The sequence below is a fragment of the Triticum urartu genome, chromosome 6A, assembly GCF_056163025.1.
Source record: "Triticum urartu cultivar PI428250 chromosome 6A, HENAU_Tu73, whole genome shotgun sequence".
Taxonomy (NCBI): domain Eukaryota; kingdom Viridiplantae; phylum Streptophyta; class Magnoliopsida; order Poales; family Poaceae; genus Triticum; species Triticum urartu.
The window spans coordinates 575,592,917-575,664,547 of NC_141878.1; the positions used below are offsets into that span (position 1 = coordinate 575,592,917).

The 71,631-nt window shown below is 46.7% G+C and overlaps 3 protein-coding genes, 1 long non-coding RNA gene and 1 pseudogene across 4 annotated transcripts; all 5 read right to left on the reverse strand.

Annotated features, from left to right (window-relative positions):
- Positions 1–25,355: 25,355 nt before the first annotated feature.
- On the reverse strand, positions 25,356–43,550 carry LOC147966528 (uncharacterized; annotated as a pseudogene).
- On the reverse strand, positions 27,277–31,219 carry LOC147966529 (uncharacterized). The gene is made up of 9 exons (XM_087527678.1): positions 31,202–31,219; positions 30,913–31,131; positions 30,735–30,827; positions 30,533–30,637; positions 28,109–28,189; positions 27,904–27,984; positions 27,523–27,768; positions 27,380–27,437; positions 27,277–27,293 (listed from the first exon to the last, which is right to left on the reverse strand). Exons 1-9 carry the CDS (start codon positions 31,217–31,219, stop codon positions 27,277–27,279), a joined length of 918 nt encoding a protein of 305 aa, XP_087383804.1.
- On the reverse strand, positions 28,340–30,371 carry LOC147966530 (uncharacterized). Its single transcript, XM_087527679.1, has 5 exons — positions 30,144–30,371; positions 29,954–30,052; positions 29,796–29,876; positions 28,646–28,801; positions 28,340–28,552 (listed from the first exon to the last, which is right to left on the reverse strand). The coding sequence occupies exons 1-5, from the start codon at positions 30,369–30,371 to the stop codon at positions 28,340–28,342; spliced, it is 777 nt and encodes a 258-aa protein (XP_087383805.1).
- Positions 35,256–38,920, reverse strand: LOC147966531 (uncharacterized). The gene is made up of 2 exons (XM_087527290.1): positions 37,190–38,920; positions 35,256–35,530 (listed from the first exon to the last, which is right to left on the reverse strand). Exons 1-2 carry the CDS (start codon positions 38,142–38,144, stop codon positions 35,256–35,258), a joined length of 1,230 nt encoding a protein of 409 aa, XP_087383416.1. The 5' UTR covers positions 38,145–38,920.
- A 429-nt stretch (positions 43,551–43,979) lies between the features above and the next one.
- Positions 43,980–44,697, reverse strand: LOC147966532 (uncharacterized). Its single transcript, XR_015607793.1, has 3 exons — positions 44,410–44,697; positions 44,151–44,234; positions 43,980–44,041 (listed from the first exon to the last, which is right to left on the reverse strand). It is a non-coding gene; the product is annotated as an uncharacterized LOC147966532 (long non-coding RNA).
- Positions 44,698–71,631: the final 26,934 nt, after the last annotated feature.

Below are 71,631 nucleotides of genomic sequence, written 5' to 3' on the forward strand. Positions count from 1 at the left end.
TCATGCATCCGAGCATTTTCCCCGTTGTCCGTTTTGCAATCCGGCGCTCCGTTCTCCTCCGGTGGTCATTTCTACCTTTCTTTCATATGTGGGGATTAAACATTTTCGGATTGGACCGAGACTTGCCAAGCGGCCTTGGTTTACTACCGGTAGACCGCCTGTCAAGTTTCGTACCGTTTGGACTTCGTTTGATGCTCCAACGGTTAACCGAGGGACCGAAAAGGCCTCGTGTGTGTTGCAGCCCAACACCCTTCCAAAGTGGCCCAAAACCCACCAAAACCCCTTCCATCCTCTCGGTCGTTCGATCACGATCGCGTGGCCGAAAACCGCACCTCATTTGGACTCTCCTAGCTCCCTCTACCTATAAATAGGTGCTCCCCTCCCGAAATTCGTGGATGAACCCTAGATCTTACCTCTCTTCGCGCCGCCGGACATGTCCGCCCGACGGCCGGACGCGTCCACCCAGCCGGCCACCTCACCCCGTCCAATGAGGGAGCGCCACCTCAGCGCCGCCGCTCCCACGCCCAATTGTGCCATGCCACTTGGCGCCCCGCCACCCTCGCCTTCCACCGGCCCGCGAGGCCCGCGCCTGGCCCGTGGGGCCCGTTCCCTCGCGCCGCCGCTCGTTCCCTCGCGCCGCCGCCTGTTCGACCGCCGCCCGCCTGCCTCTCCGTGCGCCGCCGCCGCTGGGATGCTCCGCCGCCCACCGGAGTTCGCCGCCTCGCCGGCGCGGCTCCGCGCCGCCGCGCCGTTCGGCCGCCGCCGCCCCGTTTCCCCGTGCGCCGCCGCCCGTGAAGAGCGCTGCCTCGCCGTTCGTGCCTCGCCTCGGCTTCCGCGCCTCGCCGAAGGTTCGCCGGAGCTCATCCCGGCCAGATCTGCCCTGGTGGATGAGATCCACCGGGAGATGAACCAAACGACCATCCCGAACCGGATCCACCCCATCCCGCTTCTCCTCATCCCGGGTTGACTTTTGGTTACCTTTACCTGCTATCCTACTGCTTAGTATAGGATGCTAGTGTTCCATCAGTAGCCCTACACTCTTGTCCGTCTTCCATGCTATACTACTGGGCCGTGATCACTTCGGGAGGTGATCACGGGCATATACTATATACTTTACACTGTTACATTACCTGTGATACTGTTCGGAGATGGGGGCTGAAGGGGCAGGTGGCTCCATCCCGGTAGAGGTGGGACTGGGTTCCCGACGGCCCCCGACTGTTACTTTGAGGTGGAGCGACAGGGCAGGTTGAGACCACCTAGGAGAGAGGTGGGCCTGGCCCTGGTCGGCGTTCGCGGATACTTAACATGCTTAACGAGATCTTGGTATTTGATCTGAGTCTGGCTACTGGCCTATATGCACTAACCATCTACGCGGGGACAGTTATGGGCACTTGCCGTCATGGTATCAGCCGAAACTTTCGTGACGTCAGCGACTGAGCGGCGCGCGTCGGGTTGGACTGGAACGCCTACTCTTTTATAAGGGAGGCTTGGTCTGCTCGTCGGCCGCGTACGCAGCGTGCAGGTGTGCAATGGGCGATGGGCCCAGACCCCTGCGCCATAGGATTTAGACCGGCGTGCTGACCTCTCTGTTGTGCCTAGGTAGGGTTGCGACGTGTTGATCTTCCGAGGCCGGGCATGACCCAAGAAAGTGTGTCCGGCCAAAGGGGATCGAGCGTGTTGGGTTATGTGGTGCACCCCTGCAAGGAAGTTTATCTATTCGAATAGCCGTGATCTTCGGTAACAGGACGACTTGGAGTTGTACCTTGACCTTATGACAACTAGAACCGGATACTTAATAAAACACACCCTTCCAAGTGCCAGATACAACCGGTGGTCGCTCTCTCACTGGGCGACGAGGGGAGGATCATCGGTTAGGATTATGCTATGCGATGCTACTTGGTGAACTTACCATCTACTTTCTTCTCCTGCTGCAAGATGGAGGTTATCAGAAGCGTAGTCTTCGAAAGGACTAGCTATCCCCCCTTATTCCGGCATTCTGCAGTTCAGTCCACCTATGATACCCTTTTTCCATTTGATACCATTGCATACATATGTAGTGTAGCTCCTTGCTTGCGAGTACTTTGGATGAGTACTCACGGTTGCTTTGCTTCCCCCTTTTTCCCTTTCTCTACTCGATTGCTGCGACCAGACGTTGGAGTCCAGGAGCCAGACGCCACTGTCGATGACGACTACTACTACTCAGGAGGTGCCTACTACTATGTGCAGCCCGCTGATGACGACCAGGAGTAGTTTAGGAGGATCCCAGGCAGGAGGCCTGCGCCTCTTTTGATCTGTATCCCAGTTTGTGCTAGCCTTCTGAAGGCAAACTTGTTTAATTATGTCTGTACTCAGATTTTTTTGCTTCAGCTGACTCGTCTATGATCGAGCTCTTGTATTCGAGCCCTCGAGGCCCTTGACTTGTAATATGATGCTTGTATGACTTATTTTATTTTTAGAGTTGTGTTGTGCTATCTTCCCGTGAGTCCCTGATCTTGATCGTACACGTTTGCGTGTATGATTAGTGTACGATTGAATCGAGGGTGTCACAAGTTGGTATCAGAGCCGACTGCCTGTAGGAATCCCCCTTTTCAACTCCTTGGCCGAAGTCGAGTCTAGTCATTGAAAAAGTTTTTACTAACATGGCTGTGCGGCTTAGGGGCCCACTTCGTCATTGGGTGGTATTAGGATCTTTTACTCCTCGATCTATGCTCTGGGAATCTGATCTCTCTACTATTCGGGTTAAATGATTTTGCTAAAAATCTAACTTTAGGATCTCGCGATCACATCCACCCGAAGATCCCCTTCGTTCCAGATGATCGACTGCTTCCCCAGAGGATATTGAAGATACTCTTCGATCATTCCCGAGACCCTTGTGCCCTCTGATTTTTCAATTCCCTAATACCGATATATTCATATGGATAACGACATGCACTTGTTGTTTATACTATTACTCCGAATTGATCTTGTTATTACAAGATACCCTGATATTCTCTCTATTGCTCCGAGAAAACTTTGTGCCTACTGCCTTGCAGTTCTAAGCCACCTGAATACCCCTACGGATAATTCTTGCACTTACTGAGTATCCATTCATCCCCAATTGTTCATGTGTTTCACCAAAGTCTTTGAAATACTATTTGATCTTCCAAAAATTCCTCAGTAGCTTATTGCTCTGCAATACTTGTCTGCTTGCATTATGGATGCTTTCCATATGTCTGGTAATATTCGTTAGTATCCTTAGACACCGTGATTTTGATCCCATTGATTCAACATGAGTGCGAATGCACGCAATCATCAGTTGATCCTGTTAAATTATCTTTCCAGCTCAGGCTGAGCTGGTTCTCAACCAATCCAATTGCCGTCGATTGTACCCCTAAGGCTATTCAACTTATCCATCCCTAATCAGAACATTGTTTCTGATCCCTTGATTTGAAAATCACAATTCCTTTGCATTTGAGCTCTGGATTAGTTAGTTGTTTCTATAATCCAATGCCTCTGCATTGTTACTTCCTCTGGTTGTGTGCCGATGGTCGCATTAGCTCTGTTATGGACCGGCAAATCCTTTAATTGATTTTATCCGACAGTGTCCTTCATATCCAATAACCTTGTGAGCCTTCCCTCGGATACATAATGCCTTTGGTAAATCGTATCCTCTACTTTCTCAACCTTGCTCTACTTTTGAGCTGGTGATATTTACTCTTGAAGCTTGTGGTATATGTTTCTAAGATACCCTGATGGGTTGAATCTATGCCTTTTTCTAAACCGTGTGAACTCGAAAGTTTTCACGAGTCATACTCTCCTGGTGCTTCGCTAGATAAAATTTCAACACTACAACTTCTTCGAAAATGTGAAGTGAATGAAAGGTTATGCATTGGAGAAGTGGGAGTCGACCTTGAACTTTGCGTTCATGCCCATAGACACGATGTAGATCCTATCATGGAAGCTTCTTGTAATAATAACTACTTCCTTGGTATAGTATCATCTGATATCGGTGAAATTATCCTTTGCAATCGTGTTTCTGACCATATGTTCTTCTCTGATCCCATTTCACGGGAAAGTTTAAGCACTTGTCTTCTGTGAATCAATACACCCGTCCAACCTTTACTTTGATCTACCGTCGAGTATTACACCGTGGTATCTTGATAATATCGCAGAACCACATTACTTCTTATGAGTTCTTCTTCAAGTATTATTTCTCACCGATCAAATTTTCCACGGGTTCTGGGTTGTTAGACACTCAAGGACACCGATAAGTGATCAATTCCGCACTCCGATTCAATAACTCTAAGTAATCTTCGTTGCTTATGAGTCTATTAACCCTTCAAGTTATTCCTAGCCTCATCGGCCATATCATTATCATGCAATTTTTAACTGGGCTACCCGGTCCATCTTCCCGGAGCACAATTTTCGACGATGATCTAAGCATACATCGACTTTCCTCGTCATATCGTTTCGCATTGAACAAAAAGCTTGATTCTGAGGTTTTGACGTACCCGTGGTTCCAATAACCTTTCGCTTCATCATTCCTTTGATTTGATGTCATCGTCGATCGATTACACCTTCATGAAATCTCTAGACAATTGTGTGATGATCATCATCAACATTCTGAGCTCTTCTAGGATATTAATCGAATTCATGATGGGAAATACCATCCTTGCCCCCACGATGATTGTATTAACATCGACAACATTCTTGCATTTCCGCAACACAAGACTGGTTCACGGTTTGTGTTGTACCTTGAGTTCCTTGCTATCCAGCCTTTGTTCTTCTTTACATTGCAGTATTTCCATCTTTGATGTCAGGAATGTCATGAGAATTTCACCACCTCTTGCCATCTTCGTTCGTTCCTTGGTCCCTGTGTTGTATCTAACTGGAAAACCCACAATTGAACTATGACGTGCGAATTCAAAACTTCTAGCAACCCTATTGCTTTGAATTTAATGGTCGATAGTTCATTCTTAGACTATTGGTTATTGAATCACCATTCTAGCGTTGATCATGCAACCTAACCCCATAGTTCGGGTGCACTTTTCAACCAATGTTTAATTGTGTATGTTTTCCTCGAGAATACCTCATTATGTCATCTGATCTGACAAATGTTATCTCCTTGTTCACATAGTTGTGGAAATCCATATTTTGGAAATCTCGAGGAATTGTCGTTGAGTCTATCAGCCACCCCCTCATCTCCTTGGTTTAATGATGAATTCTTGTTTCAGAACTCACTTCCATAGTTCATTTCTCGAGAATCTTACAATCTCATCTCGTCAATTTCTGTCGCACCTTCTCTTCTCAGGCATCCTAAATCTGAGGTATCCCGATTCCTAACATCAATCAAATCTGAATCTTGGTCGGATATGATGGTTGGGACATATTCCCAAGAGTTATAAAATTGATCCTTATATATCGGTAAGGTGATGTCATGCCTATCACCCCTGGCCGGAGGACTTGTTGTTATAGATTCCTGTTTAGCAAGTTTAACCATTCTTCCATGAGGAAATTGTAAGACTTATTCTATAAGTTGTTCCTGATAGATACTTTGTGCATCCAAATTCCGACCCTTACTTGATAACCATGTCAATGCTATCTCGAAGCATGTATGTGGTACTCCGATTTTCAATAAGAACATTTGGAGCACAATGCTAAATTTTCTTATCAATTATTCAAACACTGTTGTTTGGATAATGTCATGAAATTCCTCTCCCCTTACCTAAAAGGGTCTTCTACATTATACCCCGTCATGGATATCATGCTCTGCTTGCCCTTGGGAAGGATATACCCCAGAAATATGTGTTTAAACATATTTTCCTTTCCATTATTCTGTTTAATCTGATAATCATATTTTCCTTCCCATTGGTTGGTTTGATGTTTCTTGTGACCTATATGATCTAAGAAGTAATTTTCTCCTGCTTATGTAATCACCTCGGTGTACAATTATGTCATTAAGACCCTGTTACTATTGTTGTTGACATTCCGGTAACCACCGATGGACGAGAACTTTGCCTATTGGTCCGCCTAGTTCAACGAGCAGGAAAATGGTTCTCTTCGTCCCTCGCCCTTGGTACCGACATTCTTGCCGACATAACTGATAGGCTACCCTCTGACATGTCTTGCTATCATGACCGTGCAAGATGTCAACGCTCTTCCTACTTTAACCACATGGTGGGCCCATAACCCACAGTTCCACAGGATCGAAACCCGACTCTCCTATACACCCCCGGTTTCCAAAGTTAATTCCTCGCACTTGGCCTCGTACACAATTCACGAGCCACCTTTCTAGAGATGATCTATTATGGCATCAGACACAATACTTATTCCCATCGCTTTGAACCCTTTCACACACTGTTACAGGCAATGAATGATTGCCTATCTGCTTGAAATTTCTTATTGCACCTTCTTACCTTGCTCTCGATGACTTTCTGGAATTTCAACTCGAAAGATGCCTCTATACCTCGTTCACTGTGATAGCCCCAGGTACCTAACATGTGTTGAGCTCCGTCCTTCCCGAGTTTCCCCCCTTATCTTTTCCATAAGTACGATGGAGATCCTGAAGAAAGGATGTCGGCTTCATCATGATGAACAAAAGCGGAAAAATGAAGACACCAATGAAAGGGATCAACTTCTTCGAGAAGACTCATTAGAATTTCGTAACCAGAACTTTCATCCTTACCACACCTCTTAAATCTCGGGACGAGATTTCTTATAGTGGAGGAGAATTGTGACGCCCGGATAATCAAGCTACAATAAACCTCTACTAAAGATGCCACGTCACCTCGGTTACAGTCGATAATCCCGCGTTCATTCTAAAAACGATTCAAATTCAAATTGAATTAGAGGCAAACAACAAAAGTTTCAAACATGCAAAATTAAAATGTTCAAAGGGTTGAAAATATTCCATAACTAATTATGGTGGTGGACCAACATTTTTTTCAAAGTTGCTTCATGCCCTAAACTATTTAAAACAGTGGCTAACACAATTATTTAATGGCTTTAGTTAATAAACAAATGAAAACTATTTTGTTAGGGTGCCAAAATAATTGTGGCAGTGGTCTAACTATTAATACTAATTTAGGGACTAAGTTTGTGTTTTATAAAACCTAAAATAAAAAAAAGAAACTAGTAGAAAGCAGAAACTGAAAAAAAGTAAAATAAACAAAACATAACGAAAGGCCCCTCCCCTCCCCCTGGACCACATGGCCCAGTTGGCCTGGTGGCCCAGCAGCCCACCTCCACCGATTCATCCTGTTCCTCTCGCTATAGGAGACAACAGGGGATCGTGGCGCCCATCCGCGTCGGCCATGCCATGCGTGGAGGCCATCCACCGCCTCCCCGATGGCTACAAGGGCAACCTCCAAGCCCCCCTCTCTTCCTTGGTCGAACCCTAGCCGCCACTCCTCACCTCCCTCATTCGCTCCTTTCGATTTCTTCGACGCCCGAGCCACCGTCACCATGGCCGTCGACGAATTCATGCACCCACCGTCAACCTCGGGCCCTAGGACCTTGTCCAGAAGAACCGGCATCGTCTGCTACGTCGTCTACTCCCACCAGGTCGAGTTGGGATCCCCAACAACGAGCGCATCGTCGTCGTCCTCTTCCTCTGCCCGTCGGGGATCTTCTTCGATCCCGTCTGCCCTGCTGCTACTAAGCTTTCGCCGGGCCCCCTTGAGCCTTCTAGGTGAGCTCTTCGTTGAAACCCCTCTCTTCCCCACGCATCTCCGTCCCCGCATCTCGCCGCGCCACCGTTGCTGTTGCTTTTGCTTTTGCCCGCGTCGTGCTCACCCCGGCCGTGGCTGCACCCCCGTGAACCCCCGCGCGCTCGTGGCCTCGCTTCTGCCATTTTGCTGCTGCTTGCGCCGCGCCCCACGACGGGTCGCGCCTCGACCGGACGCGTTGCCCCGCTCCCGGCCGCCCTGCTAGCCCCCGGACCCTGAGCCGCTCGCACCGTCCGTCCGCCTCATCCCGCAGCCCCGCCGGCGCCCTGCTCGCCGTTTGCTGTTGCTGGTGTTGCTCCCGCCGATAGCCACTGCTACTGCTGCTACCTACGCTCCGCGAGCCGTCCGCCTGCTGCTCTACTTGCTGTGGCCGCTAAGTGTAGCTCTACTGCCCGTCGCTGCTTGCTGCCGACGCCGCCGTGGGCTGCCGATGCCGCTGCTGCCCTGTTGTCTCTGCCACTGATGCCGCCTCTCCCCGTGCTGCTCGCTTGCTATGCTGCTGTTGTCACTGCTGCACGCGTGCGCGTGCTCGAACAGCAGCAGCGCCTGCCGCCGCTCGCGCCGCCCGACGCCGCTCCCTTGCGTCGGCGGCCCCAAGCCTTCCCTTGCGCCTGCCCGCGTTCGCGCCTTGGCCACCCCTGGCGTCGCGCGCTTGCTACGTACGTGGGCCGCTCGCTCGCGTCGCGGTGTTGGTGCACTGCCTCGCGCACGCCACGCCACTGCAAATGCTCTGCTTAGTACTATAGCTACGCTGGCTAGCTTTTGTGTTTCCACAATGAGTAACCCCCTAGACAGTCCCTAAACTGCGGTTAAACAGTTATTAACATGACTGAAAATAATATGAGTAGAAAGTATACTTGACAAACTCCATTTTATCCCACTGGACCAAATCCTTTCGATGCATAGATTAAATCCTGCAAAAATCACAAAATGCCATCTTCTCTTACACCTAGCATTGTGTGTGTATAGAGCCACCACTGGCCATGGCCGATTGCTTGTTGTGTGTGCGTGCTTTGTGTTTCTGGCCGGATGGGCCACTACTAAATGGCCGGCCATAGATTAGGACTAGCCTAACCCGCGCGGCGTGCGCTTGGTGATTACTTGCGAATATATGTAGTCTATTGATTTCAGAATAAATCAATGCATACTCATTTACTTTTTAATTCAAGCAAGTCAGAAGGATATATAGAGCCATTGAAGACACTGGACATGTGAAGTTATTAAAATCTTCCAAATGCGTGGATACAAAGAGAGTATTTAGAAGTGGCACGCTTCTAAGATAAACTAAATTTTCAAACTATATGCAGTCCACTCTACGTGGTGAATTGTATATAGAGACACAACCATGTTGTATAATGTAACGCCCCGTGACCGATGTGCCAGGTGTCGTCCAGTTATTCCCTACTGTTGCCTTGTCATTGCTTGCGTGTCATGCATTGCATATCATGTAATCATGTGCATTTCATTTGCATACATGTTCATCTCATGCATCCGAGCATTTTCCCCGTTGTCCGTTTTGCAATCCGGCGCTCCGTTCTCCTCCGGTGGTCATTTCTACCTTTCTTTCATATGTGGGGATTAAACATTTTCGGATTGGACCGAGACTTGCCAAGCGGCCTTGGTTTACTACCGGTAGACCGCCTGTCAAGTTTCGTACCGTTTGGACTTCGTTTGATGCTCCAACGGTTAACCGAGGGACCGAAAAGGCCTCGTGTGTGTTGCAGCCCAACACCCTTCCAAAGTGGCCCAAAACCCACCAAAACCCCTTCCATCCTCTCGGTCGTTCGATCACGATCGCGTGGCCGAAAACCGCACCTCATTTGGACTCTCCTAGCTCCCTCTACCTATAAATAGGTGCTCCCCTCCCGAAATTCGTGGATGAACCCTAGATCTTACCTCTCTTCGCGCCGCCGGACATGTCCGCCCGACGGCCGGACGCGTCCACCCAGCCGGCCACCTCACCCCGTCCAATGAGGGAGCGCCACCTCAGCGCCGCCGCTCCCACGCCCAATTGTGCCATGCCACTTGGCGCCCCGCCACCCTCGCCTTCCACCGGCCCGCGAGGCCCGCGCCTGGCCCGTGGGGCCCGTTCCCTCGCGCCGCCGCTCGTTCCCTCGCGCCGCCGCCTGTTCGACCGCCGCCCGCCTGCCTCTCCGCGCGCCGCCGCCGCTGGGATGCTCCGCCGCCCACCGGAGTTCGCCGCCTCGCCGGCGCGGCTCCGCGCCGCCGCGCCGTTCGGCCGCCGCCGCCCCGTTTCCCCGTGCGCCGCCGCCCGTGAAGAGCGCTGCCTCGCCGTTCGTGCCTCGCCTCGGCTTCCGCGCCTCGCCGAAGGTTCGCCGGAGCTCATCCCGGCCAGATCTGCCCTGGTGGATGAGATCCACCGGGAGATGAACCAAACGACCATCCCGAACCGGATCCACCCCATCCCGCTTCTCCTCATCCCGGGTTGACTTTTGCGAGGTTAAAATTTCTACTAAGTCCCCGAAATTCCCAGATTCATATGCTCATGTTCATCGCATCGTAACTCCTCATTCGCAGCTCCGTTTTGGGCATATAGGATATCAAAATGTTCGTCTCAGAGAGCACATCATTTGATTCCATTGCATCATTTTCATTTGAGTTCATCTTGATGCCCGAAATGCTGTTAGAAGAGTGCTATTTGAGTTAATGGTCAGATCTGCTGCTCCAATTGGATATTTGTCATTTTTGCCATGATTATTGTGTGCATGTTATGCCCATGAGCTCTACATATGGTTTGTTAAGGGTTTTGCCATCTTTCCAGAGGTGCAACCCATGTATTTTTTTGATGTGTGTGGTGACTAGCACAGGCTTGCAAAGTGAGGCACTTGGTAATGCTGATTTCAGGGACTTAGCATTTCCACCAAGTCCTTGTCCTGTTTATCTCATATTGCCATATGTTCATGTTGTTTCCTAGTGATCCGTGCCTCTTTTGAGGATGATCAGTAAGGATGTTTTGTTAATCTTGTAGTGCTCTATCCATCCATGTCTTTGTTTGCAATTATGGAGCACCCTAACTTGAGTCAATCGAGCTCTACTTTTGCTATTTCGTGAATCTGGGCAGATTGTCTACTTGTTAGAGATTTTGCCGAGGATGTTGTAGTTGATCTGTGCATGCCATGTTATTGTTCTTGCCATGTTAGCTTGTATTATGTGTATTCTTGATGGTTGTATGCTTAGATTGTCATGACTTGCTCTGTAGTGAGTGCATCGAGCTCGTAAACATGCCTACTTGATATCTGTTTTCAGCATGCTCCAGTTTTCACTAAGTCTGAGAACTGATTATGTTTTTGCCATGTTCATATGCTTGCAATTGTATTTTCTGATCCCTTTTGGCTCAAGGTCACTAAGAGATTTTTGTTAAGCTCTTTGAGTAGCTCCATGCCATGCTTTTCTTTGCCATGTTAAGTTCCTGTAGCATATAGTTTTCTTGCTTCAAAGAGTGCTATCTGATCTGAAATTCCAGACAAATGTTAATTTCACTAAGTCTGAAATCTGTTTACCATATGCATTTTTGCCATGCTTGTTTGAACCTGTTAATGGATGATTTGGCTATAGCTCAGTGCTAGACTTTTGTTAAGCATCTTGAATGGATCCCTTCCATGTATTTTTTTGTCATGTTTGAGTGCCGTAGCATGCTCATCTTGTCGCATTTAGATGGCTACTTGCTGTATATCGCAGACCGGTGTCATATTTGAATTGCTTGCCATTTCCAAACCGTAACTCCGATTCCGGTGATCTTTATATCGTTTTCAAGAGATTTCATCTCACCTTTCCAGTGGCACGCTTGGATTTCCAAGTTGAGGCCAGGTTCATGCATTCCTTGTCGAATCATGCATATGCATCGCATACCGCATCCCGCATATCATCCCATGTTCATGTGTTGGTTGTCTACTATGTTGTGTGCTTCTTTCTGGTGTTTGCTTTTTCGGGTTGGTTCCGGTAACGTCGTGTTTGTGAGGATCCGTTCGACTACGTCCGTTTGTTCTTCTTCATGGACTCGTTCTTCTTCCTTGCGGGATTTCAGGCAAGATGACCATACCCTCGAAATCACTTCTATCTTTGCTCGCTAGTTGCTCGCTCTTTTGCTATGCCTATGCTGCGATACCTACCACTTGCTTATCATGCCTCTCATATTGTTGAACCAAGCCCCTAACCCACCTTGTCCTAGCAAACCGTTGATTGGCTATGTTACCGCTTTGCTCAGCCCCTCTTATAGCGTTGTTAGTTGCAGGTGAAGATTGAAGTATGTTCCTTGTTGGAACATGGAGTTGTTGTTCCTTGTTGGAACAGGTTTACTTGTTGGGATATCACTATATATCTTATTTAATTAATGCATCTATATACTTGGTAAAGGATGGAAGGCTCGGCCTTATGCCTGGTGTTTTGCTCCACTCTTGCCGTCCTAGTTTCCGTCATATCGGTGTTATGTTCCTGGATTTTGCGTTCCTTACGCGATTGGGTAATAATGGGAACCCTTTGACAGTTCGCCTTGAGTAAAACTCTTCCAGCAATGCCCAACATTGGTTTTACCATTCGCCGCCTAGCCTTTTCTTTTCCCTTGGGGGTCGCGTGCTCCTCTGAGTGTTGGTCCACCTGTCAGCTGCCGGTGGCCACCAGGGGCAACTCTGGGCTGGCCTACCCGTACCTAAGACAATCTGAGTGTGCCCTGAGAAAGAGATATGTGCAGCTCCTATCGGGATTTGTCGGCACATTCGGGCGGTGTTGCTGGTTCAGTTTTACCCTGTCGAAATGTCTTGTAACCGGGATTCCGAGTCTGATCGGGTCTTCCCGCTAGAAGGTCTATTCCTTCGTTGACCGTGAGAGCTTGTGATGGGCTAAGTTGGGACACCCCTGCAGGGATTTGAACTTTCGAAAGTCGTGCCCGCGGTTATGGGCAGATGGGAATTTGTTAACGTCCGGTTGTAGAAAACCTGAAGTTGACCTTAATTAAAATATATCAACAGCGTGTGTAATCGTGATGGTCTCTTTCCGGCGGAGTCCGGGAAGTGAACACGGTTGTTGGAGTTATGCTTGACGTAGGTTGCTATAGGATCACTTCTTGATCATACTTTTATCGACCGTGCTTTGCCTTCTCTTCTCGCTCTCATTTGCGTATGTTAGCCACCATATATGCTAGTCGCTTGCTGCAGCACCACCTCATACCTTTACCTTACCCATAAGCTTAAATAGTCTTGATCGCGAGGGTGCGAGATTGCTGAGTCCACGTGGCTCATAGATACTTCCAAAACCAGCTTGCAGGTGCCGATGAGACCGTGCAGATGACGCAACCAAGCTCAGGAGGAGCTCGATGAAGATCTTGTCCTTTGTGTTGTTTCGTTCTAGTTGATCAGTAGTGGAGCCCAGTTGGGGTCGATCTGGGACCTTGTCGCATTTGGGGTTATTCTTTTATTTTGGTTCCGTAGTCGGACCTTGATTGTATCTGGATGATGTAATGCTTTATTCATGTAATTGTGTGAAGTGGCGATTGTAAGCCAACTATGTATCTTTTCCCCCTATTGTATCACATGGGTTGTGTGAAGATTACCTCACTTGCGACATTGCTTTCAATGCGGTTATGCCTCTAAGTCGTGCTTCGACATGTGGGAGATATAGCCGCATCGAGGGCGTTACATATAAGTAAGCTAGAAGCAGTCTGTGATGGATTAGATCATCCTGGTGTATCCACCTGCAGGATTGGTGCCGGTGATGAAGTGGTATAGAGCTTCTGTAAATTCTTACACACGTCCAACACGAGGATACGCGCCTGTGTACGTGATGATAGGATCATCGCTGTCTGGGCGCTGAGGGTACATACAGAGTGACAATATATCAAAAAAGTTGTTGCACATTTCTGCTAGAATCAGTGTTTGTCTTGTAAACTCGTTTTGCTGTGTAGCTACTTGCTGACGGGCCATATTGATAGCCATTGCTTTGCTTGTGCGTTTTCTCTGGCTGTGAATAGTCTTTCCTTTGTAACTTCAAGAGCATAGTAATTATGGTCATTGATGGAAACATTATAATCTGCACAGATAGAGTTTTGCTAGACTTACTGACACAAATTCACGGATGACAACCTACGGGCTGACCTGGCGACATTTCATTGGAAATCAGAGGGGTCCACAGTTGAAAACAGGGGGAAGGGGAGGTAAATTAGTCGGGACACGTAATCCCGTGCATTCCCTCCGTGTCTTTCTATCCGTAAGTGTAGGATTTTCGGCACAGATACATTCTAAGGCATGCCCGGCCCAGCCCATCCCTCCCTTTCCCGCTTCCTCTACCACGAGAGCGGAAGCAACCAGCGTGGAAAAAAAAATAGATGGATTGAGCAACGAGACATTGATTTAGCCTCTCAACCGCCACCGCCATCTCTAACCCTCCCGTCGTAGTCTCCGCTGCCCTGCCCAAACCGTGAGAAGTCGTAGCCAACGGGGAGGGCCATGGGCGTGTTTGGGGCGGCGTAGGGGTTCGCGGTAGAGTCGGCGACCGACGGTCGAGGATAACAGCATCGGCCAGATTGATGCACTTAACCCCACCATATCGGGTACATAATGGTAATCTACATGTACCTCGACTCTTCATTGAACTTTTCAGGTTTGGATAGCCCAAGCCTAGTTGAAGGAATACGCAGAGGGGAGGACATTGCTGGCTGGAAGGAATGCAGGCAAATCAAGAGAAGTATTAGATTCATTGTTAAGCATGGATATGTTACGTTTGATGCCAAAATACAGTATAAAAAATATGGAAAGCATGGCTTCTTTTCTGGTGTCGGTATCTATAAAACGTAACCTTGTCTGATAGAAAAAGTTCAATCAGTTGTTGTCATGAAAATACACTCTTAATAATTGCTACTCGGCTGGTTTTCTTCTCATAGATCATCAGTTGAAATTGAATAGTAGAAATATCCGTGTCCATTTGTTATGCTGAAATTCTGCATTGGCGGTGGCACATTCCTACATGCCATGTTCAAAATCTTGTGATTGCTGACTAACCAAAAAATCATAATTCCGACATATTAGATCTTGGCTAAAACCCGTGACACCTGTTTAATTCCCAGCTTAGAAATACTAAATCATGTCAAACAATAGATAGAAGAAAAACGTACACACATATATCTGAGCATTTACTACATATATCCAACTAATTGAATATATATAGCTAAATTTCGATAAATTGAGACTGGAGCCTTGCTGACCTTTCGATTTGAACTGACCTTGCAAGAGTGAGTGTTGTTACTGAACATACAAGATAGTTAAGCATGGAGCCAGGAAGGATGCTGCAAAGGGATGCCTACCTATGCCTACTCGCCGAATAGGAAGCCCAAAAAGGATGGGTCCAAGTTACTAATTACTCCCTCCGTCCGGAAATACTTATCGAGAAGATGGATGTATCTAGATATATTTTTGTTTTAGATGCATTCATTTTCATCAATTTCTACGACAAGTATTTCCGGACAAAGGGAGTAGTAATTAGCAGCTATTTGAGTTATCAACAGAATCTTGTCTAGCAGAGAATCCATTCGAGGTCGAGAAAGAGCGAATTAAATGACGAAAGGAGCAAGAACAACCGTCTGCACTCCATGCATGCACAAAACAATAACCGCTCAATGCACAGAGGAAACTTACGCAGCATATATACCAGTAATTAGGATAATTACACATGCCATCACACATGCAGGCTGCGGACTCGCACTTCTAAACCCCTGCAGCCACAAAAGAAGCACACAACATGCGCCCATCAGTGCGTTCTCAGTTCCAAGCTCTCACTCGTCATCAATCAGTACCGCACGTTGCCCGACCAGCTCCGTTGGTCGTCGCTGTGCTTGCTGCCGTCATGCTCCTCGCCGGACTGGTTGCGCTGGTAGTTGTTGTTGCTGCCGTCTCTCGTGTCGGTGTACTGGCCGCGCTGGTAGTCGTTGCTGTTGCTCGCCGGACCGCGACTGGTGGTGGTTCTGCGCCGCGTCGGACTTCGGCGGGCGCTGCAGGTTCTTAACGTACGCCCAGGCCTCCAGCTGGAAGACCTTGTTCCACCAGCGGTTGACGTTCTTGCGGCGATGGAACGCAGGTCGGGGGCGAGGCGGTCGGCGTTGGGCAGGGAGGCGTTCACCACCAATCCCGTTGCCGTTGCCGTAGCCACCGCGAGGAGGCTGGCATCTGCCATGTCACGGGCCCCGCACACTTGCGTGCTGGTGATGATGTAGATAGCCACGCCAAAGTAGTCGCCCAGCTAACGCGTGCACCGCGCGCTCGGAGGCGATGGTCATACTCATAGCGAAGCACATCGGGAGCTCCTCCACCATGCAGGCGACGACGGCGAGCCGCGCCATCCACGGCACGTCCTCCGAAAGTACCTTCCCAACCTCCCTCCCTAAAATCGCTGCCGCCGCGCTGGCGCACATCGCCCACTCGCCATCGGATTCGTCCCACAAACCACCGCCGTCTTTCCAGCTGGTTTCATCCGCCGTGGACGTTCGCGCCTGAGGGGGCCTGCACTGCAGCTCCTCAGGGCGGCAACACTGGAGACTGGACGTAGCCTCACATGTATCAATGATGAGCTTGGCCGATTAACCGACCGAGGAGGCGAGGACCAAGGAGGACGCCGTCCACGGCACCATGGTAGGCTGCCTCGCGCGCTAGGGCGCATGTGCTTGCATCTTCCATCGCCGGCTGAAGGTGGAGGTCGTAGCTTCCACGACCACGAAGCCAGCCACCACTGTGGCCCGCGCTCGGAATCCACCCCGCCATCGAAGCCTAGGGCCGCAGCCGACCGGCTCCATGGGCTGAAGCTACGGCCGATCCATACCAAGCGTCCAGGCCCCGACCGGCGCCGCAAAGAAGGTCGATGGGGAGAAGGAGGCCTCGAGCAGCGGCAGCGCGTCGTTGACGGCCAGGACGTGACGGCGACGACAGAGATTATCTCTCCTCCATCTCCTTCCTCCAGTCCTTCCTATCCCCGTCTCCGCTAGTCCCCCTTCCGAGCGAGACAGCAGCGCAAACCCTCCCTCCCTCCCCCACCCGCCGCAGCCTCGATTCGCCGCCTAGGTCCGTCCGGCGAGGGAGGGCGGGAGGAGCGGCGGCTGGCGGCCATGTGGCCCGGCTGCGGCGGCCGCTTCTACTGGGCGCCCGCGCCGCCGTCCGGGGCTAAAGGGAAGAAGGACAGCGTAGGAGCAGCCTCCGATGGCGACCACCATGCTACAGAGGCGGCGTCGCTGGCTGCGGGAGAGCGGCCTGGTGGTGATGGAGTCGATCGGCGGACCGAGAGGAGGACAATTCTGGAAAGCATGGCAGAGATAATCGCGGCGAAGGACGACAAGGACAACGTCCGGGCGTCGTCACGGGTCCTCGAGGAGCTTCTTACGTGTTGCCTCGCCGTCAACACCGCCGAGCACCACGGCGCCATCGTCTCCGCGTTCGAGCGCGCCTGGCTGGACGACACGACCAGTACGTACATGCCGCCACCGAACTCTTGCTGCTTGGCCTGCACCCTGCCCATCCCGCTGTCGCTCTCGGCAAATTGTTGCTGGTGGAACTGGTGGAGAATTGAGAAAGATCGAGATGCAGCTGCATCAATGGAGGCGCGCCGAATGCCCTTGATCGAAGGCAGGGGGCTTTTTACAGGTGTATAAAGGCGGTGGAGGATCTGACGGGAACCTTCTTCCCAGGCCTTCAAGAGGGCTCCATCGAGGGCGGCAAGGCGGCGCTGCATTGGGAATCGAGAGTTGGAAAGTAAAGCGATGGGGAGGAGCGACACACACGAATACCACACAAATTACACTGTCAAAATTAGAAGATGGACACGTACGTAGGAGAACAAGCACATGCCAACAAAAGCCACGCAAATCACAAGAGCTGGGCATGCAGATTTTTTCCAACCAAGAGACGTGGTCAAATCAAACATGTACAAACTGACACAGCAAAGAGAATGTTGTATACTCCTACTGAATCGCTAGATCCACCCCAATGTCTACATGCCCAGATCCCCCACTAATTAATGTGTCATCACCCCATTGGTCAGGTTTTTTACTGATTGAAAAAAGTCAAAAAAAGCAGGTAAATCAAACCTGGCCAGATTTAGTATATTAAGAATTGGCGACCAATCGTAAACCGAGCACAGGAAGCTGAGTTGGGGAAGGTACATTAACTCGATGTAGGTATGTTTCAAAAAGATAGCACTGAATTACATGACAGCATGCAAAAACAGCTTCACAAACATGATAGCAAAGAGTAGTGTAGTGTCCAAGAAAGGATGACATTCTTGTGGATCAAATTCATATAAACCCGAATGCGATCCAACATATCAAGAAAGTACATAAATTCATATAAACTCAAATTTGTGCACGTGCGTAGTGGACTTGTGCCCCTGTTAAACTAAAGAACATATAGCTTAAAAATTGAAACTCGGAGGACATTTTCAAAGAAAACAAGAGGAAGCAAAAATAAAAACATGCATGGAGTTGCAGGCAGGAGGAGAAAACAAATCTAAGGCTTGGATGATGAAGAACTTATTGTTGTTGGCTCCAACGTTTGTTTGGTTCAAGGTCGCATCGTAGATCTCATCTTCCTGCGTGCAACAGAAGTAGCAGCATACGTATGTTCATGGTTCGGTACATGCTTCTGCTCCAAGCTCAAGCAGGATGCATGATGGATGCGTACCAGTTGCAGGACGTGCCAGGACTCCTTCATGTCGTCGGGGATGTGCGGGTCCAGCCACTAGTGCAGAACCGGGCAATAGCACCGGTTCGTAAGGCCTTTTAGTGTCGGTTCCATAACCGGCACTAAAGTGTGGTCACTAAAGGCCTTCCCCCCCTTAGTACCGGTTCAGCACGAACCGGTGCTAAAGGGCAACCACGTGGCACAAGCCAGCTCCGGGGCCGGGAGCCCTTTAGTACCGGTTGGTAACACCAACCGGTACTAAAATGTTTGGGGGGTTTTTGATTTTATGATTTCTTTTTCATTTAATTTTGTGTTTTCCATTTTAATTCTTTTTCGTTTGCTGGTATTTTACGATACTACACATTGTACACGTTATATATATAGAATTTTTAGTAGAACCAATCATATATATATATCATCAATGTCTCACAAACCACCATATTAATTCACACATACACACATGTATAGCTATATACAATTTCTCCTACATATGCATGTTGCCTTCGGAGCCAGTGGCATTAGCCTAATTGGTGCCTTCGGAGCACAATGACAATTGGAAGTGGTTCATGACCTGGTCGATGGGGGCGGTAGCGGGTAATAGTATTCTCCCTTCGAATTTATGACCTGGTCGAGCAAAAATCCCGTTATTTCCTCTTGAAGTGCTTCTACGCGCTCCGTTTCTAGGAGCTTGTCCCGCACCTCTTTGAACTGTTAAGAAGGAGATCAATATGCATGTGTATTAGTTGTGTGACTAGATATCGATAATGGTGTAAAAATTGTGAATAGTGTTCTGACAAGCGTACACATTCCTGTCTTTGAGATCTGCTCCTTTCGGACGCCATCATGCGAAAGTTCTCGCAAACGCAGAATGCACATAGATCAGTCCCCTGCGCATGCTTCAGGGCCTTTATTACGAGAATGGAATTTAATTTGATCAGATAATAATTAATCAAGCATGATAGTTAAAGATATGGCAGCTAGCTAGCTAGCTAGTACTACTTAATTACTTACCTTGGGTCAAAACCATTTCAGCTGTCGTTTCCATTCGCCTTCCGTGACGCTGATGAACCTTGCCCAAGCCCTGCCCGCCGACAAAGAAAATGAATAAAGGGGTTATTAAATAGTTCATATCATGAAATGACGAACTAAATAGGCCGAGATATATAGTTAATAATGATTGAAATTACCTGTTGACTATCCCAAACAAGATGTTATAGTCACTATTTGCTTTGAGTAGTGAGTCCAGTATTTGAACTATTCCAGCGTCAACTTTAATGATACACAAGATCCAGTGAAATCTGCATGCACACACGTTTGCATGTCTTAATTAAGCGGGCATATGTAAGCAAAAACATGTAGCTAGCTAGTAGGAAAAAACAGAGAATTTGTAGCACAAGAAAGTGTGACTCACTGCAGTTGTAAGGAAGTAGTATATTTTCATTGTATTTGAGGCGCTTCAAGAACTCTAGCATGCTGTCCTCTACCTGCTTTTCATAATGCTTGTTTATTTTCCATGTGTATTCATTAACGGTGTTTGGGTCAATGAACCCAATGCCATAGCGTCCACCTTTTCTCATTTCATACATCTTCATCCTGCATAATACCACAGAAAAGAATATAGTGAGGATAATTACAGGTAATGATTAATCAAAAGGATCACTACAACTAGCTTGAGACTTAAATTACAGAAAGAAGTCACTTACAGACAATAGCAACTGACGATAGATTTGTCGAGTGCGTCTTGATTGTATAACTGAAACAGTTCAGAATACTCAACGGTCACAGCATTTTCATGGTAGTAATGATCCTTCTTGACTTGCACCATGAGGGACTCTCGATCGGATCTCTTGATAATGTCCATGTACCATTGATGCAATTCATACATTCTCGTTGGGAGCTTCTTGACCTCTTCTGGCTTGACCAAAGGTTGGCCCCGGGCATATTTCCATTTTATTTCCTCCTCTGTAAGCACGGGCATGTCCTCGATCTCGAGGAGTTGTCCAACGGTGATGTTGAGAGTTTCAGCCTGCATTATATGCTCCTGGGTTATTACCACATCGCCCACCTCGGGAACGTAAACTGTTTGCCCACAATAATATTGGGCGCGCGTACTGTCACATGTTGTTCGCGGCACAACAAGCGGGGGGATCGATTGCGCCGCCTGTTCTCCCAGCTGGGCAACGGTTTTCCCGCATTTTTTTGACAGTTGCTTGTTGTTTGCTCGAGCTCGAGCTCGCCTTCTTCTGTAGATGTTGTCGATGTAACTTCCTGATGTGGCGCTCATAGTCTGTGTCAACAGGCTTAGGAGCTGGTGGTTGGGACATACGAATGAAGTGGTCAACTACTTCCACAGGCACTTTCTCCCTTGGCGGCGGTGGCGGTTTCGGTCCAAAATGGGCGTCGACTTCTGCCCGCACTATGGCATTGGTTTGCTCCTCGGTCCTGTCGTAAGCCCTCTCAGGAAGAGGAGTAGTGAGGTTTGGACCATATTTATATCGCTTGCCTCCGCCTGTACTTCCTGTACTATGACCTCGACTCGTACCGCTACGCACCATAGCTGCGGGGTGTCTCTTCTGCGATTGCTGAGGCGGCGGAGACGGCTGACGGGGCTGAGTTGGATGAGGAGTGGCCTGAAGCTGTGCCGGACTTGCAGTGGCCTGAGGTTGTGCCGGACTTGGAGGAGGAGTGGACGTCTGACGCTGTGTCAGACTTGGAGGAGGAGTGGCCTGACACTTTGCCGTACTTGGAGGAGGAGGAGTGGCCTCACGCGTTGGTGGACTTGGAGGAGCGGGAGTCTGCTGACTCGGTGGCGGACTTCGACGAGGAGTCGGGTGACGCGGTGTCGGTGGCCTTCGAAAGATGATGCAATCCTTTCTCCATAGGATGATACGATGTTTGGCATCTCCGAGTGTGTGCTCCTCGTCACCTCCAGGAATGTCAAGCTCTAGCCTCGAATATTGGTCCACCACCTCATCAACCACGACACGAGCATAGCCTGCTGGAATCGGGTTGCAATGGAAGGTTGCATCAGGGAAATTTGTATAAGCAACGCCGTCCGCCACCTTCAAGGATATGTTCTTAATTTTGAAGTGTAGCTCGCAGTTAGTGTTCTCCGCGATATCATCCACGGGGTATCTATCCAGCATTGCGTCAAACGGGGAGGAACCCACGCTGCTTCTCGGCATGGATGGGGCGGTGGTATCCAATGCTGGATCATCCGCTAGCTGCTGCAGCTGCTGAGACCCCCTTTGCTGGCTAAGTGAGTCGATCTGCTCCTGCTGCCGCTGGAATTTGATTGCCAAGTCCGCGTGCGCTGATTCTAGGCCTTGAAGGCATTCATAGTCGAGCTTCCTCTGCTCCTCCTCCATCTTCCTCTTCTTCTCCTCCGCAATCTTCTTTCTCGCACGGGTTCTGTAGTCGGCGTTCCAGTCCGAAAACCCCTCATACCACGGAATAGCGCCCATGACTCGTGTTCTTCCCGGGTGTTCAGGATTTCCCAGGGCACGCGTAAGCTCGTCGTTATCTCTGTTGGGCTCGAACAACCCGGATCGAGCCTCTTCTATTGCAACAAGTAGCTTATCTTCGGCTCCTTCCAGACATGCCTTCTTGGAAACTTTGCCTGTCTTCGGGTCCAACTCCCCCACATGCGCATAGAACCAAGTCCTGCACCTGGGGGGCCAGCTCAATGTTTCTGGAGTGACACTTGCATCCAGCATCTCTTTCTCAGACTTATCCCACTTAGGCATTCCCACCGCATAGCCACCTGGCCCCAGCTTATGGAACTTATCCTTTTTTGCGGCATTGGCCTTGTTTATTCTTGACCGTTCCTTAGATAATTCTGAATCCTTGAATTTCACGAAATCGTCCCAATGAGCACTTTGATTCTCTAGTGTTCCCTCGAATACTGGAGTCTTCCTTCCTCCCTTGACGTATTTGTCCCATTCACGATTCTCGTGGTTCTTGAATGCAACCGCCATCTTCCTAAGAGCAGCGTCCTTGACTTTCTGCACATCTGCTTCTGTGAAATGATCTGGTAGGGTGAAATGTTCCATGAGAGTATCCCAAAGCAGACTTTTTTGCCTGTCGTCGACAAAAGTAAGATCTGGACGTGGCTTTGCTGGCTCTCTCCATTCTTGAAGGGAGATCGAGAGTTGGTCCTTCACAAGAACTCCGCACTGACGAACGGACTTGTCCGCAATCTTCTTAGGCGCTAATGGTTCGCCATTAGGTTTGATTGCCTCGATATTATACTTCAGCCCTCCTTCAACTTTTTGTTCGGGCCTCGTTTCGTCCTGTTGCCTGAAGATTTGCTCGATCCGGATGGCTGAAAGAAGAAAGATCGATTCGTTAATATATCTTCAACTCATTTAAAACATGTGATGATCACCAGATGCCTGCTTATATAAATATATATACCTCTCCGGTGTTGTCATAATCGTAGTTCATGACTTCATCAATTCGGTCGTCGCGATTGAATATCATATCACCCTCTCCGGTGTTGTTTAGAAATTCGGAGCCGTCATAATCTTCTTCATTCTGATCATCATCTGGCCCGCGTATTATATCGAACATGGTCTGTTCTCCCTCTCTGTCGGTATTGTCCGCCATAGCTTTTATTTAACTATGCCAAAAGAAATATAAAACAATTTAGTATTCAAATTACATCGTCTCGAATAATAGATATAATTTCGAATACATCGTCTCGAATAATAGATATAATCTCGAATACATCGTCTTGAATAATAGATATAATCTCGAATACATCATCTCGAATAATAGATATAATCTCGAATACATCGTCTCGAATAATATATAATCTCGAATACATCGTCTTGAATATTATATATCGAGTACATCACTGGCTAGGTAGCTAATAAAGATCGAATACTACAGAAGAATCTAGGACACTCGCGGTTCCTGCGGCGCGGGCGGTGGACACCCAAAGAGAAGGAACCCTCACAGGATCATAGCTGAAGTGAGATCCCTGAAGAAACTGCCAGGTATTGGAGAACCTGCTGCCCTCTAACGCAACCATGTAGCGATGGACGTGCTCGTCCTCCTCCCTGACACGGCGACGTACCACCTTCGGCAGGGCCGGCTCCCTCCGCACCGAAACTGGCCCACGCGAACGCCACCAAATGAGATCAGGGTCGACGACGGGACCCGGGGTCGGGTTCCTCATTAAGCGGCGCGCCCCTCCAGGCAGCACCTCCCAGTGCCAGCCCGGCGGAGCCCAGTCCCGGACATGGGTCAGTTGGACGTCGTCGCGGACGGGTCGACGGCGAGGATGCGGGCCGGGCATCGTCGAGAACAAATACTAGCTATATGCCCGCAAAAAGTAACATTTTTTTAATGATTGGATTTTGATAACTAAAATTTCTAACATTTCTATATAACTAACATTTCTATAACATTTCTAATATTTCTAGAACTAAAAAAAAGAAAAATTTCTAACAATTCTAACTTTTTTATAACTATTTCTATAACTAAAAAACAGAAAAATTTCTAACAATTCTAACATTTCTAACTATTCTAACAATTCTAACATTTCTAACTATTTCTAAAAAACAGAAAAATTTCTAACAATTTCTAAAAAACAGAAAAATTTCTAACAATTCCAACTTTTTTTATAACTATTTCTATAACTGAAAAACAGAAAAATTTCTAACAATTCTAACATTTCTAACTATTCTAACAATTCTAACATTTCTAACAATTCTAACAATTCTAACATTTCTAACTATTTCTAAAAAACAGAAAAAATTTCTAACAATTTCTAAAAAACAGAAAAATTTCTAACTATTTTTATAACTAAAAAACAAAAAATGTATGTGTGTGTGTGTGTGTGCTCACCGGCGAGGTGAGAGGCGACGGGGGGCGGCGACGGGGACGGCGACAGGCGCGACGACGACGGGGATGACGACGACGGGGACAGGGACGGGGCGGCGATGATGGGGACGGGAACGTACGGGCCGGGGCGGCGACGACGACGGGGACGTACGGGGCGGCGACGATGGGGACGGGGACGACGCGGGACGGGCCGGGACGGGGCGGCGGTGACGACGGGGACGACGGGGACGGGGACGACGGGGCGGCGACGACGGGGACGGGGCGGCGACGGGGGCGGCGACGAGGGATGGAGACGTACGGGGGCGGCGGGTGACGGTGCAGAGGGGAAGAAGTAGATGAGAAACTGAAATTTTCGTAAGTGTTGTTTATATAGGAGGGGCCTTTAGTACCGGTTGGAGCCACCAACCAGTACTAAAGGCCTGTTTTGGTCAGGCCAAGCGGCGGGAAGCGACCCCCTTTAGTACCGGGTGGTGGCTCCAACCGGTACTAAAGGCCCCCCCTTTAGTACCGGTTGGTGCCACGACCCAGTACTAAAGGGGATGCGCTGGCGCAGGTGCGGTGCGGCAAGTTTAGTCCCACCTCGCTAGCCGAGGGGCGACCGCACTGGTTTATAAACCCCCGTGCGGTAGCTCTCTCGAGCTCCTCTCCAAAGCAGGCCTACTGGGCCTACATGTTCTGTGCTGCCCTGTTGGCCTACTGGGTCTTTGCGGGCCTGCATCCTGGCCCAACAACAGGATGGGTTTCTAGTCGTATGCCGGCCGCTCTGGCCTAGTAGGCGGGCTTTTTTTTTTAATTTTTTTGCTTTATTTATTTTTGAGTTGTTTTTTTTGTGTATTTAGAGTTTCTTTGTGAATATTTTTGCTTTAGGTACAAAAAATTACAAACTTTCTGTTAGTGCCCGTAGTTTTCAAATTTGAATAGTTTAAATTTTGAATTATTTGAAATTAGTGTGAATCACTAGTTTGTGAATAACTTAACTTTAAAAATTAGTAAAGGCATGAAAGAATTTGTTTGCACATAAAATTTCTTCGCGTTTTAAATGCCAAAACACATAATTAACTACCCTAACTATTACAGAGATTCCCTTTTGGGTGTGAAACACAGAAGAAAGTGATGATAGTGAAGCCGATCACATCCCAGATCTTTGGGTGTGAAACTTTTTCTTCGCGTGTGTCCCTTTGCGCCGTAACCATGGAAAATCTTCATCATTTAACGGGATGCTCGGGTCAATATTCACTGTGAATGGAGCAATTTCATCAAACTTTTCATAATCTTCTGACTTGTCTGCCTTGTTATCCACTCCCACGATGTTTCTCTTCCCAGAAAGAACTATGTGCCGCTTTGGCTCATCGTACGATGCATTCGCTTCCTTATCTTTTCTTTTTCTTGGCTTGGTAGACATGTCCTTCACATAGAAAACCCGTGCCACATCATTGGCTAGGACGAATGGTTCGTCTGCATACGCAAGATTGTTGAGATCCACTGTTTTCATTCCGTACTGCGGGTCTTCCGTTACCCCGCCTCGTGTCATATTGACCCATTTGCACCGAAACAAAGGGACCTTCAAACCACGTCGATAGTCAAGTTCCCATATGTCCTGTATATAACCATAATATGTTTCCTTTCCTGTCTTGGTTTCTGCATCAAAGCGGACACCACTGTTTTGGTTGGTGCTCTTCTTATCTTGGGCGATCGTGTAAAATGTATCACTATTTATCTCGTACCCTTTGAAAGTCATTATATTCGAAGATGGTAACTGGGACAGCAAGTATAGGTCATCTTTAATAGAGGTGTCATGCATGGTACGTGTCTGCAACCAGCTGGCGAAACTCCTGGTTTGTTCACGTGTAATCCAGTCATCAGACCGCTCCGGGTGTTTGGAGCGTAGCAAATTCTTGTGTTCATCCATATACGGAGCCACCAAGGCGGAATTCTGTAGAACTGTGTAGTGTGCTTCAGTGAGAGAATGTCCGTCCATACATATTATTTGTTCCCCTCCTAGCGTGCCTTTTCCATCCAGTCTGCCCTTATGCCGCGATTCAGGAACACCAATCGGCTTAAGGTCAGGAATAAAGTCAATACAAAACTCAATGACCTCCTCATTTTGACGGTCCTTGGAGATGCTTCCTTCTGGCCTAGCACAGTTATGAACATATTTCTTTAAGACTCCCATGAACCTCTCAAAGGGGAACATATTGTGTAGAAATACAGGACCCAAAACATTAATCTCTTCGCATACACTACAACAAAAACTACATGTAGAGACATCATATTCCAAAGCTAGAGACTTGTTATTTCATCTCTAGGCAATCGTAGAGTCGACTTAGTAAAGCGTCTTTGGAGCGTCTCCCCACGGACCGTCTCAAAACATATAGACACGCTGTCTAAGCGTCTGTACATGGCATGAGACGCTATATTGGGACGTCCAAAGGCGTCTCTAGATATGACACGCTATATTTGGACGTTCAAAAGCGTCTCTGATATGTAGAGTCGTTCTGTTAGGCGCGCTCGTACGTCTCTACTAACAGGGCCATTTGATTTGTCATAGGCCCTAGGCCCATTCCTATACACTCTATGTACAGACGTTACGTCTCTAAATATACAAAAGCTTTAACCATGTAAAATTTGAATTTAAATAATATTTGATTTATTCCAAATTTGTACTTCGCCATTTCAAATCCAGTAACTTTTTCATGCCATATGCTTGTGCAGAATGATCAAGAAATATTGTATATAACAACATCCACCCATATCATCAGTCGCATTCATAAGCAGCAAATATCATTATATGAAGGGATCCACCCACATCACCGATTGTATACACAACCATCCCATTCATACAATTTCATTTAGTAGGAACAAACACCTTAGGTTCACAACTGAATCAAATAAGATCTTCATATAACATATGCAAATAATTAAGAAGAGATCACACAAACTTGAACTAAGTTTCTCTATAAAGCTAAAATCTGTATATAAAACATAATATTTGTCCATCTAAAGACTAATTCTTCTATAGTTTCTCCTAGCTCCTGCAATGCACTCCTTTTCTAAATCTTGAGCTGCCCTGAAAAAGAAAGATAACAAAGAAAAATTTAGAACATAGCTTTAGGCCTATTGTGATAAGAAATGTGTTTTGATGATGTACCATACCAGTGTTTGGTGGCTTGTTTTGAGGTTGTGTAGGAATGGTTAATTTCGGTTTTTTAACCTAAAAACCACAAAGATCCTTTATAAATAAAAAGCCTTAAGCACGCACATTGGAGCATACGATGATTGCATGGAAGTGCACTTACATGTGATAGAGGCCACGCAATAACATGACCAATAGCATCCCTTACTGTTTGCAATTTTCCATATGGTCTAACCAGTGTCTGATCTCCAAGTTTTGAAACAGCACAAACAGAGACCGCTACATATTGCTCTCCAAGCATGTTTCCTCCAACCACATATGTCATATCTCTACTCACGAAAGTTCCATTGGCCACAAATTTATCTTTGCATCTCGGGTTCAATGAAACCAAGAAGACTTTCATTTTATCCTATTTTTTCAAGAAATGAAACATTCATTATCACAAACCATGGAAGATTTCACTTTACACAGAAAAGGACGATTGCACATGGAATTAGACCAACTAACTATTCTAACCATTGCCATTCAGATATATATAATATACCTGCTTAGTGATGCGATGAAGTTGTACACTTGGTTCAGGACCACCTTGCTTGGTCGCATTGTTATTTTCAGCATGACCATTCTTTGCTTCAGGACCATCATGTGCTTTCTACAGTTGATGTTCAGTTTATTTATAAGTACACTTATAGAAAACATGGACATTGTTTGATAACATAGCAGAAATTTATGCACGCATGCACACGCACCTTAGCAACTGTATGTTCATGTGGTGAAAATAAACTAGTGCAACCCTCTTTGGTTCTTGCGCAATTGCTAGGATGCAATTCCTGGTTAGTCTTGTCCAGTAAAGTTGATTCTGCGCAACCTTGATTTATCCTATCATTTTTTTCAATGTGCGCTTTCTACAGTTGAGGTTTAGTTTAGTTGTAAGTAAACATACACAAAACATAGACACTGTTTGACAAAGAATCAGAAGTTTATGCATACAGACACACCTTAGAAACCATGTTTGGTAAAGATGAACCAGTGTAATCCTCTTTGGTTCTCGAAGAAAAGCTAGGATGCAATTCCTGGGCAGTAATCTGCTTATCCGGCAAAGTTAATTCTGCACTTCCTTCGTTGGTGTAACCCTCTTTGGTTGATTCTGCGCGGCCTTGATTGTCCTTTTCAAACATTTCAATGCGTGCCTTCTACATTTGAGGTTCAGTCCAGTACGACATAAACATACACAATCATAGGCATTGGTTGATAATGAAGTAAAAAAATTATGCCCACGCACACACCTTAGCAACCATGTGTGGTAAAGATAAACCAGTGTAACCCTCTTTGGTTCTCACAGAAAAACTAGGATGCAATTCCTGGGTAGTGATTTGCTTGTCCGGCAAAGTTGATTCTGCACTTCCTTGATTGGCCCTATCAAACTTTTCAATGTGTGCTTTCTACAATTGAGGTTTAGTTCAGTTGTGAGTAAACTTATACAAAACGTAGGTATTTTTAATAGGGATAAGTATTTTTCGTCCTCGAACTCTCCCCAAAGTTGAGAAATCATCCTCAACTTCAAAACCACCAAATGTTAGTCCCTCAACTATCTAAACCGGATACTTTTCATCACTAATATGGTTTTAGGTGGTTTTACAGTGATGTGACCCTGTTTTGACTAAAAAGAACCATGTGGCCTGGTTTTTGACTAAAACGGGCACCTGTCGACTCTCGCTCTCACATTCTCTCAATCCCCTTTCCCATTCATGAACCCTAAATAGAGCGGCGGCGATAGCGGCGAGTCCCTCATGGGCGGCGGCGGCAGGCAGTGAGGCGTGGCAACGGCGGTGGTCGCTAGTTCTGCACCTACTGATTGTCTCGCAATCACTGCAGGTAACTCAAATGAGCATGCAAATGAAGATCTAGAGGCTGCAAATGAAGATCCAGATGCTGCAAATGAAGATTCAGAGGCTTATTTGCTGCTGTCTGTTCTTATGAATGGCTTATTTGCTGATGTCTGTTCTTATGTCAAACCATGTGAGAATTCATGTTTGTCGTTGATTGTAAGATCTATTCAGTACTATTTCCCTTTCCGATTTAGTACTTTGTCAGACTATGTTCAACTAAATTGGACTGAGAATATGTTCAGACTATTTTCAACTAAATTGGGTTCAAACTATGTTCAACTAAATCCAGTACGATGCTCTAAAATGTCCAAACTATGTTCAGTTACATTCAGCTTTTCTTAAGCTATATTCAGTACAACTGCCTTTCTCTTGTTCACACACAAGTAGAAGTGCAAACACTTTAGTTTTCTCTTGTTCTCACTAGACTCACTTGTACACAAGCACACACACATACTCTTGCACAAACACTTAATTGACCTCTTCAAAACTGGCCCGTTTCAATCAAAACAGGGTCCAAGTATAACAAAGCAGAAATTTATGCACACACCTTAGCAACCATTTTTTCTTGTGGTAACGATAAACCAGTGTAACACTCTTTGGTCCTCGCACAATCGCTAGGATGTAGTTCCTGCAACTTATGATGAACAATTGTTTAAGTATGAGAATGAAGTAGAATATTTATTAGTGAAGAAACTATTACATCACCTGCATAGCACTCAATCGAGCATATTCTTCAGCTTCGTTATGTGATTCATTTGGGAGATCACTGCCAACAACTCTTTCATTGAGATCAACCTGAAACAAGAACAAGATAACAGTATATTAGTACTCATATTTTTATCTTTGCAGAAAGAGGTGCGGTTTAGATACTAACTTCATCACTTCCCGCGGTTACAAATTCATTTCTCAAATCCTCTGTGGGGAATTTTCTCTTCAGGAATGAACGGATCATAGCCAACTCATCTGTCACATTTTCTACATTATCTCCTAGTGCCCGCTGTCTAAATTGTACATTTCCTTCTTTCTCAGGATGCTGAACAAAAGTCAGTCCCTGAGAAACTTTTATTTCGCTCCAATACTTATCACCATAATACCCTCGAAGTTTTTTTTGCCTCTTCCCCATGCACACTTTTAAATACTTCTTTATAATCACTAAATGAAAGGCTCCCGTTGTTACCTTTCTTTCTTTCTTCCAGTTTCTCCTATTGAAATAAATACAAACATCTCATTATACTAAGTAGTTTTAAATTAAAACCTTTACTTTAATCACAAGTAGAAGTATACCATCACTATCTTTGTATTCGCATTTTTGTATTCACCGTCCTTCTTCTCCTTATGAGCTTCATCCCATAGTTCAATCTTGCTAACCTTTCGATTGCTCTTAATTTCCTGTTCAACAAAGTAAATTAGAACGTTCTGTTTCTGTTAGAACATGTTCAGTTTTCTTCACATTTTCTGATCCATCTTTAGAAAGAAAAAGTTTTACCATCTCTTTTTTGAGCCTAGCATGGCTTTTTCTCCTGGTTGTATGTGGAGTCTTCTGCTTCTTTGCACACTCGGTGTTCTTTTCACATAATTTCTGGGAAAACAACACATATAGTCAATATTAATGTCACCAAACTAGTTATGTACACCAGATTAAGTATGAGAATATAACACATTACCATGTGTGAATCCTGGCACCAAAACCCAACAAGAGTACCCCATTGATGTTCATTAACACCTTTGGGAACAGCTGCTACAATTTCAGCCAAAGACTTCTTGTCACGGTTGAAATATTTACTCTTCAAACGAGACTTATACACTCTCCATTTTTTGTTAATATTCAATAGGATCCAGTCTCTCGTAAGTTGTCTAGTCTCATTGGGGTAGATAAATTTCTCCTTCAAATATTAAAATTGACAATCAGCAATGTGAAATGAACAGTCTTGAGCAGTGCTATAAATTTTTTACCTCCACATCTGTGATCATCTGCCCATGTTTTTGTAGAAACAATTCATTGTCCCATCTTGGAATATGCAATGGTGCAAATGTTGAGTTTTCTGCAAGCCAGGTAAGATGCTGACCGAGAATGGCAGCCGACCTTCCATTTGGAATTCCACTTCCGTCTGTCTCCACAATTATCTTCCCCCCACGTAATTCCGACAAATTTTTACCTCGGAATTCCCCTATAATCTGTCGCACATCTCCATTTGGCCCTGCATGCAAGAGTATCACAGTGGCATATAACTGGACCATATACATCATACTAGATATGTGTTTGAAAAAGAAAATTGAGCTTACAAATTATTTTAATTTGCCTAGTAGATTCAGGAGGCTTTTTTGGTACTAGATCATCAATCTCTGGAGGGCCTTGTAAATTTTCTTCATCTGGTTGTACACTTTCAGAAGCTTGCTCTGGGATGTTTAGGCTTCGAAGCCGTCGAGGTATCGTCGACATGATATCTTTACCAAACAATGTTAAAATCATATGTTAAGGTCAAGCATCAAAGCATATGTCAAGGTCCTGCATATGATTTAACAAATTTCTTGGAACCAAATTTATAAAGTACTAAGCATATGGACACTTAGTTTACATAACATACTGTACTTTTTATCATGAGTAGCAGTAGCTTGGAAGTTTACAATTATTTTGGGCAAAGGATATATTCAGAGAAGTATAATTCAGTAGTACAGTAGGTAACCCACTAGTATGTACACATACTTCTCTGTACCAAATTCAGAGAAGTATGCTTCAGTAGTATAGGGATATCTCGCTGTATGCATGCATAAAGTAAAGGAATCAGGTTGCTGGGTTCTAAGTCCTATATCTGACCTTGAGTGTCAATGGCATTTAACTAACTCCATCCTTCCTGTACAGTACATGTTTGTATAAACTTGCTATTAACAGCAAGTCGGTCTAGGTGATTAACATGAACGCCTTTCTATGGTTAGAGAGGATTTTAGCAAATGGTTTGTGTGTTTAGCCATCATAACAAAATGTTCTCATGGATTAGGCTCAAATTTGGATCCGATTTTGTAACTACTTTACCAAGGCTTGTCTACTTAAGCTCTTAGAGTTTAAAGTCACTTGGCTAATTCATTGTGCATGACACTGACAGTGCCTGCTTATGACTAGTGTTTAGTCTGTAAGGTTGAAAATCTGTAGTCATCTTGTCTGATACTGTAAAAAGAACAACTGCAAATCTTTTGCCTAAAAAGGAATTGATTTATAGGCAAGCAAGCAATTCAATAAACAATTAGAGTGCATACTAGTCGAAAATTCGAATCTGAAGCATACTAGTGGGTTACCTTACCTATTGTATTACTGAAGCATACTTCTCTGAATGTATGGAGGGATCACCTGCTTGACGTGCTGGAGGCTGACGATGCTAGATGGAGGCAAGAGCTGCTTGGTGGGCGGTGTACAGGATGGACAGGCGCAGCTTCGTGTGAAGGCTGAGAGATCGGCACGGATGCGGCTTCGTGGCTGTGAGGACGAAGTCGGGAGTAGAGCGGCTTCGTTATGGTGAGGACGACGGACGCCGACGAGGTTCCAACTAGCGACCTTGTTGATGGAGGAAGAAGGGAGTCATCGGCGGGCGGAGCTAGCGACGGAGGCTGCCACCGCGCGGTGTGCGGGAATGGCGGCACATTGGGGGAGGTTGGATAATGGGGAGGTGGAGAAGATGGAGGGGGAGAAAAAATAGCAGAGACGTGGGAAGTCTTTCCCACGGTAAATAAAACATTTTAGCGCCAAATTTTTTTAGGTGTATCATTTATTGGATAACTCCGTATGCTTTGTTCTTTTCTGAAAAAATATGAAACTTCATTGGGTAATATATGTTCCAAGTATTTTTGATATAGCTTAATAAAAATAATAAAGGCAGTGGTAGATCGAAGTTGGGCTTGCCCTCCTCTGCGCGATGCCATGTCGACTGCGGACGCCGCCCCGGCGTGTCATCCCTTCACCTAGCCCTTGTCGGCGACAGGGGCGGCGGCGCGCAGCGACTCCTCCAAGCCGGTCTAGACCAGCTGGTCATTGTTGCGGCGTCGGCATCTCCGCGGTGCCGGCGTCTGATGTTGCAAACGTGGCCCAGCATTGCGCCACTCCTGCCGCTCCTTCTCCTGTGCCATCCTCTTGGCCGACGTCAGGGTGTTGGGTGATGATGTGTCGTCGCCATGTAGAGGTAATGGAGGAGGCGTCCGGGAGGGCTCCTCCTCCTTCACGACCTTGTCACGCCAGTTGCGGTGCGGTGGTGATGCCAGTTGGTCGAAACAGTCAAAGGTGTTGCGTAAGGGGGTGGCTCCTTTTTGATGCGACGCGTAGTTTGGTCTCGATAGTTTCATCATAGGAGAGGGGCTCCTCCTCAACATGTCTGTTGGCCGGCGTTTGCGTCGTGCTTAAATAGCCAGGGCAGATAGACCGACGCTGCTTCAATGTGGCGCATCGACCGGAGTAGGCTTCTTAGTCCCCGTGTTCATTTATCCTTGTAGGAGTGATCAACGTAGTACCTCACTTGAAGCACCGCGCCGCCACTCATTTCCAGCATCTCATGCCGCCGGTCGTAGTCCATACCCAACTCCGGTTGGAGCAAAAAATGCAGATGGTCCGAAATAAACCTGCCACACCGATTCCAGCAAACCGTGTGGCTAGCTCGAGCATCCAGCAGGGCCACCGTCACCATTTCCAGCTCTCGGCGTGGCCGGTTGCAGCCTCTCGCGACATGCTGTTTTTGTTACAAATAACCGGCCCAATTAAAGCACAAGTGTGAACCTCCCTCTTGTTCCCTGGTTCCGAGGCCCCCAAAAGCTTCCTTGGTTGGGTTCTAGGAAGCATCTAGAAGCTTTGTTAGCTTTTTAAAGTCGGTTATCTTTATCTTGTTTAGGTTTATTTCGGCCAGGTTTTACTATGTTTTCATGGGTTTTCCTTTTTTCCCTTTATCTTTTATTTTTTACCTTTTGTTTTAATTTTTATTTATTTTTCCTTTCTATTTTTTTATTTCCCTTTCTTTCTTCTTTTTCAAATTCTTGAGGTTCTTCCAAATTTGTGAACTTTTGTTTAGAATCCCCTATTTTTTAATTCGTGAATATTTTTTTCAAACCGTGAACATTTTTTAAATTCACAATAATTTGAAGTTCACAAAGATTTCTTGAATTTGTGAATTGTCCCCTAATTTGTGAAAAAAAATCATTTTTTTTGCAAAAAAGCTTTGAAACCATACACCATTTTCCAATTCACGAAACTTTTTCAAATACTCAAAGTTTTTAAAGGTCATGAATATTTTTTAAATTGATTTTTTTAGTTCGTGATTATATTTCTTTGAATTGGTGAACCTTTTTTAAATTCATGAACATTTTCAGAAGGCGTGAATCCTTTTCAAATTGATGTTCTTTTTTCAAGATCGCTAACATTTTCAAATTTGATTTTCCACCAATTTTTTTTTAACTTTTTATAAAAGTCAAGGCCATATGTAGCCGTTCCGAGGATTTTAAAAATAACAAAAGAAATGTACTAGTTACTGTAACACTTCACTGATTTCACCAAATATCCCTTACTGCGTTTGATTTTTATGATTTTCCAATTTCTCCATCTTTGTTGACTATAATTTTTTCTGGTTAACTGGGATGTCAATCGTGCAAAGTCGATGTCATGCACTTGCAAAATATTATTGAAATATTGACTAGACTACTTTCCTTTTCTATAAACTAGCACAAAGAAGCATCCAATCAGGACAAATTAACCTGAAGCACACTTCATCAGAAGGTTCCAAAATTTAGCAGTAGTACTGTCAGTGAAAGTTAAAAAATTGTTCAAAGAACGGACAGCCATACAACTAATTCATAACAAAAGGGAACATACACATTAAAAAAAAGACCATAGGCTCGTTCATCACAAAGTAACATACATTCCGAAGAAGATCCACCCAGCTAGAATAATTATGTTGGAGTAATTCTACCTAGGAGCATGGATGACAATTGCTCAACCTATATCTTAGCTGGAGATAACAAGCTAAAAACACAAAGACTACTCTGTTTCATCTGAAGATGGTTCTCCACCCATGTCAAAAATATCACGAGGTTTGAATTTCACCATCGTATTCCAATTCTCACTTCTCGGATTTTGGATATAGAAGACCGGGTTCACTTGGGAAGAAAATACAAAAGGTTCATCCTCTAAGTTCTCCCCTGTATGTATTTTTTGGGAGAAGTTCACATGAGTGAATCCAAACTCATCTCTTATAATACCAGCTTTGTGATGAACATCATACCAATCACATTTAAAGAAGACCACCTTGTAATCTTTGTATGACAATTCGAAGATGTCAGATAACCAACCATAATAGGACACACCATTTTCAGCAAGGTTCACGACACCACTATTTTGTGTCACGTGTCCTGTCTCGCGACTGATAGTATGAAACCTGAAACCATTAATTATATAGCCACTATAGCGCACCCCGCATTTGCTTGGTTTTGCGGCTAATGCCCTTATCTTTTCTGTGATATCCGATCCATCATCTAGTATAACCTGTATGTAAGAGTGGTTACATTGAGTTCACATGGAACTACAGTAAAGGAACATGCTAAAGGTGAAGTATACCTTTTGTTCCAACCAGTCAGCAAAGTGTCTACCAATCAAATCCTCCTTGTCATCATCCGTCAAATTTAAGTTACCCGGTTTCCTCCTCTCTTGGTCCAGAAATTCTCTGTAATAATAAGACAATTAACATCATGATTTTTCCAACTTGTGAAAAATAAAATAAATAGGAGACAACATTGAAGCACACCTACGGAGATCATCAAGCTCATCAGAGTGTCGCAAGACATATCGATGTGCTTGAACTAGAAGCTGATCGTCCAACTGGCCTATGGTGACAGCCTTTCCAATTGGCTCACCAACACTATCAAACATGTATATGCCCTTTGTATTATCTGAAGGACCAGGGTTCCTAGATGTTCTTGTGAAACGTGTGGTTCCTTCTAGAAATCTTGAACAAAAGGTCAAGCATTCTTCAACAGTATATCCTTCAGCAATAGAACCTTCAGGATAAGCTCTATTGCGCACAAGTGACTTTAGCCAAACAAATGATCTGAACATCATAAAACAACAATGTTATATGCATAATGGGAAACAATAAATCAAATCATATACTTAGATGCACTGTGGAAAATAACAAATCAATCAAAGTAGCATACCTCTCGAGAGGGTACATCCACCTGTAATGCACCGGCCACCAAGTTTAGCTTCTTCAACTAAATGCACCATTAAATGTACCATGACAGTAAAAAACGATGGAAAAAAAACCTTTTCCATATTACAAAGTGTCTTCACAATACTCTCTTGCAGTTTGTCAAGCTCAAAAACATCTAACACTTTGGAGCATAGCTTCTTGAAGAAATTAGCCACCTCAACAACTATTATCATGACATCTTTACTGGGATAACAGTGTAAAAGTGCCATAGGAAGGATGTCTTGTAGAATAACATGGCAGTCGTGGCTTTTGAGGCCAGTCAATATCAATTCTTTCATGTTCACACACCTCGAAAAGTTTGATGCACAACCATCAGGTGTCCTACAATTCTTAACCACTGTACAAAGAATCTCCTTCTTTTCTTTATACATATTAAAAGGTGCATGCGGCAATTCAGTTTTACCCTTATCACCTTCATGAGGTTGAAGGCTAGATCGAATTCCAATTTCTCCTAAGTCAAGTCGTGCATTAAGGCCATCCTTTGTTTTAGAATCAATATCCAGTAAGGTTCCAATTAAATTTTCGAAGACATTTTTCTCAATATGCATTACATCTAGATTGTGCCTTAACTTGTTGTGCTCCCAGTATTCCAAATCAAAGAATATCGACTTCTTTTTGAAACAATCCTCAGGCTTCTTTTCAGGTTTACGTGCGACGTTACCTGATTTCTTGTTAGGCGCTCTTTTACGCTTCTGTTTTTCAGGACCTTCAGTTCCTTTTTCACTGTCTTTGCCCTTCTTTTTCCCTTTCCCTTTCTTTGCCACAATAACCTTTTTTCCTAAGACAAACACTCTGCCCTGCAACATTCTCAAAGCTGAGCTACCACTCATTGTTATAGGTGCAAGTTCCATCTCTTCGGTGTTATCAAACTCCTTCTTTCGTCTCCGAAATACATGATTCTGTGGTAGCCATCGGCGATGACCCATATAACAAAATTTCTTACTCTTCTTTAGCCAATATGATCTTGTGAAAGGACCACAAGACGGGCAAGCATATTTACCGCTCGTGCTCCACCCATAGAGGTAAGCTAATGCTGGAAAATCGTTCAAAGTCCATAATAGTGCAGCTCGAAGAGAAAATTTCTCCTGAGTACATGAGTCAAAAGTGTCCACACCCTTCCAAAGTTGTTGCAGCTCATCCACCAACGGCTGCAAATATACATCAATGTCATTGCCAGGGGAACTTGGTCCAGGAATAATCATTGATAAAATTAGAGATGTTTGCTTCATGCAGATCCAAGGTGGTAGGTTGTATGGAATAAGCATCACTGGCCAAGTACTATGTTTTGCACTCATGAGTCGGAAAGGATTAAACCCATCAGACCCAACGCCTAGCCGCGCATTAAGGGAATCCTCAGCGAATTTAGGATATCTGGCATCAAAATCTTTCCAAGCCTCTCCATCAGCTGGACATCGCAGCAATCCATCTTTTGTACGACCCTCATCATGCCAACGCATGTCAGTTGATGTCTTCTTGGTTGCAAATAACCTTTGGAGCCTTGGAATCAATGGGAAATATCGCAACACCTTGGCTGGTTTCTTCTTCTTCTTCTTTTTAGATTCAGTTGCGGAATCTTTCTTCTCATTTTCATTGGTAACCCAACGAGAGGCACCACACACATGGCAAGACTCCTGGTTAGCTCTTTCGCCTCTAAAAAGCATGTAGTCTCTTGGGCATGCATGAATTTTCTCATAGTCCAGCCCTAATCCGCGTATGATTTTTTTCACCTCATAATATTTCTTGGGTAGGTTTATCTGAGGAAATGCAACCGTTAATACACCAAGTAGCTGTGTGAATGATTCCTGTGACCATCATGCAAGACTTTCATGTGATATAAAGTGACAAGAAATGACAACCTCGAATATGTTGCACATCCAGGGTATAAATCTGTGTTTGCTTCCTCGAGAAAACTAGCGTATATGTCTTGTTCTCTCATTGCATCATCATCTGCAGATGTTGTATTGACATTCTCAGCCATACCAGGTTCCAAGTTCTCAAATTTAGACTGAACACCATCTAGTTCCCCATCAGATGCGCTTGATAGTGATTGGAAGCTGTCAGCCATGGGGAAAATGGCACTTAAGAGCCCAGAAATGTCATGCAATCTTCTATTACTGCCTTCTACATCAGAATTCACTGGAAAACCCGGAATATGAAAATTGTTGTTGTTATTTGACATGGGAGCAAATGCAAATGACGGTGAATCATACTCTTCTCCATGGCAAACCCATTTTGTATAACCCTGAAGAATACCATCACATCTTAGGTGGGTTTTCACTTCGTCGTAATTCTGCGTTGCCTTATTTCCACAATTTACACAGGGAGAGAGAATTTTATCACCGAGTGGAACATCATGGAAGGCAAAAGATAGAAATTGCTCGACACCTTCTTTATAATCAGTAGTTGATCTTGGTTTACTCATCCAACCTCGATCCATTAGCCTTTGCTAGCTGTAGTCATGAAAACAAAATAGATCAGTTTATAATTTTCCATATGCTCTTTTACATTAAGCATAGGTTTATATGAATATTTTAAACTATGCATTCGATACTTAGGTTCAAATTGTATAATATGATTTACCGACATCATTCACCTTACATTACAAAACATAAATCGAGATGTGTCTTTACTAGAAGAATTTATGTGAAGTACATAAAGAAGTTTTCATCGATGACAAAAAATGGATGTCTCCAATGCTTGATTTTTTTTCTGCATTCAAGTGACAAACAGCAGAAGGCTAGCTGGTATAACTAGTTACTAAAAATCTAAGTAATATCCACTAGTTTCGCTTTGCTAAATCAAGAAAAGTAGAGATGACACACAACTTAGGTAATTCAAATTTTGCATCACACTGCTGAATATTCTTCTCTGGCATTCATAGGCAGTCCCCCCTAACCAGATCGACTTAAGAATATTATGTCATAAATGAGCGCCATCCAATCAACAGTACCACTGTTTTTAACAACAATTGTTATTCAACAACCAAAAAGGTTCACCGATTTTTAACAACAATTTTCAAATTGCAATAATACAGTGCATCACAGTAAGATAGAAAGGGAAAACACAAGTGATATATCTCAATTCGAGCTATGTTCCACATGATGCAGAGATATAAAAAAAAAAGAAAACAACAACCTGCGGGCAATCTTCTGGCAGCAGAGGCGTGTGGGTGAGCTCGTTGCCGAGGTCGGCAGCTGAGAGAGAGGGGCGTTGGCGGGGAGCGGCGTTTTGCCGGGGCAACCGGCGTCAGGGTCTGATGTACATTGGATAAACATTTCAATTTCCATAGTAAGAAGCAAATGAATCACATAATAATTAGTAAGTCGCAATCATTTATGATCATACGCAGCGAATGAATCAAGTTCAATTTAAATTTACAAGCAATCACAGAATAATCTTCAATTTGTTTAGAAAATAGAAACGGAGGGAAAGAATAGATGCACTACATTGTGGCTGTTGAGGAACGGAGGCCGGACTGCTGGATGTTGCTGCCGCCGCGCCGGGGAGGCCCGAGGACGGTGGCTGGAGCCTGGAGGGCGCTGCCGGCTGCCGCCGCGCTCGGGAGGCCGGAGGCGGACCGGTGGCCTGGTGCCTGGGGGAGTCGCGGAGGAGAGGGATGGGCGCCGGAGGCCGAGGGCAGGGGAGTGAGATGGCCGGATGGAGGGGAGGGAAGGGACCAAGGGAGAGGCAGGAGAGCCGGCCGCCGCCGCCGGACCAAGAATCGCTCGCCGCCGCCAGAGCCTTCAGCTAGCAGGTTGGGGAAAAGTTGGAATCGAGGAAGGGAAACACGTCGGCTACTCGCGCGCCTGACCAGACGCCACGTCGCTCGAGTCTGGTAACGAGCGTGGCTGCCTGGTTGTGTTTGGGCTCATGGGCCAACGGCCTAGTCACTCATTACCTTATAATACATGTAGTATTTGTTTTGCACAAACTCCAAAACTCTTTCATAGTCCACGCCTAAAAAGAGAAATGGCCGGCAACGAGCTCACCCACACGCTGAAGGATTAGCGCAAAAAGGGCCGGCCATTCCAACGAGCGAACCTAAAAAGAGAAATGCCACCAAAAAAATGGAGCGTTCCATGGACTAGAACCCGCGACCCATCGCGATATAGCAGCTTTGTTCTCCACTGCACCAGCGACTGACCATATGTTAAATTACAACGCTCAAAGATAGGTATTATGTATAGAGGTAGATCCGTCTTTTAATCATTCCTTCAAGAAATGAATAACGTTTTCTCAAACAAAATTTCAAAACGTGATTTTTACAAAAAAAAGAACGTGAATAATTATTGACCACGGATGAAACTCCAAACATTTGTTGAATTCTTATAGGTTTCGAATATACATTTAATTTTTTGTGAATATATGCCGAACAATTTTTTAACTACACAGTCTAAATTTTTGTGATATATGATGCACAAATTTTAAATATACATTGAACATTTTTGTAATATACATTGACCACGGATGAAACTCCAATCATTTGTTGATATACGTCGAATTTTACCACAAGTACGATTTTATTTACCTTTTGAGTACAATTTTTTTGATTATAGTCGCATATAAAACGTCTCACAAATCGTCTCTAAGTTAACTAAAATTATATAGCTATTTACTAAATGGCCAATTATAAGCAAAAGTCTGTGACGCCCCATAAACGTCTTAAGAAGCGTCTTTAGCTTGCTAGTGTTCATGGGCATAGAGACGAAGACAAATAGCATCTCAGAAAAAGCGACCATACAAGCAGTTTTTGTTGTAGTGATAGGTGAACTAGGACGTGCGTCATGATGTTGAAGAAGGATGGTGGGAACACCAACTCGAAACTGACAAGACATTGCACCAAATCATTCTCTAACATTGGTATGATTTCTGGATCGATTACCTTCTGAGAGATTGCATTGAGAAATGCATATAGCTTCACAATGGCTAATCGAACGTTTTCCGGTAAAAGCCCCCTCAATGCAACCGGAAGCAATTGCGTCATAATCACGTGGCAGTCATGAGACTTTAGGTTCTGGAATTTTTTCTCTGCCATGTTTATTATTCCCTTTATATTCGACGAGAAGCCAGACGGTATCTTAATACTGAGCAGGCATTCAAAAAAGATTTCCTTCTCTTCTTTGGTAAGAGCGTAGCTTGCATGACCCTGATGTATGCCGTCTTTTCCGTGCATACGTTGCTGGTCCTCTCGTGCCTCAGGTGTATCTTTTGTCTTCCCATACACGCCCAAGAAGCCAAGCAGGGTCACACAAAGATTCTTCGTCACGTGCATCACGTCGATTGCGGAGCGGACCTCTAGGTCTTTCCAATAGGGCAGGTCCCAAAATATAGATTTCTTCTTCCACATGGGTGCACGTCCGTCAGCGTCATTCGAAACAGGTTGTCCACCAGGACCCTTTCCAAAGACCACCTTCAAATCCTTAACCATATCATGTACATCAGCACCAGTACGGTGGCGAGGCTTCATCCGGTGATCCGCCTCACATTTGAAATGCTTGCCTTTCTTTCTTACGGGATGCTTGCTCGGAAGAAATCGACGATGTCCCAGGTACACATTCTTCTTACAATTAGCCAAATATATATTTTCGGTATCGTCCAAACAGTGCGTGCATGCGCGGTATCCCTTGTTTGTCTGTCCTGAAAGGTTACTGAGAGCAGGCCAATCATTGATGGTCACGAACAGCAACGCCTTTAGGTCAAATTCTTCCCCCATGTGCTCATCCCACGCACGTACACCTGTTCCATTCCACAGTTGTAAGAGTTCTTCAACTAATGGCCTTAGGTACACATCAATGTCGTTGCCGGGTTGCTTAGGGCCTTGGATGAGCACTGGCATCATAATGAACTTCCGCTTCATGCACAACCAATGAGGAAGGTTATACAAACATAGAGTCACAGGCCAGGTGCTATGGTTGCTGCTCTGCTCCCCAAAAGGATTAATGCCATCTGCGCTTAGACCAAACCATACGCTCCTTGCGTCATCTGCAAACTCCTTCCCGTACTTTCTTTCGATTTTTCTCCACTGCGACCCGTCAGCGGGTACTCTCAACTTTCCGTCTTTCTTACGGTCTTCTCTGTGCCATCGCATCGCCTTGGCATGCTCTTTCTTTTGGAACAAATGTTTCAACCGTGGTATTATAGGAGCATACCACATCACCTTGACAGGAATCTTCTTCCTGGGGAGCTCGCCCTCGACATCACCAGGGTCATCGCGGCTGATCTTATAGCGCAATGCACCACATACCGGGCAAGTGTTCAAATCCTCGTACTCACCGCGGTAGAGGATGCAATCATTAGGGCATGCATATATCTTCTGCACCTCTAACCCTAGAGGGCAGACAGCCTTCTTTGCTTCGTACGTACTCTCGGGCAATTCGTTGTCCTTTGGAAGCATATCCTTTATCATTACCAGCAACTTTCCAAATCCCTTGTCAGATACACCATTCTCTGCCTTCCATTGCAGCAATTCCAGTGTGGTGCCCAACTTTTCTTGTCACCTACACAATTCGGGTACAACAATTTTTTGTGATTCTCTAACATGCGCTGCAACTTCTTCTTCTCCAAATCACTTACGCAGTTTCTCTTTGCATCGGCAATGGCCCGACCTAGATCATCAACTGGCTCATCTGATGCCTCTTCTTCAGCTTCTTCCCGCATTGCCGGCTCAGCTTCTTCCCGCATTACCGGCTCAGCTTCTTCCCCCATTGTTGTATCATCGTATTCAGGGAACCCATGGCCAGGATAGCTGTCGTCGTCCTCTTCTTCTTCATTGTCTTCCATCATAACCCCTCTTTCTCCGTGCTTGGTCCAAACATTATAGTGGGGCATGAAACCGGACTTAAACAGGTGGATGTGAATGGTTCTTGACGTAGAGTAATTGTGACCATTCTTACAGCGAGCACATGGACAAGGCATAAAACCATCCGCCCGCTTGTTTGCCTCAGCCGCAAGCAGAAAAGTATGCACGCCCTCAATGAACTGGGGAGAGCATCGGTCATCGTACATCCATTGCCGGCTCATCTTCATTACACAACACCGAATAGACCAAATTAATACAAGTTCATACATAAAGTTCATACAACACTTAAATGCAACAAACAAATAACTCTCTAGCTAAAGCATTTAAATGCAACAACAAATACGATCAAGATCGCAACTAAGGTAACAATGGATCCAACAGCATAATGATACCAAGCCTCACTATCGATGGCATATTTTCTAATCTTTCTAATCTTCAAGCGCATTTTCTCCATCTTGATCTTGTGATCATCGACGACATCGGCAACATGCAACTCCAATTCCATCTTCTCCCCCTCAATTCTTTTCAATTTTTCTTTCAAGTACTCGTTTTCTCTTTCAACTAAATTTAACCTCTCGACAATAGGGTCGGTTGGAATTTCCGGTTCACATACCTCATAGAAAAAATTTCTATGTCAACTTGATGGGCATAATTTGTCATAAACACGAAATGCAACTAGTTTTAAAAGAGAATATATATACCACATCCGAATCATAACAAGGACGAGGGCCGACGGGGACGGATATCAAAACCATGGCACTATATGTATAACAAACAACGTACGGGTAAGATAATTTTACGAGTAACTATATATCCAAATCACACAAACATCAATTTTTATATAAAATTTCATGAACAAGAGGCTCACCACAAGGTGGTGCCGGCGACGGGACGGTGCGGGCGATCGACGGTGGTTACGACGGAGATTTAGAAGGCACTAAGTAAACCACACCTACATATGCAAACTAAGTGTTATTTTTGACCTCAAATTGCATATAAATCAAATACTAGCACATATATATATATATATATATCCTCCCAAATTACTAAACTCACAAATTAATCACTATATAAAGCATTGCAAGAGCTAATCTAGCAATGAGAGATGAAAGGACAAAGTTGCTAACCTTTGTGATCATTTGAATGGATGGGGGCCTTCAAATCTTGACAAATTTTGGGCAAAATGTGTGATGAGCTCGAGAGGAAGAGGGGAAGAACAGAGAGGAGAGGGGAAAGGGGAAGAACAGAGCGAGCTCGGGTGGACGAAGGGTTTATGTAGGACGACCTTTAGTACCGGTTCGTGCCAAGAACCGGTACTAAAGGGGCTGGAGGGGCCCCAGTCTGACAACATCCTGCCACCACTCTCATTAGTACCGGTTCGTGGCACGAACCGGTGCTAAAGGTTCGCCACGAACCGGTACTAATGAAAGCGGCCCAGCTAGCCGTTGGAACCGGCACTAATGTATACATTAGTGCCGTCTCAAATACAAACCGACACTAATGTGCTTCACGTTTGACCCTTTTTCTACTAGTGAGCACCGCCGCACCCTTCTTCGTGGTCGTCACCATCTTCGCCTCCTTGGCCTTCTTCCCATCACCGTCGCCGTCGACTCTCGCGGCATCAGGGGCCGTCGGGAGCGGCGTGCTGCCTATGGCAGCAGCGGCGTCCTTATTCATCTTGCTCGCTCTCGTGGCGAGCCCCCGTGCCGGCATGAAGAAGCTGGCATGATGAGTAGGAGGAGGGGGCCTCCTCATCTGCGGGACGGTGCCGGGGTGCAGAGTCAGGCGGCACCTGAGCATCGTGCGCAGGATCGCATGGAGATGCGCGGCCATCGTTGAGGCGTGCTTACCAGACACACCTATACATAATTATGTATACAGACCAGATGGAGCTACCACTAGTAGAAAAATTACTTTTAGTAAGTATCGGTTCGTAAGGACCTTTAGTATCGGCTCTGGAACCGGCATTAAAGGGTGGGGACTAAAAAGGTCCCCCTTAGTCCCGGTTCAACATGAACCGGGACCAAAGCCCGTGGCACGAGGCGCGCCGTGGTCTGGGGATCTTTAGTCCCGTTTTTTTTTGATTTTTTTGAAATAAAATAAAACAGCCTGCCTACTTGGCCGGCACGGCCTGCATATGACTAGAAACCCAACCTCTAGTTGGGCCAGGATGCAGGCCCGTACGGCCAAGTAGGCCCCACAGGGCAGAAGACTTGCAATAGGCCCACAAAGGCCTACTTAGAGAGGAGCTCGACACGGTAACCGCGGCGGGGCTTATAAATCGGTGCGAACTCCTCTCAACTAGCGATGTGGGACTAAACATTGTGCACTGCGGGTGGTAGCGCACCACCTTTAATACCGGTTGGTGGCTCCAACCGATACTAAAGGGAGGGTCTTTAGTACCGGTTGGAGCCACCAACCCGTACTAAAGGCCACCACCTTTAGTACCGGTTTGTGGCTCCAACCGGTACTAAAAGGGGGGTCTTTAGTGCCGGTTGGAGCCACCAACCCGTATTAAAGGCCACCACCTCTTTAGTACCGGGTTGTGGCACGAACCGGTACTAAAGGTTCATCACGAATCGGTACTAATGAGCACAGCCCACCTAACCGTTGGAACCGGCATTATTGGTTATATTAGTGCCGGCTCAAATACAAACCAAGACTAATGAGCTAAACATTTGACCCTTTTTCTATTAGTGTATACCTACAGGGGCCAGGCAGAGAGGCCAGGATCTGCTTGATCTTGATGCATGCATGCAGCATGCTCGCATCACACGCATTAGGAATTCAGGATGCCATGGCAAGATCGGAGTAATAATAATTCCTCAATTTCCTGCTCAAAATCTAGTAAGTTGATTCTTTTTTAGGGACAAAATCTAGTAAGGCAGGATCGAGATAATGGAACAAGGGATCGGGTTGAAAGGAGATTCTGGGTGCACGCCAGATTTGATGAGGGCCAAGTTTTCTTTAAAGATTAGGTTTGCAGAAAATACTACGTTACATTTTCTTCTTTAGAAAACACCACATCTTGTGTAATCTTTTTTGCAAAGACAACGGATCGACGGATCTTGCTTTGTTAAGTGAGAGTATGATAGATGGGTCCTATTTTTCGCTGACATGGCATAACGTTTTACCAAAGACAGCGCTAAACGGGTAAAAAAACGAAAACACTCGCAAGTTTTTTCCCCTGTGCTGCCCGAGGCCTTCCTAGTCCTGCCATCATAGTGAGGCGCCATAGGAGAGGAGCCACCATCCCGCGTGCCATCACACGTAGCAGCCCGCCGAAACTCCAACCCTCGACCTCGCCTGCCCTCCTCTTCCTCCTCCTCCTCCCCCCTCTCTCTCTCTCAGCGCCGCCACCTCCCTCCTCCGGGCGAGGGTTGCTAGGAGAAGACAAAGCCATTGAACTGCATGCCGGCTGCCACCTTCCTCGGCCTCGATGGCGCCGGTCACCACCACGCGCCAATCGCCGTCGTGCTCACCTCCCTGCCCTGCAGCACTCCCGACTGTGCCCGGCCGCGCCCGCCTCTGCTCGGCCGCGCCAACCACCGTTGTGCTCGCCTCTCTGCCCTGCAGCGCTCCCTCCTCTGCCCGGCCGCGCCTGCCACCATGCCAGCCACGCCACCACTGCCCTGCTCCGCCCGCGTCTGCTTCCGCCCGCGCCCGCCGCCCAGCCAGCCGCGCCGCCGCCCTTCTCTGCTCCCCGCCGACGCGCTTCGAGGAGGGAGATGGAGAGAGGAGGCTGCGCTCCGCGGCCACCGAAGACGGCGAAGGAGATAGAGGAAGATGTGGTGTCTCAGGCGAGGGAGCGGCTGCCCGGGCTCCTGTGTGTCGGCACCGGGGGAGGATCTGGCGGGAGAGATGGGGATTGAAGGGAGCGAAGGGAGTGGGCTAATTGCGTTTTTTCTTTTTGTTTCAGGGGTTTCAGTGTAAAAACTAAGGGCTAGTTTGTAAATTCAGAATAAAAGTGATCTGGCATGAAATGTTACGCCAAGTAGGCAAAAAGGGCCCCAACTGTCATAAGCGTCCTCAGTGGAGCCAAATCTGCCGATCAGTGTTATTTGCAAAAAGATTACTGAAGACATGGTGTTTTCCGGAAAAAAGTATTGTAGTGTTTTTCGCAAACCTAACCTTCAAACTAGTGGTTTTCTGCAATTTACTCTTTAGACCAGGGATGGGTGGGGTCCACCCGCACAGAAGTTTCTTTCTCGACGAAGACATCCAAGATTGCTTGTTTACATGCAAACGACGAAGGAAGTATGGAATGAATTGGGTTTGCGGGAAATCATCTCGGATGTAGTTGCCCAGGATCTCTCAGGTTTGATTACAGTCGAGGTTCTTAGACAAATTAAAACGGTCAGGGGGGTCTACCCACTGCAGAATTTATTATGGTGGCTGCTTACTTGTGGTGGCAGCACCGCCAACACGTGAAGGGGGAAGCGATCCAAACTACGGACAGAGCTGCTACATCGATCAGAGTTAGCTACAAATTTCATTAGAGCATACACGAACAAGCAGCCAGGTAGAAGCCATGATCACATGTGGAAGCGTCCGCTCAGCGACGTGACTAAAATCAATGTCGATGCGGCCTTCCAAGATCAAACTTTGTCAGGAGCAACAGATGCGATCGCCCGCGACAGTCGAGGGAAGTTTATTGCTGCTGCAACTTGGTACATACCTCAGGTTAGCACTGTTGACTCAGCGGAGACAGCGGCAATCCGTAATGGCCTATACTTAGTGAAACGTCTCCAACGTATCTATAATTTTTGATTGCTCCATGCTATATTATCTACTGTTTTGGACTATATTGGGCTTTATTTCCCACTTTTATATTATTTTTGGGACTAACCTATTAACCGGAGGCCCAGCCCAGAATTGCTGTTTTTTTGCCTATTTCAGTGTTTCGGAGAAACATAATATCAAACGGAGTCCAAACGGAATAAAATCTTCGGGAACGTGATTTTCTCACCGAACGTGATCCAGGAGACTTGGACCCTACTCCAGGGAGTCAAAGAGGAGGTCACGAGGGTGGGGGGCGCCCCCCTAGGGCGCGCCCCCTACCTCGTGGGCCCCTCGGTGCTCCACTCACATACTCCTTCCTCCTATATATACCTACGTACCCCCAAACGATCAGAACAAGAGCCAAAAACATAATTCCACCGCCGCAACTTTCTGTATCCACGAGATCCCATCTTGGGGCCTGTTCCGGAGCTTCGCTGGAAGAGTGACGTCATCATGGAGGGCTTCTACATCATCCTAGCCCCTCCGATGAAGTGTGAGTAGTTTACCATAGACCTTCGGGTCCATAGTTAGTAGCTAGATGGCTTCTTCTCTCTTTTTCGATCTCAATACAAAGTTCTCGCCCTCTCTTGTGGAGATCTATTCGATGTAATCTTCTTTTTGCGGTGTGTCTGAGACCGATGAATTGTGGGTTTATGATCAAGTCTATCTATGAATAATATTTGAATCTTCTCTGAATTCTTTTATGTATGATCGGTTATCTTTGCAAGTCTCTTTGAATTATCCGTTTGGTTTGGCCAACTAGATTGGTAGTTCTTGCCATGAGAGAAGTGCTTAGCTTTGGGTTCGACCTTGCGGTGTCCTTACCATGTGACAGAAGGGGCAGCAAGGCACGTATTGTATCATTGCCATCGAGCATAACAAGATGGGGTTTATTTTATATTGCATGAATTTATCTCTCTACATCATGTCATCTTGCTTAAGGCGTTACTCTGTTTTTAACTTAATACTCTAGATGCATGCTGGATAGTGGTCGATGAGTGGAGTAATAGTAGTAGATGCAGAATCATTTCGGTCTACTTGTCATGGACGTGATGCCTATATACATGATCATGCCTAGATATTCTCATAACTATGCTCAATTCTGTCAATTGCTCAACAGTAATTTGTTCACCCACCGTAGAATACTTATGCTCTTGAGAGAAGCCACTAGTGAAACCTATGGCCCCCGGGTCTATTCTCATCATATCAATCTCCATCACTTTAATCTTGCTTTGCTTTTTTACTTTGCTTTTACTTTTTTACTTTGCATCTTTATACCAAAAATACCAAAAATATTATATCTATCAGATCTCACTCTCGTAAGTGACCGTGAAGGGATTAACAACCCCTAATCGCGTTAGTTGCGAGTAGCTATCGTTTTGTGTAGGTACGAGGGACTTGAGCGTGGCCTCCTACTGGATTGATACCTTGGTTCTCAAAAACTGAGGGAAATACTTACGCTACTTTGCTGCATCATCCCTTCCTCTTCGGGGAAAACCAACGCAAGCTCAAGACGTAGCAAGAAGGATTTCTGGCGCCGTTGCCGGGGAGGTTCGCGCAAGTCAAGATTTGACTCCCGACAACGAGCCATTTCTGGCGCCGTTGCCGGGGAGTCTACGCAAAAAGTCAACATACCAAGTATGCATCACAATCCCTATCTCTCGCATTACATTATTTGCCATTTGCCTCTCGTTTTCCTCTCCCCCCAATTCACCCTTGCCGTTTTATTCGCCCTCTCTCTCTCCATCCTCCCTCTCTATTTGCATCTTTTTGCCCGCTTGCCTTTTTGTTTGCTTGTGTGTTAGATTGCTTGTTTGTCGCGATGGCTCAAGATAATACTAAATTGTGTGACTTCACCAATACCAATAATAATGATTTCCTTAGCACTCCGATTGCTCCTCTTACCGATGTTGAATCTTGTGAAATTAATACTGCTTTGTTGAATCTTGTTATGAAAGATTGATTCGCCGGCCTTCCTAGTGAAGATGCCGCTACTCATCTGAATAGCTTCGTTGATTTATGTGATATGCAAAAGAAAAAAGATGTCAATAATGATGTCGTTAAATTGAAGCTATTTCCTTTTTCGCTTAGAGATCGTGCTAAAGCTTGGTTTTCGTCTTTGCCTAAGAATAGTATTGATTCATGGAACAAGTGCAAAGATGCTTTTATCTCTAAGTATTTTCCTCCCGCTAAGATCATCTCTCTTAGAAACGATATTATGAATTTTAAGCAACTTGATCATGAACATGTTGCACAAGCTTGGGAGAGAATGAAATTAATGATACGTAATTGCCCTACTCATGGTTTGAATTTGTGGATGATCATACAAAATTTTTATGCCGGATTGAATTTTGCTTCTAGAAATCTTTTAGATTTGGCCGCGGGAGGCACTTTTATGGAAATCACTTTAGAAGATGCTACTAAACTCCTGATAATATTATGGTTAATTATTCTCAATGGCATACTGAAAGATCTTCTAATAAAGAAGTGCATGCGATAGAAGAAATCAATGTTTTGAGTGGAAAGATGGATGAACTTATGAAATTATTTGCTACTAAGAGTGTTTCTTTTGATCCTAATGATATGCCTTTGTCTACTTTGATTGAGAATAACAATGAATCTATGGATGTGAATTTTGTTGGTAGGAATAATTTTGGTAACAACGCTTATAGTGGGAATTTTAATCCTAGGACATATCCTAGTAATCCTTCTAATAATTATGGGAATTCCTACAACAACTCTTATGGAAATTATAATAAGATGCCCTCTGAATTTTAGAATAGTGTTAAAGAGTTTATGAATTCACAAAGGAATTTTAATGCTTTGCTTGAGGAGAAATTGCTTAAAGTTGATGATTTGGCTAGAAACGTTGATAGAATTTCTCTTGAGGTTGATTCTTTAAAGCTTAGATCTATTCCTCCTAAACATGATATCAATGAGTCTCTCAAAGCCATGAGAATTTCCATTGATGAGTGCAAGGAAAGAACCGCTAGGATGCGTGCTTCCAAAGATGCCTTTATTAAAGCGTGTTCCTCCAATTCCTATGAAAATCAAGATGAAGATCTAAAAGTTATTCATGTGTCCCCTATTAAATCTTTGTTTTGCAATATGAATCTTGATGAAACTGAATATGATCTTCCTTTACCTAGTAGGCGTTCTAAAAATTCGGAGTATTTAGATCTTAATGATGAAATTGATGAAAGTGGGATTGAAAGAAATAAAAATCTAGATGTTGCTAAACCCACTATATTAGATTTCAAGGAATTTAATTATGAAAGTTGCTCTTTAATTGATTGTATTTCCTTGTTGCAATCCGTGCTAAATTCTTCACATGCTTATAGTCAAAATAAAGCCTTCACCAAACATATTGTTGATGCCTTGATGCAATCTTATGAAGAAAAACTTGAGTTTAAAGTTTCTATCCCTAGAAAACTCTATGATGAGTGGGAACCAACTATTAAAATTAAAATTAAAGATCATGAGTTTTATGCTTTGTGTGATCTGGGTGCTAGTGCCTCTACTATTCCCAAGACTTTGTGTGATTTGCTAGATTTCCGCGATTTTGATGATTGCTCTCCAAACTTGCATCTTGCGGATTCCACTATTAAGAAACCTATGGGAAGGATTAATGATGTTCTTATTGTTGCAAATAGGAATTATGTGCCTGTAGATTTGATTGTTCTTGATATAGATTGCAATCCTTCTTGCCCTATTATTCTTGGTAGACCTTTCCTTAGAACAGTTGGTGCGATTATTGGTATGAAGGAAGGGAATATTAGATTTCAATTTCCATTAAAAAAGGGCATGGAACACTTTCCAGGAAAGAAAATAAAATTACCATATGAAACTATCATGAGAGCCACTTATGGATTGCCTACCAAAGATGGCAATACCTAGATCTATCCTCGCTTTTATGCCTAGCTAGGGGCGTTAAACGATAGCGCTTGTTGGGAGGCAACCCAATTTTATTTTTATTCCTTGCCTTTTGCTCCTGTTTAGTAATAAATAAATTATTTAGACTCTGTTTTTTTGTGTTATTTGTTTTTAATTAGTGTTTGTGCCAAGTAGAACCGTTGGGAAGACTTGGGGAAAGTCTTGTTGAACTTGCTGTAAAAAACAGAAACTTTAGTGCTCACGAGAACTGCTCTCATTTTTATTTGAAGAGTGCTATTTAGTTAATTATTTTTGCAGATGATTAATATATAAATTACTCACGTCCAGCAATTTATTTTATAATTTTTGGGGTTCCATATCTTGCGCTAGCTACAGATTACTACAGACTGTTCTGTTTTTGACAGATTCTGTTTTTCGTGTGTTGTTTGCTTATTTTGATGAATCTATGGCTAGTAAAATAGTTTGTAATCCATAGAGAAGTTGGAATACAGTAGGTTTAACACCAATATAAATAAATAATGATTTCATTACAGTACCTTGAAGTGGTCTTTTGTTTTCTTTCGCTAATGGAGCTCACGAGTTTTCTATTTTGAGTTTTGTGTTGTGAAGTTTTCAAGTTTTGGGTGAATTCTTTTGATGGTTCATGGAACAAGGAGTGGAAAGATCCTAAGCTTGGGGATGCCCATGGAACCCCCAAGATAATCCAAGGACACCAAAAAGTCAAAGCTTGGGGATGCCCCGGAAGGCATCCCCTCTTTCGTCCACTTCCATCGGTAATTTGCTTGGAGCTATATTTTTTATTCACCAACATGATATGTGTTTTGCTTGGAGCGTCTTGTATTATTTGTGTCTTTGTGTCTTAGTATGCCACAATCATCCTTGTTGTACACACCTTTTGAGAGAGCCATACATGAATTAAAATTTGATAGAATACTCTATGTGCTTCACTTATATCTTTTGAGCTATGTAGTTTTGCTCTATGTGCTTCACTTATATCTTTTGAGCTAAGTAGTTTTGCTCTATGTGCTTCACTTATATCTTTTGAGCTAGTTAATTTTTCTCTATGTGCTTCACTTATATCTTTTGAGCGTTATAATTTTGCTCTATGTGCTTCACTTAGATCTTTTAGAGCACGGTGGTGGATTTGTTTTAAAGAAACTATTGATCTCTCATGCTTCACTTAAATTATTTTGAGAGTCTCTTAATATCATGGTAATTTGCTTAATAATAATATGCTTGGTATTCAAGATTTGTGAAACTTTCTTTTGAGTGTGTTGAATACTAAGAAAAGACTAAAGCATGATAATTGTTTTGAGATATGGAGGTGATAATATTAAAGTCATGCTAGTTGAGTAGTTGTGAATTTAAAGAATACTTGTGTTAAAGTTTGTGATTCCCGTAGCATGCACGTATGGTGAACCGTTATGTGATGAAGTCGGAGCATGATTTATTTATTGATTGTCTTCCTTATGAGTGGCGGTCGGGGACGAGCGATGGTCTTTTCCTACCAATCTACCCCCCTAGGAGCATGCGCGTAATACTTTGCTTGGATAACTTCTAGATTTTTGCAATAAGTATATGAGTTCTTTATGACTAATGTTGAGTCCATGGATTATACGCACTCTCACCCTTCCACCTTTGCTAGCCTCTCTAATACCGCGCACCTTTTACCGGTATCATACACCTACCATATACCTTCCTCAAAACAACCACCATACCTACCTATTATGGCATTTCCATAGCCATTCTGAGATATATTGCCATGCAACTTTCCACCATCTAGTTCATCATGACACATTCATCATTGTCATATTGCTTAGCATGATAATGTAGTTGACATAGTATTTGTGGCAAAGCCACCGCTCATAATTTTTTTTCATACTTGTCACTCTTGATTCATTGCATATCCCGGTACACCGCCGGAGGCATCCATATAGAGTCATACTTCGTTTTAGAATCGAGTTGTAAATAAATAAAAGTGTGATGATCATCATTCAATAGAGCATTGTCCAAAAAAAAAGTCAAAAAAGGGAGAAAGGCCAAAGAAAAAAAGAAGGCCCAAAAAATAAAAAAATAAAAAGGGGCAGTGCTACTATCCTTTTTTCCACACTTGTGCTACAAAGTAGCACCATGTTCTTCATATAGAGAGTCTCATATGTTGTCACTTTCATATACTAGTGGGAATTTTACATTATAGAACTTGGCTTGTATATTCCAATGATGGGCCTCCTCAAGTGTCCCGGGTCTTCGTGAGCAAGCAAGTTGGATGCACACCCACTAGTTTCTTTTGTTGAGCTTTCATACATTTATAGCTCTAGTGCATCCGTTGCATGGCAATCCCTACTCACTCACATTGATATCTATTGATGTGCATCTCCATAGCCCGTTGATACACCTAGTTGATGTGAGACTATCTTCCCCACCTTTTTGTCTTCTCCACAACCACCATTCTATTCCACCTATAGTGCTATATCCATGGCTCATGCTCATGTATTGCGTGAAGATTGAAAAAGTTTTGAAAAAGTTAAGAGTATGAAACAATTTCTTGGCTTGTCATCGGGGTTGTGCATGATTTAAATACTTTGTGTGGTGAAGATGGAGCATAGCCAGACTATATGATTTTGTAGGGATAACTTTCTTTGGCCATGTTATTTTGAGAAGACATAATTGCTTTGTTAGTGTCGGTGTACTAGAGTAGGGGTACCCTTGTACCCCGAACTTGTGCACAGGCAGTCGCAGCGTCCCGCGGCAAGGCCTGCCAGGTCACTGCCAAGATTCCTCATGGTCCCTCTGAAGACCATTCAAGAACAAAGTACTCAAGACAAGACCTCGGCAAGAGGAGCTTGCCGGGAAGAAGGCAAGACCCCGGCAAGAGGAGCTTGCCGGGAAGGCCATCAGAAGCGTTCCAAGGCCCCGGCAAGAGGCGCTTGCCGGGAAGGCCGTCCGAGGCATTCCAAGGAACTTGCCGCGGCGCGCTACGCGCCCCGACAAGGCCTGGTGAGCGACAAGCTCCCGGAAGCAAGTCGACGGCCGCGGCAAGGCGCTTGCCGCGGCAAGCCCCCACTCCACGCCCGCGCTCCAGCACATCCACCCACGTGTCGCTCCGGGGCCCCTCCCGAGCGCACGTGGCAGGAGGCTGTGCAGCTAGGGGTGTGCGGTGGCACGCAGGCGCTGACAAGACAACCATCGTGGCAAGACGGTGGCGTCCCTAGCGGTCCCTTTCGGTGCTGTCTAGGCGACACAGACGGGCATTTAATGCCCTTGTCCCCTGCCGTCAGGGTTAGGTATGATAACACTGTAGCAGCTAGCTGTGCCTACTACAGCACCTAGCTGTGCCTACCCACGACACCCTTTCCATTTTTGCCCTTGGCCCCCGTTGCTCTATGTCGGTAACCCCTTGAGTATAAAAGGAGGCCCGTGTGCAACGTAGAGGGGGTCGGCCACCTCGAGAGCTCTTGCGAGGTTCAGCAATTCCACACGCTCATGCTCGCCCTCGAGCTAGAAATCAATACCAATCCACAAAGCAGGAGTAGGGTTTTACGCATCCGTGCGGCCCTAACCTGGGTAAATCGCTCGCGTGCTTCGCCTCGGTTTACTCCTCGCACGACCAACCGCCCGCTTGCTTCGCCTCGATCTGCTCTTTGCGCAACCTCCGCCCCCTGCCGAACCAAAAGGGACCCGGTCCGCCGGTCCCATAGGTGCCCGTGGATCAGAAACCCCGGCATCTCTGGCGCGCCAGGTAGGGGGCGTCGAAGTGGTGTGAATCAGATCCGGCGTTCTTGCGAGCTAGATCTTCATCTTCTTCATCAACATGCCACCGAAGAAGAAAGTTTCGGAGGCAGCTGCTCCGTCCGCGCCGAGCCACCCACCGCCGGAGAAAACGGATGGTGGGGCAGGCGCCGGCGGAGGAACACGCGTCGACGAGGGAACTCGCGGTGCTGCTAGGTCCCAGGGCAAGGCTGCGCTGCCCGCCGGCGGCGTAGCCGGCTCCCACAACGACCGGGCGCACTCCAAAACCTCGGCGTCCGTGCATGCACCGCGCCCATCTCAGGAGGCGCGGGACCGGCAGCGTCATGGTACTCACGGTACCATGCGCTCGCTGGACCCGGATCGAGCTGGTGGATCCCGGAGCGCCCAGGACCACCATGCGCATCAACAAGCCGGCGCGAGCGAGACACGGTCGCCTGGACGAGATACTGCTCCTTCTAACATAGTTAGAAGTCCGAGCTTATCCCGCTCCTCGCACCGTTCGCTACCGCCGCCCGCCACCGCAGCCGAAGCTCTGGCGCGAGCTCAGCTGCTCCTAGACTACCCTCCAGTGCCGGATAAGATCGATGACTGGAGGGCCACTATCCAGAGTCTCATCGGTTTCGCCAACGGCGACACTCCTCGGCAGCCGACCACGTCGCAGCCGCAGCGAGTCAGCCAGGCACAAACCGGTGGTGACAAGACTGGTGGGGGTGCAACTACTGTGCACTCCCCACCCCGAAGGCCAAGATCACCGACTCGCCGGGTCCACCTCGACAGCGACTCCACCGCGTCGTCTGATCCCCGAGTTCGTCGCGATCAGCACCAAGTTATTCAAGAACGGCAGCGGGAAGACGCTCGTACTCGCATCGAGCGCCGGAGAGAAGCGCGACGTCAGTCAGACAAGCGCGCTGGGCCCTCTGTTGACATGCATGCGCCAGGGGAACCAGGCGACTTACCGTACCCGGTAGGTTGCCCTGCGTTCACTCGTGAGCTGCGGCAAGTCCAGTGGCCCAGTACGAAGAACTTCAAGCCCGACGTACCAGAGAAGTATGACGACAAGTTGCATCCGTCTGAGTTCCACAGCATCTACACCATCACGGTGCAGGCTGCTGGGGGGCGGGACGACAAGATCCTTGCCAACTACTTCCCGTTGGTACTCAAGCCCAACGTCAGGTCCTGGCTCATGCACTTGCCGGACAACTCCATATCTTCTTGGGTTGAGCTGTGCCATCAGTTTGTTGGCGCCTTCACAGGCGGCCACAAACCTCATGGCCAAGAGAGCGATCTTCATCTGCTCGTCCAAAAGGAAGGAGAGCCCCTGCGCCAGTACATCCAGAGGTTCAGCCGTGTACACCACAACATCCCAAATATCCACCCCGCCGCGGTAATCAGCGCGTTCCATCAGAACGTGCGTAACCGCAGGATGCGGGAGGAGTTGGCGATGTGCAAGATTCGGGACGTCAGCAAGCTTTATGCCCTGGCCGACAGATGTGCACACGCTGAGGAGGGGAGGAAATTCCCTAGAGAAAGCACTGGAGCAGGAGGATCTGACAGTGAGGATGCCGCCCCGGCAAAGAGAAGCCGGCGGCGCAACAACAGGAAGAAGCAGAACAACGAGGTGCTGGTCGTTGAGCAGTCCGGCAATGAAGGTGACGCCACGAAGGCTACAGTTGGTAGCTCCGGCAAGGAAGTTGCCGCATGCACCAACTGTCAGGCTGTAGCGGCCGCCGACAAGCGGGACGGCTCCGACAAGCAATACTGTAAGATTCACCGCACCAAGGGCCATGACCTCCAGAGCTGCAAGAAGGTCGAGCAGCTCATCCAGCAACAGAGGGCTGAGTACGAGCGGCGTGACAAGGAGAGAGCCCAAGGGGGTGCCGAGAAGCCTGGCCAGAAGCGCACCGGCCAGGAAGGACGCCGCGGCAAGGCCAAGCAGCGGCAAGGAGACAGACCTCCCCGCGGCCGCGACAACGACGAAGGCGACGGGGAGGATGAAGACATGGATGACGTTGAGACCAGTGAGCAGGAGTTTCAGAAAGCCACAGAGGTCTTGTGCGTTGACGGGGGTGCTTCCCTGCACACCTCGCACCGCCAACTCAAACAGTGGGTGCGGGAAGTCAATGCAGCGGAACCACCCATCGAATCGCGCAAGCTTCTGAAGTGGTCCAGCACGCCTATCATCTTTGACATTGAGGACCACCCTGATCGCACAACCGCGGTCGGGTGTCTGCCGATGTTGGTTTCACCAACTATCCGCAACCTCAAGGTCACCAAGATGCTAGTTGACGGCGGGGCCGGCTTAAACCTGACCTCCTCCGCTGTGCTCCGAAAACTCCAGATCCCTGACGGCGAGCTCGAAGAAACCGGCACATTCCAAGGAATCAATCCGGGAAGGAGCAAGCCGAAGGGGAAGGTCACGCTGCCGGTAACATTCGGCAGCGAGTTAAACTTCAGGACTGAGAGGGTCACGTTCGACGTTGCCGATATCCCGTTGCCTTACAATGGGATATTTGGCCGTCCAGCACTCGCCAAGTTCATGGCGGCCTCTCACTACGCGTATAACGTGCTGAAGATGCCAGGCCCGATAAGCGTCATTTCTGTCCCTGGTGACAAGAAGGACGCTCTTATCTGTGCCGACAAGATCTACCGGGAAGCAGCAGCCACGGCAGACCGCAATCCACTTGCCGTTGAAGCTCCCGGGACCAAGAAGACCAAGTCCGGCAAGAGCTCTGGTGCCCACTCCGGCAAGCACACCTCTTCGGAGTGCTGCGCTGCCGTCGGGGACGCACCATCGAGCTCCACCGGCAAGAAGACCCAGTCCAGCAGAAGCTCTGATGCCCACTCCGGCAAGCGCGCCTCTTCGGAGTGCCGCGCTACCGTCGAGGGTGCACCATCGAGCTTCACTGGCAAGCACAAGAAGACGATGGCAGCTCCACCAGAGACGAAGAAGGTGTCCGCCAAGGAGGATGGCACTGGTGGTACCTTCACCATCAGTGCCGCGCTTGATCCTAAATAGGAAGGCGTGCTCGTTGCTTTCCTGCGGGCGAATGTCGACGTGTTTGCGTGGCAACCGTCTGACATCCCCGGTGTTCCCAGGAAAGTGATTGAGCACCACCTTGCCGTTTGTCCTCATGCGCGGCCCGTCAAGCAGAAAGTCCGGAAGCAGGCGGTGGAGTGCCAAGAATTCATTGCGGAGGAAATCAAGAAACTGGAAGCAGCAGGCCTCGTCAGAGGAGTGCTCCATCCCACGTGGTTGGCCAATCCTGTAGTCGTGCGCAAGGCAAACGGGAAATGGAGGCTTTGCATCGATTTCACCGATGTTAACAAAGCTTGTCCCAAAGACCTGTTTCCTTTGCCGCGCATTGACCAGATTGTTGACTCCACAGCTGGGTGTGATTTGCTTTCATTTCTTGACGCATACTCCGGGTATCATCAGATCTTCATGGCAGAGGAGGATGAAGAGAAGACCGCATTTATTACTCCATGTGGCACGTACTGTTTCGTACGGATGCCTTTCGGATTAAAGAATGCTGGTTCAACATTTGCAAGAGTAGTCCATATTGCTCTTGAGCCACAAATACACAAAAATGTGGAAGCCTACATGGATGATATAGTGGTCAAGAGCAAGGACGGAGCAACCCTGATCCAAGACTTGGACGAGACTTTTGCAAATCTGCGCAAGATCAGCCTCAAGCTCAACCCAGAGAAGTGTGTGTTTGGAGTTCCCTCCGGCAAGCTTCTCGGGTTCTTCGTGTCTCAGCGAGGGATTGAAGCCAATCCCGACAAGATCAAGGCCATTGAGCAGATTGAAGCACCGAAGCGCATCAAGGATGTACAGAAACTTGCCGGTTGCGTGGCTGCTCTCAGCAGGTTCATCTCTCGGTCTGCTGAGCGCGCCCTGCCATTTTTCAAACTATTGAAAAAAGCAGGTCCAATGAAATGGACTCCGGAAGCGGAGGCTGCGCTGCAAGACCTGAAGAGATACCTGTCCTCCCCTCCAATACTTGTCGCGCCTAAACCACAAGAGAATTTGTTGCTGTACATAGAGGCAACCAATCAAGTGGTTAGTGCTGCGTTAGTGGCAGAGAGGGAGGCGGATGATGAGCCAGCAACCGCGGCAAGCGCATCCAGCGACAAGCAGGGGGCTTCCCCGACAAGCTCTGGTCCCGACAAAGATGAACCCGCACTGATACACGAGGAGATACGGAAGAAAATGGTGCAGCGCCCAGTTTACTTTGTCAGTTCCCTCTTGCAGGGGGCTAGGTCAAGGTACTCTGGTGTGCAGAAACTGCTTTTCGGCCTTCTCATGGCTTCGAGAAAGCTGCGCCATTACTTCCAAGCACATGAGATCACAGTGGTCACTCGCTTTCCGCTGAAGAGGATACTGCAGAATCCAGAAGCGACCGGCAGGATTGTTGAGTGGGCACTGGAACTGTCGAGCTTTGGTCTCAAGTTTGAAAGCACTTCAACTATCCAGAGCAGAGCATTGGCAGAATTCATAGCGGAATGGACGCCAACTCCGGACGAAGAAATTCCGGAGACGAGCATCCCCGACAAAGAAGCGAGCAAAGAGTGGCTGATGTACTTTGATGGTGCCTTCTCGCTGCAAGGCGCCGGCGCTGGTGTGCTGCTTATCGCGCCCACCGGAGAGCACCTCAAGTACATAGTCCAGATGCACTTTCCCAAGGAGCAAGCAACAAACAATACTGCAGAGTATGAGGGATTGCTTGCCGGTCTCAGGATCGCGGCAGACCTTGGGATTAAGAAGCTCATTGTCAGGGGTGACTCACAACTTGTCGTCCGCCAAGTAAACAAGAATTATTAGAGTCCGTTGATGGAAGCTTACGTCGACGAAGTGAGAAAGCTAGAAGAGCGCTTTGACGGCCTGCAAATGGAGCACGTTCCGAGAACTCAGAACGCCATTGCTGATGGCCTGTCAAAGTGCGCTGCACTTAAGATACCTGTGGAGCCAGGGACCTTTGTGCTCAAGCTGACTCAACCGTCCGTAACACCATCAACTGGACAAAGCAAGAAGAGGAAGTTGATTCCTGGTGACTACCTGCCGGCAGAGCTTCCCGAAGCCGCCGCCAAGAAGGTCCCCAAGATCAACACCGAAGGCGCTGAGGAGCGAGATGCTCCGGCAAACCCCAGGGTTTGTTCCGTTGAAGCAGAAGCTCCCGGCAAGTTTGTCGCGAGATGTCACGCTCCGGCAGAGACACAGCTTCTCGCCGTAGAAGCAGATATTCCCGCAGCAACCTCCAAGATCAACGCCAAGGGCGCCGGTGAGCCAGATGCTCCGGCAAGCCCTAGGGTTTGTTCCGTTGAAGCTGAAGCTCCCGGCAAGCTTGTCGCGGAACGTCAAGCTCCGGAAGAGACACAGCTTCTTGCCGTAGAAGCGGACGTTCCCGCAGTAGCAGAGTTTCCTTTAGTCCTTGTTGTCGAGCCACGGGCTCCAACATGGGCGCAACAGATTGTCCGTTTCCTTCAGACAGGAGAACTTCCCGAAGAGCAAGAAGAAGCCGAAAGAGTAGCCCGGCAGTCAAGTATGTACCAGTTCGTCGACAAGACGATGTACAGAAGAAGACTCAACGGTGTGAAATTGAGGTGCATTCCCCGGGAAGACAGACATAAGCTGTTGGCAGAGATACACGGAGGCATATGTGGTCACCACATTGGCGCAAGAGCACTCATCGGCAAAGCATTCCGGCAAGGTTTCTTTTGGCCAACAGCCCTCCAGGATGCAACTGCACAAGTAACCAAGTGTGAAGCGTGCCAGTTCCATTCCAAGCAGATACACCAGCCAGCTCAAGCTCTCCAGACGATCCCTTTATCCTGGCCCTTTTCGGTCTGGGGGCTCGACATCCTCGGCCCCTTCCCCCGAGCTGTCGGGGGCTTTGAGTACTTGTACGTCGCAATCGACAAGTTCACAAAGTGGCCGGAAGTGGAACCAGTGAGGAAGGTGACCGCACAGTCAGCCGTCAAGTTCTTCAGGTCGATTGTTTGCCGCTTCGGGATCCCTAACCGGATAATCACCGACAACGGCACACAGTTCACGAGCCACGCCTTCATGCAGTACATCCAAGATCTCGGCGCCAAAGTCTGCTTCGCTTCTGTTGCTCACCCAAGGAGCAACGGTCAAGTGGAAAGGGCAAATGCTGAGGTGTTGCGCGGGCTCAAGACCAGAACTTTCGACAGGCTGCACAAGTGCGGAAGAAACTGGATCGAGGAGCTATCGGTGGTTCTTTGGTCGATCAGAACGACGCCAAATCGAGCCACTAGACAGACACCCTTTGCTCTAGTCTATGGAGCAGAGGCAGTTACCCCCACGGAACTCGTATACGGGTCACCTCGAGTGCTCGCTTACGATGAGCTTGAGCAAGAGCGGCTGTGGCAAGATGACGTGCTGCTCCTTGAGGAAGATCGTCTCCAGGCTGCTGTGCGAGCTGCTCGCTACCAGCAAGCTCTGCGCCGCTACCATAGCCGCAGAGTCAGTGCCAGCAGTCTCGAGGAAGGAGACCTTGTTCTTCGGCGCGTTCAGTCGGCCAAGAATTCAAACAAGTTGACACCGAAGTGGGAAGGCCCTTACCGGGTGAAACGAGTCACAAGGCCTGGCACTGTCCGCCTTGAGACCGAAGATGGCATCCCAGTGAGCAACTCCTGGAACATCGAGCATCTTTGTAAGTTTTACCCGTAAGGCGCGGTTGTCAGACCCCGTCCGGCAACCACCTTTCTGTACGAGTCATGCCGCTGTTGCATGTAATCCTCTGTACAGAGCCAGGCGCAGACCCTGAGCACCAGTAAATGAAGCGCTGCATACCCCCGGGGCTATAGCATGCATGCTAGGTTGAGTCTGAGTCTCGTCCTTGGTTAGGGTCGATAGTCCCTAACAGCGGCTAACCCCTAGCTTAGAGGTCGAGTGTCCGTCCTTTTGCTTTTCCTTCGTTCGCAGGGCTCGCACGTCCTGGCCAGGCCACCTGGAGATGAAAAGGAGAAGAAGGGCGCGCCGGCACCTGGGCCCCGGCAAGAACGCCGAGGGCTGCGAATGCCAAAATGTCACCCCCGGCAAGCCATAGTTGCCGGGGGCAGCGATATCAGATAAGTCTTTTATCCCTCTTCATGCATCCTCCTATGGGCTGGGGAATGTGAAACCGCGTTCCTTCCCGGAAACTACCGTGCTCCCCCAACTCTAGGCCCTGGAGCGCGTTCCCGGGGCCAAGTTTGGTCGTAGCCGCGACAACTAAGGGATGAGACAAGGAGGCCGCACCCACCTCGTTCCCGCCTCCGTCAAAGGCGTGAGGAAGGTCGAGCAACGTGGGAAGGCGGCAGGGCTTGTTGTCGGGGAATGGAATGCCTGTCCGAGAGATACCAAGGATTTGTTCCTTGGCGTGGGTTCAACCCACGAGGCAAATAACCCGGCAAACATCCCCTTTTCATTAAAAAACATCCCATACAGGTACAGTCCATAGAGGATGAAAAACATGAGGAGAGGATTACAAGTTCTAGATACAACTAAGGCCCGAGGGCTTACAATTAAAAAGATAAGGTGCCCATAATCCCTTTCCTGTCCCTCTCTTCAGGAGGTAGATCAAGGAGGCAAAAAGGAGAAAAGGGCGCCAAGGCGAGCTACAGGTGCCAGAAGACACCAAGAGAACATCCCGGGGGCCGGACGGTGATGGCGACGCCGGGAGAAGGGTGCGAAGGAGGGGCGGCAGGACGTCAGCGCGCTGTCGAGGGCACCACGCCCTCGTACTCCGACCTGACGGCCTTGTCGCCAACCCTCTTCCCCTTCCGCGGTCTCCCTACGCCAGCCTCCCAAGGAGACGCCCCCGGGGAGTTCAAGAAGCCGGCGGCGCAGATGGTGGGGTCGCCGGTGCCGCACAAGACGGCGCCCGACACCTAGTCGGAGCCGCCCTCCTGCCGCCCGCCACCCTCACCATCACTGCCGCTCTCCTCCTCGTCACTCTCGCTCGAGGAGGAGCCTTCGCTATCGGAGGAGCTGTCCACGCAGCACTTCGCCCGGGTGCCGAAGCACCCGAAGACCTTAACGGAGAGGAGATCGCCCTCCACCAGCTTAAAATGGAGGGTTAGTCCCCCCGTCAAGCTGTGGATGCGGGCGAACGTCTTCCACCCTCGATCGAGATACATCACACAAGGGGCTGGGAACACCACGCGGACTCGCGTGCCGCTGATCCCACAGCCCCTCATGTGTAATCTCATAGTTTCGGGCGGGTCCGACTCCATCGCACTCGCGAATGGAGCAGGAAGCCGAAGGCGACGACGAGGCGCCCGGTGCAGCTTGACGAAGAACTCGCAAGGGTCGTCCCCTATATGGACCGCCGCGGGGAGAGGAGCCGCCGGCGGGGGCGAAGCTGGCGCGTCGCCCCGTCCGCCCCTTCCCCGAGCGCCTCGACCTCGTCCTCGACCTCGCCCACGACCTCGCCCCCTCCCTCTTCCCCTTATGGCTGGCTCTGCCACCACGAGCAAGGAAGAGGGGAGGGTGCGCTGCCTGGCGGCGACCCTCGCCGCCACCGATGAAGGCCCAGGATTCCCTTTCTCCATGGCGAATGAGAGAAAGGGGAGCAGAAGCTGAAGAAAGGAGGAGATGAGCTCATGCAGGCTTCGGTGCTCCCTTCCCGCTCCTTATAAAGGAGCGAAGTGGGAGCCCAGCCACCCCGCTCAACGAATCAAGGCACAGGAAGAGCAGGGAGGCGGGCCGACCCGTCACCTCCGCTCGCAACGGCCCGGATTCCCACTTTCACCGTCCGCGATCCCAAGTGCATGGGAGCCGCGTGGCGGGGATGCAGAACTGAGGCGACGGATGGGGCGGCCTCGCCCTACCCCACAATCTCGGGGAGTGGGCGCTTCGAAAACCGCGCACCGGCCCCGTCCAGTAAATGCGCCACGCCCCCACGCCTACCTCCGTTTGGAGAAGAGGGCGTGGGCCGTTCCCCTTCATCATGGCTTGACAAGGCCCGGTGAGCGACAAGCTCCCGGAAGCAACAAGTCGATGGCCGCGGCAAGGCGCTTGCCGCGGCAAGCCCCCACTCCACGCCCGCGCTCCAGCACATCCACCCACGTGTCGCTCCGGGGCCCCTCCCGAGCGCACGTGGCAGGAGGCTGTGCAGCTAGGGGTGTGCGGTGGCACGCAGGCGCTGACAAGACAACCATCGTGGCAAGACGGTGGCGTCCCTAGCGGTCCCTTTCGGTGCTGTCTAGGCGACACAGACGGGCATTTAATGCCCTTGTCCCCTGCCGTCAGGGTTAGGTATGATAACACTGTAGCAGCTAGCTGTGCCTACTACAACACCTAGCTGTGCCTACCCACGGCACCCTTTCCATTTTTGCCCTTGGCCCCCGTTGCTCTATCTCGGTAACCCCTTCAGTATAAAAGGAGGCCCGTGTGCAACGTAGAGGGGGTCGGCCACCTCGAGAGCTCTCGCGAGGTTCAGCAATTCCACACGCTCACGCTCGCCCTCGAGCTAGAAATCAATACCAATCCACAAAGCAGGAGTAGGGTTTTACGCATCTGTGCGGCCCGAACCTGGGTAAATCGCTCGCGTGCTTCGCCTCGGTTTACTCCTCGCACGACCAACCGCCCGCTTGCTTCGCCTCGATCTGCTCTTTGCGCAACCTCCGCCCCCCGCCGAACCAAAAGGGACCCGGTCCGCCGGTCCCATAGGTGCCCGTGGATCAGAAACCCCGGCAGTTAGTATGCTTGAAGTATTATTATTTTTATGTCAATATAAACTTTTGTCTTGAATCTTTCTAATCTGAATATTCATACCACAATTAAGAAGATTTGCATTGAAATTATGCCAAGTAGCACTCCGCATCAAAAATTCTCTTTTTATCATTTACCTACTCGAGGACGAGCAGGAATTAAGCTTGGGGATGCCTGATACGTCTCCAACGTATCTATAATTTTGATTGCTCCATGCTATATTATCTACTGTTTTGGACTATATTGGGCTTTATTTTCCACATTTATATTATTTTTGGGACTAACCTATTAACCGGAGGCCCAGCCCAGAATTGTTGTTTTTTGCCTATTTCAGTGTTTCGGAGAAACAGAATATCAAACGGAGTCCAAACGGAATAAAATCTTCGGGAACATGATTTTCTCACCGAACGTGATCCAGGAGACTTGGACCCTACTCCAGGGAGTCAAAGAGGAGGTCACGAGGGTGGGGGGCGCGCCCCCTTCCTCGTGGGCCCCTCGGTGCTCCACCGACGTACTCCTTCCTCCTATATATACCTACGTACCCCCAAACGATCAAAATAGGAGCCAAAAACCTAATTCCACCGCCGCAACTTTCTGTATCCACGAGATCCCATCTTGGGGCCTGTTCCAGAGCTCCGCTGGAAGAGGGCCGTCATCATGGAGGGCTTCTACATCATCCTAGCCCCTCCGATGAAGTGTGAGTAGTTTACCTCAGACCTTCGGGTCCATAGTTAGTAGCTAGATGGCTTCTTCTCTCTTTTTGGATCTCAATACAAATTTCTCCCCCTCTCTTGTGGAGATCTATTCGATGTAATCTTCTTTTTGCGGTGTGTTTGTTGAGACCGATGAGTTGTGGGTTTATGATCAAGTCTATCTATGAATAATATTTGAATCTTCTCTGAATTCTTTTATGTATGATTGATTATCTTTGCAATTCTCTTCGAATTATCCGTTTGGTTTGGCCAACTAGATTGGTAGTTTTTGCCATGGGAGAAGTGCTTAGCTTTGGGTTCGATCTTGCGGTGTCCTTACCCAGTGATAGAAGGGGCAGCAAGGCACGTATTGTATCATTGCCATCGAGGATAACAAGATGGTGTTTATTTCATATTGCATGAATTTATCTCTCTACATCATGTCATCTTGCTTAAGGCGTTACTCTGTTTTTAACTTAATACTCTAGATGGATGCTGGATAGCGGTCGATAAGTGGAGTAATAGTAGTAGATGCAGAATCGTTTTGGTGTCACTACTAGGGAAAACCTTATACACAGAATCTTAGCAGCAGCGTGGCATAAAAAGAGGCGCTGCTGCTAATTAGTAGCAGCGCGGTTACGGAAAACGCGTGATGTTTAAACCGCGCTGCTGCAAAAATCCACTGACAATACACAACGACCTATGTTTACCAGTTGCGCGGCGTCAGGAAGTGCGCTGCTGCTAATGCCATAGTAGTAGCGCTCTTTTTAGTCACTTCGCTGCTGCTAATTTTGAAATTGTCCACACGGTTGGCCTGTTTAGCAGTAGCGCGTGATAGGAAAGCGTGCTGCTGCTACACTCTTAGCAGGAGCGCACTTTTGCTCCCGCGCTACTGCTAAGACGTAGCACCCACCACCTTTTTCCACCTCCCCCTCCCCATCCCCTCTCCTCCCTTTCCCCTACCTCCCACATCCTCCCTCTCTCACTCTTCTTCTTCCTCAATACTTCTCCCCCCATTACTCTCCCTCTTCTACCTACCTTTCTCTCTCTTCATTACTCCTAGCTATAACTACACCACCTCCATTAATGCATCTCCTTTCTCTTTTTCCTTCCCCCTCCACTAGTTGAAGTTGTCTCCTCCCAAATTAGGTAGCTAGGTAGATGTAGCATTTAGTTAAGTGACCTATTTGCCCCTAACTAGATCTATCTTTGTCAAGAAGAGATTTGTGCACTTTTGATCTCCCTACAACATCATCTCCACCGTGTGCTCGATCTCAAGATAGAGGTGATTAAAATTTCATGCTTTTGCAAAATGGAAATATGTTTATGTGTGTGTGATATGTTTATGGAAATTTTGTGTGTGGCATGAGTTGACGCCAAATTGTGCTTTTGAGTTGCCTATGTTTTGCCGAAATGTCGATTTATTTCCGTTTCGGCGAATTCCGGGAAAACTCTAGATCTATATATGTCCTATTTTTAAGGAAGGTCATGCCGAATTTTTGTTTGACTTTGATGAATGCACGCATTTTTATAATTGATACGTCTCCAACATATCTATAATTTTTGATTGCTCCATGCTACTTTATCTACTGTTTTGGACTATATTGGGCTTTATTTTCCGCTTTTATATTATTTTTGGGACTAACCTATTAACCGGAGGCCCAGCCCAGAATTGCTGTTTTTTTTGCCTATTTCAGTATTTCGAGGAAACAGAATATCAAACGGAGTCCAAACGGAATGAAACCTTTGGGAACGTGATCTTCTCACCGAACGTGATCCAGGAGACTTGGACCCTACTCCAAGAAGTTCCCGGGGAGGTCACGAGGGTGGAGGCCGCGCCCCCCTGGGCGCGCCCCCTGCCTCGTGGGCCCCTCGGAGCTCCACCGACGTGCTCCTTCCTCCTATATATACCTACGTACCCCCATTAGACCAGGGGGAGCCAAAAAACCTAATTTCACCGCCGCAACTTCCTGTATCCACGAGATCCCATCTTGGGGCCTGTTCCGGAGCTCCGCCGGAGAGGGCATCCATCACGGAGGGCTTCTACATCAACACCATAGCCCTTCCGATGAAGTGTGAGTAGTTTACTTCAGACCTTCGGGTCCATAGCTAGTAGCTAGATGGCTTCTCCTCTCTTTTTGGATCTCAATACAATGTTCTCCCCCTCTCTCATGGAGATCTATTCGATGTGATCTTCTTTTTGCGGTGTGTTTGTTGAGACCGATGAATTGTGGGTTTATGATCCAACTTATCTATGAATAATATTTGAATCTTCTCCGAATTCTTTTATGTATGATTGAGTTATCTTTGCAAGTCTCTTCGAATTATCCGTTTGGTTTGGCCAACTAGATTGGTAGTTCTTGCAATGGGAGAAGTGCTTAGCTTTGGGTTCAATCTTGCGGTGTCCTTACTCAGTGACAGAAAGAGTTGCAAGGCACGTATTGTATTGTTGCCATCGAGGATAACAAGATGGGGTATTTATCATATTGCATGAATTTATTCCTCTACATCATGTCATCTTGCTTAAGGCGTTACTCTGTTTTTAACTTAATACTCTAGATGCATGCTGAATAGCGGTCGATGTGTGGAGTAATAGTAGTAGATGCAGGCAGGAGTCGGTCTACTTGTCACGGACGTGATGCCTATATACATGATCATACCTAGATAACCTCATAACTATGCTCAATTCTATCAATTGCTCAACAGTAATTTGTTCACCCACCGTAGAATATCTATGCTCTTGAGAGAAGCCACTAGTGAAACCTATGGCCCCCGGGTCTATTCTCATCATATCAATCTCCATTACTTTATTTTACTTGTTTTGCTTTTACTTTTTACTTTGCATCTTTATACAAAAAATACCAAAAATATTATCTCTATCAGATCTCACTCTCGTAAGTGACCGTGAAGGGATTGACAACCCCTAAGCGTTGGTTGCGAGTTGCTACCATTTTGTGCAGGTACGAGGGACTTGCGCGTGACCTCCTACTGGATTGATACCTTGGTTCTCAAAAACTGAGGGGAATACTTACGCTACTGTGCTGCATCACCCCCTCCTCTTCGTGGAAAACCAACGCTAGCTCGAGACGTAGCAAGAAGGATTTCTGGCGCCGTTGCCAGGGAGGCCTACGCCAAGTCAAGTCAAGATTTACTCTCCCGTCAACGAGCCATTTCTGGCACCGTTGCCGGGGAGGCCTACGCCAAGTCAAGTCAAGATTTACTCTCCTGTCAACGAGCCATTTCTGGCGCCGTTGCCGGGGAAGCCTACGCAAAAGTCAACATACCAAGTACCCATCACAATCTCTATCTCTCGCAGTACATTATTTGCCATTTGCCTCTCGTTTTCCTCTCCCCCACTTCACCCTTGCCGTTTTATTCGCCCTCTCTTTCCCTTTGCCTTTTGTTTGCTCGTGTGTTAGTTTGCTTGCTTGTCGTGATGGCCCAAGATGCTACCAAATTGTGTGACTTCGCCAATACCAATAACAATGATTTCCTTAGCACTCCGATTGCTCCTCTTGCCAATACTGAATCTTGTGAAATCAATACTGCTTTGTTGAATCTTGTTATGAAAGATCAATTCGCCGGCCTTCCTAGTGAAGATGCCGCTACTCATCTAAATGGCTTTGTTGATTTATGTGATATGCAAAAGAAAAAGGATGTCGATAATGATGTCGTTAAATTGAAGCTGTTTCCTTTTTCGCTTAGAGATCGTGCTAAAGCGTGGTTTTCATCTTTGCCTAAAAATAGTATTGATTCTTGGAACAAGTGCAAATATGCTTTTATCTCTAAGTATTTTCCTCCCGCTAAGATTATCTCTCTTAGGAACGATATTATGAATTTTAAGCAACTTGATCATGAACATGTTGCACAAGCTTGGGAGAGAATGAAATTAATGCTACGTAATTGTCCTACTCATGGTTTGAACTTATGGATGATTATACAATTTTTTTATGCTGGATTGAATTTTGCTTCTAGAAATCTTTTAGATTCGGCCGCGGGAGGCACTTTTATGGAAATCACTTTAGGAGATGCTACTAAACTCCTAGATAATATTATGGTCAATTATTCTCAATGGCATACTGAAAGATCTACTAATAAAAAAGTGCATGCTATAGAAGAAATCAATGTTTTGAGTGAAAAGATGGATGAACTTAGGAATTTATTTGTTAAGAGTGTTTCTTCCGATCCCAATAATATGCCTTTATCTACTTTGCTTGAGAATAATAATGAATCTATGGATGTGAATTTTGTTGGTAGGAATAGTTTTGGTAACAACACGTATAGAGGGAATTTTAATTCTAGGCCTTATCCTAGTAATCCTTCTAATAATTATGGAAATTCCTACAACAACTCTTATGGAAATTTTAATAAGATGCCCTCTGAATTTGAGAGTAGTGTTAAAGAGTTTATGAATTCGCAAAAGAATTTCAATGCTTTGCTTGAAGAGAAATTGCTTAAAGTTGATGATTTGGCTAGGAACGTTGATAGAATTTCTCTTGAGGTTGATTCTTTAAAGCTTAGATCTATTCCTCCTAAGCATGATATCAATGAGTCTCTCAGATCCATGAGAATTTCCATTAATGAGTGCAAAGAAAGAACCACTAGGATGCGTGCTTACAAAGATGCCTTTATTAAAGCGTGTTCTTCTAAATCCTATGAAAAATCAAGATTAAGATCTAAAAGTTATTGATGTGTCCCCTATTAAATCTTTGTTTTGCAATATGAATCTTGATGAATCTGATTATGATCTTCCCTTACCTAGAAGGCGTTCTAAGAATTCTGAGTTTTTAGATCCTGATGATGAAATTGATAAAAAAGGGATTGAAAGAAATAAAAATCTAGATATTGCTAAACCCACTATTTTGGATCTCAAGGAATTTAACTATGAAAATTGCTCTTTAATTGATTGTATTTCCTTGTTGCAATCCGTGTTAAATTCTCCTCATGCTTATAGTCGAAATAAGGCCTTTACCGAACACATTGTTGACGCCTTAATGCAATCTTATGAAGAAAAGCTTGAGTTGAAAGTTTCTATCCCTAGAAAACTCCATGATGAGTGGGAACCTACAATTAAGATTAAAATTAAAAATTACGAGTTTTATGCTTTGTGTGATTTGGGTGCTAGTGTCTCTACTATCCCCAAAGCTTTGTGTGATTTGCTAGATTTCCGTGACTTTGATGATTGCTCTCTAAACTTGCATCTTGCGGATTCCACTATTAAAAATCCTATGGGAAGAATTAATGATGTTCTTATTGTTGCAAATAGGAATTATGTGCCCGTAGATTTTATCGTTCTTGATATAGATTGCAATCCTTCATGTCCTATTATTCTTGGTAGACCTTTCCTTAGAACGATTGGTGCAATTATTGATATGAAGGAAGGGAATATTAAATTCCAATTTCCCTTAAAGAAGGGCATGGAACACTTTCCTAGAATGAAAATAAAATTACCATATGAATCTATCATGAGAGCCACTTATGGATTGCCTACTAAAGATGGCAATACCTAG

Excerpts from the sequence above, each read along its gene's own strand:
- LOC147966530 (XM_087527679.1), bottom strand. The coding sequence starts at position 30,371 with ATGGGGAAGAGGCAAAAAAAACTTCGAGGGTATTATGGTGATAAGTAT. Across the intron at positions 29,877-29,953 it reads CTCGATTGAGTGCTATGCAG|GAACTACATCCTAGCGATTG; the intron begins GTGATGTAATAG and ends CATAAGTTGCAG. Across the intron at positions 28,553-28,645 it reads TACCACACATGGTTGCTAAG|AAGGCACGCATTGAAATGTT; the intron begins GTGTGTGCGTGG and ends CCTCAAATGTAG.
- LOC147966529 (XM_087527678.1), bottom strand. Across the intron at positions 30,638-30,734 it reads CTAGGCTCAAAAAAGAGATG|GAAATTAAGAGCAATCGAAA; the intron begins GTAAAACTTTTT and ends TTTGTTGAACAG. Across the intron at positions 27,438-27,522 it reads TTGCGTGGCCTCTATCACAT|GTTAAAAAACCGAAATTAAC; the intron begins GTAAGTGCACTT and ends TGTGGTTTTTAG.
- LOC147966531 (XM_087527290.1), bottom strand. The coding sequence starts at position 38,144 with ATGCTTTTTAGAGGCGAAAGAGCTAACCAGGAGTCTTGCCATGTGTGT. Across the intron at positions 35,531-37,189 it reads CAGTGAAAAAGGAACTGAAG|ATTACAAGGTGGTCTTCTTT; the intron begins GTCCTGAAAAAC and ends TGTCATACAAAG.